This window comes from Capricornis sumatraensis, chromosome 4, assembly GCF_032405125.1.
Source record: "Capricornis sumatraensis isolate serow.1 chromosome 4, serow.2, whole genome shotgun sequence".
In the NCBI taxonomy this organism is placed as follows: Eukaryota; Metazoa; Chordata; class Mammalia; order Artiodactyla; family Bovidae; genus Capricornis; species Capricornis sumatraensis.
Genome location: NC_091072.1, coordinates 120,065,744 through 120,137,832, shown reverse-complemented (window position 1 = coordinate 120,137,832; position 72,089 = coordinate 120,065,744). Strand labels below are relative to the sequence as shown.

Sequence of the window (72,089 nt, the reverse complement as noted above, 5' to 3'; positions counted from 1 at the left end):
GCAGGATGCTGGGTGTCAGGGGCTGAGGGAGGGGAAAGGGGACTGAGTGTCTCACGGGGACTGTCTCAGTTTTGCAAGACAGAAGTAATGACTGAACAACAAGAATGCCCACAAGCATGCACTGCAGCAGCACTAACAGCAGCTGAGACATGGAAATAGCCAAAATGTGCATGGACAGATGAGTGAATAGAGAAGTCATATGTACATAGAGTGGATTATGATTCAGCCATGAAAAAATAGAGTGCCATTTTCAGGGATAATCTAGAACTATCATAGATTAATCTAGAACAATCACAGTAAGTGAAGGACTTCAGAAGCAGAAACTGATATCAATGAGCTACTTTATAAAAGCGAAATACACGCACAGTCTTAGGAAACAAGCATGGTTACCAAAGGGGAGCTATGGGTGGAAGGGATAAATTGGGAGCTTGGGATTAATGTATACTCACAAATACATATAGAATATAGGATCAACACGGACATACTTTAGAAAGGGTGGTGTGCTAACACCCTATAATAATGTGTATATGAAAAAAAAGGATGAATCAATATGTGTATGGAGATAACTGATGAAGAATCTCTCCACCTACACCCACAATATTGTAAGTCAACTATCCTCCAAAAGAAGTAAACGTTAAGTTTAAAAAAAATTAAAAACAAGGATTAATGAGACACAGGTTTCTGGCGTGTCTCAGAAGACACCGCGGACTAGGAGTAACCCCAAAGTTCTGGTTACTATAGTAACACGAGTAGAGCATGAAGACATCCTGTCTCCTTGTGGCCATTTCGCACAACAGAAACTTTAAAGCTATTGCTTATGCTGCAGTAAAATGAGAAAACCTTTTTTCTCTTTGGTCTTTTGATTCCTTCTCGGCTTTAGCCGTTCCTGATCTACAGTCTGCATTGATAACTAAGTTTCCTTCTTTCCAGAAAGTTAACCAACTGATTGTTTTGAAACGATGCAGGAAGGAACTAGAATATACGAACCTTATACCTTTGTGGAAATAAATGTTTTGGGGACGAAATATAAAGATGGCTTTAATCCCCAAGCTGGCAGAGGGGAGAACACACTACGCTTGTGCCTCAAGAACTGTGTCTCCCCCGATGGGGAATCAAGGAGATCACACAGTTGGGCCTCATACTCAGAGGCTGGAGATAAAGAGAAAATATGTAAGGATCCTGTATTCTTTCTTTTTGCATTGTTTCAAAACAGTCAACAGGCTGGCGTCAGGGAGCCCAGTATCTTGGGTCCAGCAGGCGGTCCCAGGAGTTGGGTCCACTGCCTTTTGTGGACTGCACTGCAGCTTTCTTTCCTTATGGCAAAAAGAGGGACAAACAAATGACAAGGGAAGGTTTGCAGAGAGAGAGTAATGTAAAATTAACCATCACTTAAGGATGTGACTAGCATGAAATTAAAAAATAATAGATGCAAAGTATGGTTCATGCACAGTTAGAGGGCGATAGGCATGGGATGGATATCTCTGGAGAAGATCACAGCAAACCCACTCCAGTATTCTTGCCTGGAGAACGTCATGGACAGAGGAGCCTGGTGAGCTACAGTCCATGGGATCACAAAGAGTCAGACAGGACTGAGCAACTAACACACACACAGGTGCAGGATATAGCTTACATAATGGGTTAGTCTTCTGAAAAGAAGGAAACTTAACAGTGCAGACTGTAGATCAGGAACAGTTAAAGTAGACAAAGATTCAACAGAGAAGAAAACTACTTCTTATTTCACTGCAACACTTATAAACACTTCATATTCACAAGGACTGCTGGGCTCTAACGTGGATGGAGGAGCCTGGTGGGCTGCAGTCCATGGGGTCGCTAGGAGTTGGACACGACTAAGCGACTTCACTTTCACTTTTCAGTTTCATGCATTTGGAGAAGGAAATGGCAACCCACTCTCTTGCCTGGAGAATCCCAGGGACGGGGGAGCCTGGCAGGCTGCCAACTATGGGGTCGCACAGAGTTGGACACGACTGAAGCGACTTAGCGGTAGCAGCAGCAGCTGGGCTCTAAATGATATCAGCACTTTAAAATTTTCCATGGGTAACTAACTGAAAATAAATAAAAACTGGGCAGATTGTGAAGAAGACAATTTCCACAATCAATTCCACACACACTGGTTAAAGTCAAAGCCTATGAAAATGTGCTGCACATCAGGAAATGTTCAGTTCAGTCGCTCAGTCATGTCCAACTCTTTGTGACCCCATGAACCACAGCACACCAGGCCTCCCTGTCCATCACCAACTCCTGGAGTCCACCCAAACCCATGTCCATTGTGTCAGTGATGCCATCCAATCATCTCATCCTCCGTCATCCCCCTCTCCTCCTGTCCTCAATCTTTCCCAGCATCAGGGTCTTTTCAAATGAGTCAGCTCTTCTCATCAGGTGGCCAAAGTATTGGAGTTTCAGCTTCAACATCAGTCCCTCCAATGAACACCCAGGACTGATCTCCTTTAGGATGGACTGGTTGGATTTGCTTGCAGTCCAAGGGATTCTCAAGAGTCTTCTCCAATACCACAGTTCAAAAGCATCAATTCTTCGGTGCTCAGCTTTCTTTATAGTGCAACTCACATCCATACATGACTTCTGGAAAAACCATAGCCTTGACTAGACGGACCTCAGTCGGCAAAGTAAAGTCTCTGCTTTTGAATATGCTATCTAGGTTGGTCATAACTTTCCTTCCAAGGAGTAAACGTCTTTTAATTTCATGGCTGCAATCACCAACTGCAGTGATTTTGGAGCCCAGAAAAATAAAGTCAGCCACTGTTTCCACTGTTTCCCCATCTATTTGCCATGAAGCGATGGGACCAGATGCCATGATCTTAAGTTTTCTGAATGCTGAGCTTTAAGCCAACTTTTTCACTCTCTTCTTTCACTTTCATCAAGAGGCTCTTTAGTTCTTCTTCACTTTTTGCCATAAGGGTGGTGTCATCTGCATATCTGAGGTTATTGATATTTCTCTTGGAAGTCTTGTTGCTGTTGCTGCTGCTGCTGCTAAGTCTCTCCAGCTGTGTCCGACTCTGTGCGACCCATAGACGGCAGCCCACCGGGCTCCCCCATCCCTGGGATTCTCCAGGCAAGAATACTGGAGTGGTTGCCATTTCCTTCTCCAATGCATGAAAGTGAAAAGTCAAAGTGAAGTTACTCAGTCATGTCCAACTCTTCTCGACCCCATGGACTGCAGCCTACCAGGCTCCTCCATCCGTGGGATTTTCCAGGCAAGTGTACTGGAGTGGGGTGCCATTGCCTTTTCCAGTAATCTTGTTAGAAACGTGCAAATCAAAACCACAGCAAGGGAATGCTCTGCACCTGTGTGAAAGGCCATCCTCAGTCTACAAAGGAAAACGGTGGAGAAGACATGGAGGAAAGAGAACGCTTAGGGTGCTGATGAGATGTAAATGCTAAGAATCACTGTTGAGAGGAGTATGGAACTGCCTTTGTTAATTTTTAGTAAGACAAACATAATTGATTCCAGATCAGGTCACAGGAGGACTTAAAACGTGTCCTGCTCAGCATCCCCTCATTGTCAGCACCAGCAAGGGAAGAAGGTGCCTGAACAGCAGCTCTGCCCAAAGCCGGCAGACAGCCTCAGTGAGGGACACAAAAGTCAAGTCTCTTCTTCGTCAGGTGGTTAACGAAGCTCCCTGCTCATAGCAAAGCACTCCTTAACTCCAAATTTATTTTGCACAGAGACAAGGAAAGAATCAGACATAAACTGTAAACTAAATCAAGTATCTCTGTTTTTAAATTTAAATATAAAAAGTGAAGGATAAAATCAGTAAAAATTACACTTTAAGTGAATAAATTACACACTAAATCAACTATATATTCTGACATATAAAAAAGAGGAGGAGGATGGAAGCCACACAAATTACTGTAAGTGAGCAGCCCTTGACTATGTGGGCACCACCCAAGTTCTCCAGTCGACTCCACCACTAGACGTGGCTGCAGACACCATCCAGGAGCCAGAGCTGCTCTTTCCATCACATCAGAAGGAGCCTTCCTTATCACCAGGGTATGAAGAGAACCCAAGTCTGTGCCTTCATGCACCTCTTCTGCCAGGCTCCAAGCAGAAGGCTCAGCCTGAGTTTCGTTCTTCGTCTTCTCCTGCAGGTTAATGGCAGTAAAATGAGGCAAAGGAAGTGCCTAGACCTTGGACACCTCCCCTTTCTGCAGCTGTTTTATTTTCTTTTCTTTCTGTAAGTGACTTTTTTGAATCAAAAGAGAAAGGGCGTATTTCCACTGTTCTCCTCACTGGGATTTTGGTCTTAAAATGTACTCCATAATGGGGCAATTGTTAAGCTCTTATCACTCCTGGCTGTTCCTCATCCTCACCCTCTGAGGGGGTTTGGGGGTTCTTGTCTTCCAAAGGGGATAGTGAGTGGAATTTCTTTCTTATTGGGAACACCCACAACACCTAACAAGATACAATAAGGGCAAGGCTTTGCATAAATTTAAACTGTTTATCCTCCAATATCTTCTTTGCTTCTCGCTGTTTGATTCTTTTCTCCGTTTCAAAATCAAAGCCAATAGGCACGGTGGGTGGCTTCTCTGGCAGTTTCTTAGGGAAAACGCGCCCACTGTAAAAAATTTCGGAACCCAGTTTCCATGCTTTAAATTTGTAGAGCCCTGCTTCTACAGGATTACATTTTTTCAGATTTTGCATTTGTTCCCAACACCTCCGCCACCGCTTGCTGCATTTTTACTCCCTTCTCTGACTCTTGTTTCTCAGTACATTTTAGGATCTTCTGTATATGGGAAGAAGAACCTGAAAAAGAATAGATATGCATTTATGCATGACCGAATTAAGTTCCTCTACGCCTTATACAAACACAACATTGGAAATCAACTCTATTTCAATATAAGATCAAAATGAAATTGCACAGAACGAAAAAGAAAAAAGGGGCATGAAAAATGCTGCCACCTTGTGGCCGTTTTCCATAACAACAACGTTGAAAGCTGTGCTGATGGGCACTTAATATTCAGAAGGGCCATGGGGTTGTGAGTAAACAACACCTGCCTTCAAGAAATGTTCTCGGAGTGTTCATCAAAACACCCAGCAAATGTTCAAGACTCAACTGCAAGATGTTTCACTCATATCCTTTAAAAAAAAATCACAGGAAATGATGTCAACCTTGCTAAATATTAGAGAAATCCAAATCAAACCTACAATGAGTTATCACCTCACACCAGGCAGAATAGCCATTGTCAAATACTCTACAAAGAACCAAGACTGGAGAGGGTGTGGAGAAATGAGAACCCTCCTCCATCGATCACTAATGGTCAGTTTTCATTCCAATCCCCAAACTGGAATAGGTCAGCTTTCATTCCAATCCCAAAGAAAGGCAATGCCAAAGAATGCTTAAACTACTGCACAATTGCACTCATCTCACATGCTAGCAAGTAATGCTCAAAATTCTCCAAGCCAAGCTTGAACAGTACATGAACCATAAACTTCCAGATGTTAGAAAAGGCAGAGGAACCAGAGATCAAATTGCCAACAACTGTTGGGTCACCGAAAAAGCAAGAGAGTTCCAGAAAAACATCTACTTCTGCTTTACTGACTATGCCAAAGCCTTTGACTGTGTGGATCACAACAAACTGAGGAAAATTCTTCAAGAGATGGAAATACCAGACCAGCTGACCCACCTCCTGAGAAATCTGTACGCAGGTCAAGAAGCAACAGTTAGAACTGGACATGGAACTGAAGGAGGAAACAGACAGAACAGGCTCCATCTTGAAAGCAGGACTCCATCGTGGGCCGGACTGTGGACTTTGAGCTATATGTCCAGTATCTATGGAAATGACATACCAACTGGAAAACCAGAGCCCCTGGATGGAAGAGCCCCAGGGCTTGTACCTAGACTCTCTGTTGCCTAAAAGAATACCCTAATTATCTGTGTAACCGAATAGAATCATAAATTCTATTATGCTTATTGGGGTGTGACCATATGCCTACTGATAATTGTCCACTGTTAATTATCTAGGCTTAAGGCATACGAATCACAGGTCTAAGGCATATGAATCACGGGTTAACTTTGATTGTATCCTTCTTGTCCTTTGTTCAGACTAGTTTCAGAGAATCTGGAGAGATGGGTTTGAGCACATACGCTTAGGGTATATACAGTTTTCACAAAAACTGGTCAGGGTCCTTAGCTAAGAGGAGACTCTGCCTTGGGCCCGTCAGTATAATAAACTACACTCCAGTCTCTGCATTGTCCTTCTGAGTGAGTTTGTTTCCCGTAATGCGTGGCTACAATAGAAAAACAGACTGGTTCCAAATTAGGAAAGGAGTACATCAAGGCTGTAAATTGTCACCCTGCTTATTTAACTTATACGCAGAATAGATCATGAGAAATGCCGGGCTGGATGAAACACAAGCTGAATCAAGATCGCTGAAAGAAATATCAATAACCTCAGATATGCAGATGGCACCACCTTTATGGCAGAAAGCACAGAAGAAATAAAGAGCCTCTTGATGAAAGTGAAAGAGGAGAGTGAAAAAGTTGGCTTCATGCTCAACATTCAGAAAACTAAGATCATAGCATCTGGTCCCATTACTTCATGGCAAACAGATGGGAAAACAGTGACAGACTTTATTTCTTTGAGCTCCAAAATCACTGAAGAAGGTGACTGCAGCCATTAAATTAAAAGATGCTTGCTCCTTGGAAGAAAAGTTATGACCAACCTAGACAGCATATTAAAAAGCAGAGACATTACTTTGTTAACAAAGGTCTGTCTAGTCAAAGCTATGGTTTTTCCAGTGGTCATGTATGGATGTGAGAGTTGGACTATAAAGAAAGGTGAATGCAAAAGAACTGATGCTTTTGAACTGTGGTGTTGGAGAAGACTCTTGAGAGTCCCTTGGACTGCAAGGAGATCCAACCAGTCCATCCTAAAGGAGATCAGTCCTGAGTGTTCATTGGAAGGACTGATGTTGAACCTGAAACTCCAATACTAAGGCGACCCGATGTGAAGAACTGACTTATTTGAAAAGACCCTGATGCTGGGTAAGATTGAAGGTGCAAGGAGAAAGGGATGACAGAGGATGAGATGGTTGGATGGCATCACTGATTCAATGGACATGAGCTTGAGTAAGGTCCAGGAGTGGTTGATGGACAGGGAGGCCTGGTGTGCTACATTCCATGGGATTGCAAAGAGTCAGACACAACTGAGCGACTGAACTGAACTGAACTGCTCACTAATGGTTCAGTTCAGTTCAGTTCAGTTCAGTTCACTTGCTTAGTCGTGTCCAACTCTCTGCGACCCCATGAATCGCAGCACACCAGGCCTCCCTATCCATCACCAACTGCCGGAGTTCACTCAGACTCACGTCCATCGAGTCAGTGATGCCATCCAGCCATCTCATCCTCGGTCGTCCCCTTCTCCTCCTGCCCCCAATCCTTCCCAGCATCAGAGTCCTTTCCAATGAGTCAACCCTTCGCATGAGGTGGCCAAAATACTGGAGTTTCAGCTTTAGCATCATTCCTTCCAAAGAAATCCCAGGATTGATCTCCTTCAGAATGGACTGGTTGGATCTCCTTGCAGTCCAAGGGACTCTCAAGAGTATTCTCCAACACCACAGTTCAAAACCATCAATTCTTTGGCACTCAGCCTTCTTCACAGTCCAACTCTCACATCCATACATGACTACTGGAAAAACCATAGCCTTGACTAGACGGACCTTTGTTGGCAAAGTAATGTCTCTGCTTTTGAACATGCTGTCTAGGTTGGTCATAACTTTCCTTCCAAGGAGTAAGTGTCTTTTAATTTCATGGCTGTGGTAACCATCTGCAGTGATTTTGGAACCCCAAAAAAATTAAAGTCTGACACTGTTTCCACTGTTTCCCCATCCATTTGCCATGAAGTGATCGGACCAGATGCCATGATCTTCGTTTTCTGAATGTTGAGCTTTAAGCCAACTTTTTCACTCTCCTCTTTCATTTTCATCAAGAGGCTTTTCAGTTCCTCTTCACTTTCTGCCATAAGGGTGGTGTCATCTGCATATCTGAGATTATTGATATTTCTCCCAGCAATCTTGACTCCAGCTTGTGCTTCTTCCAGCCCAGCGTTTCTCATGATGTACTCTGCATATAAGTTAAATAAGCAGGGTGACAATATACAGCCTTGACGTACTCCTTTTCCTATTTGGAACCAGTCTGTTGTTCCATGTCCAGTTCTAACTGTTGCTGCCTGACCTGCATATAGGTTTCTCAAGAGGCAGGTCAAGTGGTCTGGTATTCCCATTTCTTTCAGAATTTTCCACATTTTATTGTGATCCACACAGTAAAAAGCTTTGGCATAGTCAATCAAGCAGAAATAGATGTTTTTCTGGAACTCTCTTGCTTTTTTGATGATCCAGAGGATGTTGGCAATTTGATCTCTGGTTCCTCTGCCTTTTCTAAAACCAGCTTGAACATCTGGAAGTTCACGGTTCTCGTATTGCTGAAGCCTGGCTTGGAGAATTTTGAGCATTACTTTACTAGCATGTGAGATGAGTGCAATTGTGCGGTAGTTTGAGCATTCTTTGGCATTGCCTTTATTTGGGACTGGAATGAAAACTGACCTTTTCCAGTCCTATGGCCACTGCTGAGTTTTCCAAATGTGCTGGCATATTGAGTGTGGCACATTCACAGCATCATCTTTTAGGATTTGAAATAGCTCAACTGGAATTCTATCAGCTCCACTAGCTTTGTTCATAGTGCTGCTTTCTAAGGCCCACTTGACTTCACATTCCAGGATGTCTGGCTCTAGGTGAGTGATCACACCAAGTGATTATCTGGGTCATGAAGATCTTTTTTGTACAGTTCTGTGTATTCTTGCCACCTCTTCTTAATATCTTCTGCTTCTGTTAGGCCCATACCATTTCTGTCCTTTATAGAGCCCATCTTTGCATGAAATGTTCCCTTGGTATCTCTAATTTTCTTGAAGAGATCTCTAGTCTTTCCCATTCTGTTGTTTTCCTCTATTTTTTTTTTTCATTGATCACTGAGGAAGGCTTTCTTATCTCTCCTTGCTATTCTTTGAAACTTTGCATTCACATGTTTATATCTTTCCTTTTCTCCTTTGCCTTTCGCTTCTCTTTTTTCACAGTTTTCGTAACGCCTCCCCAGACAGCCATTTTGCTTTTGTGTGTCTCTGTTCCATGGGGATGGTCTTGATCACGCTCTCCTGTACAATGTCAGGAACCTCCGTCCATAGTTCATCAGGTACTCTGTCTATTAGATCTAGTCCCTTAAATCTATTTCTCACGTCCACTGTATAATCAATCATAAGGTATTTGATTTAGGTCATACCTGAATGGTCTATTCAGCCATTAAAAAGGATGAAATAATCACACTTCCAGCCACAGGGAGGAAAATAGAGGTGATCATTCTAAGTGAAGTAGGGGAGACCTGAGTTCAATCCCTGGGTTGGGAAGATCCCCTGGAGAAGTGAAAGGCTACCGACTCTAGTATTCCAGCCTGGAGAATTCCATGGATTGTATAGTCATGGGGTCACAAAGAGTCAGACATGACTGAGCAACTTTCACTTTCCTTCACCACACCTGGCATCAGTAGACTGGCTTTATTGCACTCAGGAGTATGGGCCGGTTTGGTCCATAACACTGGGGCCCCCCAGGCTCCCAATTCCTTGTGCCCCAGTGACTGTTAGCACCTCCTCCAGAGCCCATGGGCAGTCCCCACACTAATTCCTCTCTACCTTGAAGCCCGCAGTTACTGGTTATAGGATGGTATTGATGATGACATTCAGAAAAGCCAGCTTTGCAAGGTAGACACTTCTGGGCTTGACACTGGGCCCCTTTCCATGGGTAGGATGGAGTGACTGCTCTCACAGGCCCTACGGAGGAAGAGCTCACCTTCTGATGAATCCAGGACTTGATCCTGTCCAGGGAAACGCCATGGTCCTCATTCTCCCCAGACCCCCACCCACATGGCTGCTGTCTGTGCCAGTCTATATGGGACCTTGGTAATCTCCTAAAATGAAGGTGTTTGTACACAGCTAATGGGTTGAACGGTGGCATCAAAAGATGTACAAGACCGCATCTGGGAAAAGGGCTTTTGTAGATGCATTTAAAGATGTCAAGGTGAGGTCATCTTGGGTGTGGGTGGCCCTCAATCCAATTGGCAAGTTCCTTGTAAGAGACAAAAGAAGGGAGATACAGACACTGTGGACAAGCTGCATGAAGACAGAGGCAGAGACGGGAGGGAGGAGGCCACAAGCCCAGGGACCCCTGGAGCCCCCGAAGCTGGGTAAGGCAGGAAGAGCCCTATCCTGGAGCTTCTGGAGGGACCTCAGCCCTGCACCACCTTGATCTCAGTGTCTGGTCTCCATGACTGGGGGAGGATGAACGCCTATTGTTTTAAATCACCCAGCTTGTGTTCATTTGTTAGAGAAGCCACAGAGCAGCCACACAGACCCTGCTCTGTAGGATCCTAGAAGTGTGGGTCTCACCAAAGGCAGATGGAGGCTGGATTACAGAACCCTTAGAGTCAGCATTGGTCCCCCCCCTCCAAAATCCTAAAGCAGTGGCTGGACACCAGAATGTTGAGGGGTCAAGTCTGAAGCCTGTCCCTGGGGGTACCAGCTGCATATGCTTCCCCAGGTTCTTACACTGTACACGTGGTATAGTAAGTATTTAGTACTGACTGAGGACATTTAATGTCACTGTTCGCGTTGCTCATTAAGAAGTCACGAGTTACACATGTAAAAACCCAATTAGGATGCTTACTACACCAAGGAGCAACTCTGAAGATGGTCAGGGGTGGGGACTTAGGTGCAGCCAGAAGCCCTTCCTCCCTCACCACCCCCTCCTCCACCCTGTATCCCCTTCACCCCCGCCCCTACTCCCCTAAGAAGAGTCCTCAGTGGGAAGCTGGGATAACAAGCAGAGGCATCTCTAAGAAAACCTTGGCTGGCCCCCAGGCTAGCTGTTCCTGAGCCTCATCCACCCTTCCCAGGTAAAACACCCAAATACGAGTAAAGACCTCACAGGCAGGAGCCACCCCAGCGACAGCACGCTTGCTGAGTGGGCCCGTGCAGGCCAGGCAGGATGGCCCTGGCCCCAGGGGCTCTTCTGGAAGCTTTCTACCTCCCTGCCTGAGTTATCCTTCCCATCCTGGCTCCCACTGCCTTTTCTCTTGTTTCCTCACCCCCGCCTGGGGAGGTCCAACAGCAAGTACAGGTGACACATCCCTTTCTTAGCTGGTCTACAAAAGACCTGATCACAGACAGCAATCCACAAAGCCCTCTTGCCCGCCCAGCTCCACACATTCAACAGACTATGGCGTAGAGTATAGCTGCAGGCACTCTTACACCCGCTTACATAGACCTCAACCCAGGCACATCTGGGAAGGGCTGGCCAGCCAGGTCAGATTAGCCAAATCCTCACCCATCGGGGGCTCACAGTTGCAGGAAATGGGCCACGTTGTGTCTGCCAGGTGCACAGTTGTGGGTCCTGAGGGTCAGGATAGACACAGAGCTGCAGCTCTGTCTTGTTTTCTAGTCATTTTATCTGGCCCACAACTGGGAGGTGATTTCAAGAAGACCCTCTCCTAAAGAGGGGAACCCAGGAGTCAGGAAGAGGAGGGGTGGTGGTGAAGCCAGGGGCCCAGTGCCCAGGTGCAGTGGAAGCCTCTGGAAGACCCACTGGAGGGAGGCTGCATAGTGAAGCCCAGGGTTACTGACCTGTCCATGAGCAGCTGTTTGTTAGTTCAGGTCCTGCTCTGAGGGGCTCAGGGTCAGGCCTGACCAACAGGTGGGCTGGACGTGCTCTGCAAAGAGGGCTCTGTGCTCGGTTCCCGGGTCCTGAGCCCTGCGGGTACTTGCTCAGGTGAGCCCCATATCCTGCGAGGAGCCTTCCCACCAGAACCCCGTGCTCCTGGAAAGGGCGTATGAATGAGCATCCTGTCTGTGAAGCCAGCACAGAGTAGCTTGGTGACTGACTTCCCCGTAGGCAGCGCTGGGATGAGATGAGAACCAGGACACACAGTGGGGCCCCTGAACCCACCCTGGGCCCATCTAGAGTGAAGCAGTCAGTAGGCAGGTGCTGGCCATTGTGCTGTGTGTGGGAGACCACACAGGTACCTCTTTTTTCTTCCACCTGACACCACAGAGGCCTCCCCAGGACACAGCAGACAGCCTTCCCTGGGTGGTGGGAGCTCCTGGTGACCCTGAAGGGGATGTGAGAGAGAAGGACCAGGCAAGAGGGGAGTCGGTGCCCAGGCAGAGCCATGGGGCTCGGGACCCGAGGGGGCCTTTCTGGTTTGAGCTGGGAGTGGACGAGCAGGTGGTGAGTGTGGGCCAAGAAAGCAGCCCTCGTGACATAAGACTGACCCTGCTTCAGAGTGACAAGGCTTCCGGATGACCCCAGAGACAGGAAGTGAGACAAGAGTCCTGGAAAATAAGACGAGTCAAGCCCCTAAGAGGAGGCTCTGTGAGCTGCCCCGGATGGGTGAAGGGGACAGGCGTGAACCCGCTGTGAATGGGCAGTCACCCTGTGCGGGCAGCGGGCACAGACCCCACTCTGTGGCCGCACGTCTGTCCTTCTGGGAGGGTTCTCAGAGCCTCAGCCTGCTTGCGGAATGGCGGTAGCATGGACTGACTAGTCATGTGCTCAGGACAGGGCAGAAAAGGGTCTCACGGAAATTCCACAGCACACCATCAATATGGGACTCACAGCCCGTTTCCTGCAGGTCTGTCTTCGGAATCCAGAGAGCAAATGCAAGCAGACTTGTAGCAGAGCCTGGGATGGGCTTGGTTTTGGTGGTTGGTGGACTGATGCTCTCATCCCCAGGCCCTGCCAGCATTGGCCCTTCAGGCTTTGGGTTGGGGAGCCTGTGGAGTGTGAGTCCAGCTGTGCCCACCAAGTCTAGAGGACTTGGCAAGGAAGCACTGGTGTGGTCATCACCTGTACAGAAGCTTCCATGCCAGGGACTGGTGGGAACTCTTGTCTTGCACAGGGGTTTAAAATCCAGAGCATACATCAGCTTCTGGCAGCTGTTTGTTTTCTAGAAACAATGTCCTAATATCCAGTATTGCCACTGCCCGTGAAAAGACATGCCTGATCTGACTCCAAGTGCTGCTTCTGGATCCCTCCTGACTGGAGGCCCAGCAGTCAGTGTCAGCGAGTCAGACTGTCACGTGGTGTCAGGGGTAGGGGGACAGGAGCACACAGTCCAGGCCCACGAGGGGCCATGCTGTCCACAGACCAGGTGCTGTGGTTGAAGGTGTGCCCTCCACCTACTCCACGGGGCACAGACCACCGTCCCTTACAGATTGTTACCATTAAGTCCTATGGACCCTGCTCGGGCCCTAGTCTGCCCGAAGCTCTCTGCCTCAACAAGGAAGGTTTCCTTTTTCCAAGCGGGTTCAAGTAGGCGATTATGAAACCAAAGCCAAGATCAACACAGCACAGGCTTTACTCAGAGGTCAAGGAACAGAGAAGAAAGCGAGTTCACAGCTCAGCTTCTCGCCCTCTGCAGAGAGGGATTTAACTCTCCAGAGTAAAGAAAAGGAGGAGGAGTGAGGCTAGCACTGGGGAGGCACGTGCATTGGGAAGGGGAGAGGAAGGCCACCTCCTTTTACCGCTTAGGTTCTTCCTGTCGGGTCACAGTCTCCGGTAGATGTATCACTGAATACGATAGATCCGTTCAGGTCAGTTCAGTCGCTCTGCTGCGTCTGACTCTTTGCGACCCCGTGGACTGCAGCACGCCAGGCCTCCCTGTCCATCACCAGCTCCCAGAATTTACTCAAACTTATGTCCATTGAGTTGGTGATGCCATCCAATCATCTCATCCTCTGTCATCCCCTTCTCCTCCCACCTTCAATCTTTCCCAGAATCAGGGTCCTTTCAAATGAGTCAGCTCTTCACATCAGGTGGCCAAACTATTGGAATTTCAGCTTCACCATCAGTCCTTCCAATGAATATTCAGGACTGATTTCCTTTAGGATGGACTGGTTGGATCTCCTTGCAGTCCAAGGGACTTTCAAGAGTCTTCTCCAACACCACAGTTCAAAAGCATCAGTTCTTCAGTGCTCAGCTTTCTTTAAAGTCCAACTCTCACATCTGTACATGACCACTGGAAAAACCATAGCCTTGACTAGACGGACCTTTGTTGGCAAAGTAATGTTTCTGCTTTTTAATATACGATAGATAATACTGTAAAATCAACATACAATGAAATTCAGGGTCTGCTGGAGGTCAGAATCGGTTGCCATCTTGGTCCCAGTTGGCTCCATCTGGTTTTCTTTCTTTGAAGCTTCCTTTCTTCTCTCTGGACCCTTTGACTTAAAGACTTCTGTTAACTCTTGCTAAAAGAGGTGCTTGGAGGGTTGTGAGCAAGGACACCCCTATTAAAGTGGGTTCACGGGTTTTGACCAAGGGCTGCAGCAGCTCTGGCAATACAAGGAGGAGGCTGAGAAGGCAATCAGTCTTACACCTGCACTGGGCCTGTGGCCAGATGCGGAGGCGGTCAGCATGGGGCGTGAGGTCAGGGGAGGTTCTCACTGTGTTTACAGGGAAGAGGTGCAATGAACAATTCTCACAAACACACAGCATTGTAAGAGTACAGGGAAAGCTCTCAGAGAAGCAACTTCCCGAGAAAATGCTGAGCACATATTTATTGGTAACTTATCTTGTAATCTTTAACTAAAAGCAGTAAAGCAAGACAGATACCAGAATGCAGGGATTAAGGAGGCTTCCTCCTGGAGTTCCAGAGGTAATCACACAAGAGTCATCAAAAAAGGTCTTTGAAGATAAGGGGGCTTGTTCCGCATGCAGAACGGCATCTAACTAGTGCTGACAGGTCAGCAAGAACATCTAACTTAAGGGTATGGGAGAGAGATCAGGAAGAGGGAATAAGATTAAATTCCAGGAGACATTTCTGAGAAAACAGTAAAACATGGAGTTCCCACATGGGTCCAGACGCAGACTGCCTGCACACCCTGCTACAGAATCCCTGACTTCCTGCGGACACTGGGTTGGGGGAGGAGGGATTCAGGCAGTAAGGCAGACATCCAGAGCTCTGGATGCTCGTATGGGAAAACAGGGGCACAGCAACAGGGGCTTAGCCTGCAAAACCCCAGAACCACTCCCATCAGCTCCAGAGCCGCTCCTGGAGTAGCAAGGAGAAGCAGGTCTCCCACCTACTAGACGTGGAAGAGGTGGAATCTGTAGGGCCACCTCACCTAATGGGAGGGAGGCTTTAGATCAGAGCAGGAGCTTCCCACCGCTGCATGAGCTTCCTGGGGCAGATGGTCGGAACAGAAGCCTGTCCTCTCTCAGTCTCGGACACCAGGCATCTGAGATTAATGTGTCCCAGTGCAGTGCTCTCTCCAGAGGCTCCAGTGGAGAGTCCCTCCTGCCTCTTCCAACTTCTGGGGTCTCCAAGCACCCCTGGGCTTGCAGGCCCCTCCCTCCCATCTTTGCCTTCACCTGGTGTCTCCTCTGTGTCTCTGTCTTGTGGAGGGAAGGAGCCTTGCTCTCATGGTCCTGCCTCAGTGACCTGGGGATGGTGGTGGAGGTTGGGGTGCAGCAGCCCAGATCTGTTCTGACATATCTCTCTGAGGACAAGTCTCCCCTCACTCCTCTATCGTCCTTAGAGACTCAGGAGCCTACATCATGGGGTACCTCCAGCACCAGGACCCACCCTAGGAAATTTCTCAGAAGCAGGGACCAGGCCCAGGGACTGAGGGGAGGAGGGAGCTGGTCTCTTTGTGATTCACCGAAGTGGCTAGGATGCCTCCTACCCAGGAGGGCCTTGGACTCAGCTAACTACCACCTGGGATCTCCTGCCCCCGCCCTGAGACCCCCTCCTCGGCTTCTTTTTTATGTGGAGGCTCCCAGAAGTCCCTGAAGCTGTTATACTCAAGGTGAGTTACGGTGAAGGGTGAAGATTAAACTCAGTGAAGCCATAGGTGAGCACGGGCTCAGCAGTTGTGGCTTGTGGGCTCTGGAACACGGGCTTCTCTAGCTGTGGGACATGCGCTCAGTTGCCCCGAGGCATGTGGGACCCTAGTTCCCCGACCAAGGTGGGAAACCTCATCCTCAGCCTTGGAAGGCAGATTCTCAACCATTGGGCTACCAAGAAAGTCCCTAAACTGCCATTTAAAAAATTTCTTTCTGTTCAGCTTGAGTGACTCCCACTGTGGTCTTCCAGTTCACCGTCCATTCCGCTGTGTCACCTAATCTGCCACTGTTTTCTTTGAGTGCATTGGTGATTTCATTCTTCAGCTCCATTGGCTGCTTCTTAATATCGTCTCTGTTAAAACTTCTGTGTTCACCCAGGCTTCTCCAAAGATCACTGAGCATCTTTATGTGAGATCCACGGGGTGGACTGTCATCTCCATTTCACTTAGATCTTATTTTATCTTGTTCCACTGTTTGGAAGACATTCCTTTGCTGCCTCGTCTTGCCTAAATCTCTGTGCTTATTTGTATGTTACGCAGGTTGCTCAGGCTTCCGTTATGGAGAAGTGGCCTCATACAGGAGACACTCTGTGGGGCCCAACAACACACTCCCATCTGGTCACCAGTAATGGAGCTTTATGGTCCATGGGAACCCTATGTGGGCAGACTACTGTGGGCACCCCAGTAGGCAGGACTTGGCCTTGGCCTGGGTGGCTCCTGGAGATTGAACCCATGCCCTTCACCCCGTGGAGTTCCAACCACTGGATCACCAGGGAATTCCTTAAAGTACTACTTTTAAGGAAAAAACGAGGGGACAAAGATATTGGGTGTACGTGCTGAAGAAGTCTGGGGCGGCAGCCAGCAGGGGTACATAGGGATGAAATAACAACAGACCTCAAACCCTCAAAACAAGATCACAGGAAAGTTCACACAAGGTCAGGCACCAGGCATCACTGTGATCCTTGATTTTTGGACAAATGGACATATGGATGAGTAAGGGAGCACTTTGGAGAAGAAACAAAATAGCATAGAAATCAGCTACTTCCAGAGACTCAAGTCAATTGATTCCTTTTTCTTCTCCTTCAATCCAGGACATTAAAAATGATCGATTAGTACCCTTTCTCTTTAACTTGGAGCCTACATGTAGCTTCTGCCTTCAGTCTCTTTGATTCATAATTTCACTCCTCAGTACCTACAGAAATATTTACTCATGTACAAAAACACATCTAAAGGTACTCATTCACTCCGCACTTTAAATAGTGAAAAAATGGAATGCCCTAAATATTTACCAATATGGGAATGGAAAAAATATAGTATATCTATTTATGGAGTAAATGTAACAGTTCAAAAGAATGTTTTCCATCTACATAGACTTGGGAACTTTCCTAAGACACTATTATGAGAAAAAACAATGACCAGAATAATGTGTCCAGTAGAATTCATGATGTAAAAATTATTCATATCTGTGAATATGCATGCCAACACCTAGAATAAGGCCTATAGGGATCAATACATTTTACTGCTCTGAATAGGGTCCTCTTAAAATTCCCACCCACCTGGAACCTCAGAATGATGAAATTAGCCAAGTGAAGGTGAGGTTATGCTACACTGGGATGGCCCCTAACCACACGTAGGGAAGACAGCGCGTGAAGATGGAGGTGGAGGCCAAAGGGACTCAGGTCCACGCAGTGGACGAAAGCAGGGCTGGCACGACCAGGTGCCAGAAGAAAGGCAGGACAGACTCTCCTTCACAGCCTCCTGGAGAAACCAACCCTGTGACACCTTGATTTCAGACTCCAGCCTGCAGACTGCAAGGAAAAAACACAGCTTCTGTGGCTTTCAGCCACGTGCCTGATAGTGTGTGATGGTAGAGATAAGAATATACACACACCTGTTTAGTGACGGTTAGCACTGAGGATGAGGATCTGTCCATGACCACACTGTGTGGCTATTATACGGTGAGAATTTACTCTCGTGTGGCTAAATTCTTGCCAATGAAGAATAAATCACCCTCATTTCACGTTGGACGTTTCAGCTCTGCCACTTACAAAATATGAAATCTCAAACAAGTTGTTAAACACACGAATGATTGAGCCACTTCCTTTGTGGGTGAGGGGTGTCCACACACTTCTTCCCAGGTTAGTGCAGAGTTTCCCTTCCCTGGACACCCCACGATTCACGTTCTTCCTCTGACATGGCTCCAGGGACTGTGCACACCTGTCCACCCATGCTGCCAACCTGTCTCTAACCCACGTCACCAGCAAATCCATTTTACTCAAACAGCACTAAGAGTTCCTTTCCTTTTTGAACACTTTCCAAAAAAAAAAAAGAAATCCTCATTACGTATTAAGTTAGACCCAAACTTCTGAGCCTGGATCAAGATCAACGTGCTGAGCCCCACCTCCCTTCCATCCGGGTGTGTGGAGGGTCCCTGAACCCTGAGCCATGCCACTGGGTTACAAACTGTTCTCACTCTCAGCCCCCTTCCGGCCTTCAGGCTTCTCCTGCGGGCGCACAGCAGAAGCATTTTCATTTACTTTCCTTTGAATTCCTGCAGCATAAACCCTCAGTATCGTGTATTTTAATCAACTCCCATTAAATTAAAAAGTTCTTTTTGAGAGAAAGAATTGTATTCATTACTGTGTCTGGCATACCATTTCACAGAGTAGGTGATCAATACATATTCATCAAATAAATGAATAACAATTACAAAGCACTTGAGTTTCATGTAATTGATACACATTAAAACTTTTTTCTTTTTCATTTTTGGCTGTGCTGGGTCTGTGTTGCTGCGAGAGCTTTTTTCTGGCTGTGTTGAGCGGGGGTTGCTATCCAGTTATGGTGCACAGGCTTCTCACTGCAGCGGCTTCTCCCGTTTCGGAGCACAGGCTCTAGGGCACGTGAGTTCCATCCTTGTGGCTCCCGGGCTCTAAGCACAGGCTCAGTAGTTGTGCTGCACAGGCTTAGTTGCTCCACAGCATGTGGGCTCTTCCCAGATTAGGGATCAAACCCATGTCTCCTGCATTGGCAGGTGGATTCTTTACCACTGAGCTACTAGAGAAGCCCTCAAAGTATTTAAAATTATAAATAGAAATGATATACAATCAGTACCTACCAGTACAGTCACATTAGCTATAGAATATTGAAATAATTCCTGACCACAGCCCTTTGTTACCCAACTGCCTCCTGCTACCAGCACTGGCCTGGTCTCTCCTCCCCTGGGAGCACGTGGACTCTGCAGCTCCCAGCTAAAGGATCTATGCCTTGTACAGCAGGAACAATCCAGACCTGATCTGATCCAGCCTTGAGACCACCAGTGGAACCCATTCTGACTGATCCAGACCTCTGTAGTGTCACTGCTAAATATTTCAATAATTACCACTGATTATAAATAAAATGTAAACAGTTTGAAAATGGTGCCTCTCCTCACTGCAGAATTTCTCACAAGACTCTGAAGAGACAGGAACAGAAAAGGAAGATGATACTCTGCAGGCCTCTGACGGTTTAGGGAACATCCGTTAGGACTCGGTCTTCACATAGAACAGGAGATAGGCAGTCTCCCGCCTAGAAAGGAAAAAAGTGCAAGGGCATCACTGAGACGAAACATTCCGAGTTCATTGCTACATTATTACTTCACGCTAGAACACCCATCAGAAAACTTCCTGGGTTACTGGATCAGGTCTTCCTCTATCTATCAGCTCAGAGCAGACAAAACTGGGGACCTGGGTAAATAACTATTAGCTAACATCTCAAGCAGGGGTTGACAAACTATGAGCCCATGAACTTAAGTAAATGTAACAGGAACAAAGCTACACATGCTCCCTCATGTACCACCGGTGGCTGCTTTTGTGTTGCAGAAGCAGAGCCAAGGAGCAGAGACACAGGTTGTGTATCCCAGAAACTGAAACATTTGCTCTCTGGCCTTTGACAGAAAAAGTCTGCCAAACCCTCGTTATTTATTGATCTAAATAACGGGGGATCACTGACAACCAAAAGGTGACCAAGTGTGTATCTACGAGCGTATCTAAGGGAGATGCTTAGAAGAAAAGGAGAAGAGGAAAAGTAGCAGGTTGCAGGGGTGGGGGGAGCAGGATTTCAAGCACAAATTTCACCCAATTTCTCAGTTTCCAAGTGAAGACCTACTCATGTGGCTGGGGCCACGTCCCGCACCACGCTTAGTGTGCAATGTCACCTCTAACCCAGAAGCTCTGCAGAAAAAACTTGCAAAGTCTCTGCCAAGCTTTTTCCTCTCCAGCCTCCCCTCTGTGTAGTTACTGATTTTCAACAATATATTTACTGTTATTGACTAAATTCAAGCCTCCATACCAGACAACAGAGAAGGACAAGAGTGATCCTTGCCTCTGAAGAGTTCATGGTTAACGTGAGAAAATGTTATGCAGGTGAACAATGACCGAGCAGCGTGGTCCTGGCTGTGAGGAGGTGAGCACATGATGCAAAGCACCTGAGAGGCTCCTGCAAACCTGCCTGGATGGTGCTGGGAAGGCATTACAGGGCAGGTGGGCATGAGCAGAAGCACGGAAGCATGAAGGTGGTTTGCCTCAGGGACAAACCAGGGGAAGGGACAGCACATGCAAAGCCAGGGATGGTGTGATGTTTGGGAGCCTCAGACACTTTAGCACTGCTGGGTCTAAACTGCAAGAGGAGGACCTCCCTGGCAGAGCAGTGCTTAAGACTCCACCTGCCAGTGCAGGGGACACGATTCCATCTCTGGTCTGGGAAGGCTCCGCGTGCCGTGGAGCAGCTAAGCCTGCACACTACAACTGCTGAGCCTGCAAGCTCTGGGGCCTGTCCTCCGCAGCGAAAGCAGCCCCCACAGTCAGAAGCTTGCACACCTGCAACAAAGGGCCCCCGCCCGCCACAGCCAGAGAAAGCAACGAAGACACAGCACTCACAGACATTTTTTAATTAATTTAAAAATACATATGGAATTTCAAACCTTTATCTATGAAAAAAATTTAAAAAATAAACTAGGAGAGGAGCAGCACAGTGGATGGGGCTGAAAAACAAGGCTGAGCATATTCTCTGGGCCTCCAAAGGTGAGTGGCAGCCCTCTCCTACAGCAACAGATGCCCTGAGTGAGCTGGGCATCCCAAGTGCCCTGGGACCCACCACCCAGCCCTCCTCACCAGCGGTAGTTATGATTTCCATAGGTACACTGGACGTCTTTCCAGGACACCTGCAAGGACAAAGACAAACCAGGTTAAGTGGCCAGAGAGTGATGGTGCTGCCAGCTGCCCTCGCTCCCCTAGAAAGACCAGTCTGACTATTCCCAGGCCCGACCACCCAGTGATAGGCTCTCGGCACACCAAGTCCCGAGTGCATTGTCTACACTTGGTTATGCCGGGCCCAAATTTTGTAACTCTTTCTAGAGCTTCTTGCCTTCATAGGTTAGCCCAGAGCACAAGCTTGCAGGGCCCTGAGCCGAGAATTCCAGAAACCAGGACGCTAGGCTAAGCAGACTGTAGCAGAGCTGTGAACCAGACTGGGCTCCATGCAGTAAAGGGCTTCAAATTTCACAAAGGTTCCCCCGCCACAGAAAACAGGACTTCAGTGTGTCTGGGTCCCAATGGCCTTCCAGTCCTGGCTCAGAACCCATTAGAGATGGAGAACCCAGGGCAAGAGGCAGTTTGGGAGGACATGTCTCACCCAACAAACATTGGAGTCATTGAAGCAGAACCATTCTCCATCTTCAGAACTGCGGATGTAGGCACAGTAGTGACCGTAGTCAGCATTCCCCACGTGGGCGATCACAGCAAAGAGCTCATAGTGCCCTCCACGCTGAAGGACACAAGGATAAGGGACCCCCATCACACCTCCTCTTCCGACCCTCTGCTTCTCAGTGCCTCTCTGCCAGGCACTGGTGCACCCACGGCCCCAGAAGACCATCTCTGACCACAAGATGCTCATACCTGATTACAGCACAGCTGTGAAGCGAAGTTTCACACCAGGTTTACAGATAAATCTGGGAACCAGTCTCTACCCCAAAATAAGAAGGAATGAGCAGTTGAGGAAAGCTCCCCAGAGACAATGTGCTTAAACTGACCCTGAAGGATCTGTGGAGGTCCGGCAGCACGCCCCGGGGGATGGTGGTGGGGGAAGGGGTCGAGGGATGGGGCAGGGGTGCAGGGAGCCACTGAGGCCGAGTCAGGAGTCAAAACATCCCAGCAGTGGCAGCCTTGGAAGGCTCTGCGCAGAGGAGCAGCAGCATCAGATTTGCATTTGAGAACACCAGAGTGAAGGGATATGAAAATGGCTTGAGAGTCCAAGTGAGGCAGAGTCACAGCTGAGAGCAGAAGAAATGGTGAGAGACTGACCACCCGCAAGAAGCACCACGAAATGACAACAAGCATTATAAACATAATTACCAGCTAACTTCCAGCATTTGGCTAAGTCTTCACATACATTACTTTTTTGTAATCCCAAAAGTGAACTAATATTTTATTTTTCCATGATTTAAATACAATATTTCCTGGGAGCTCAGCTGGTAAAGAATCTACCTGCAACGCAGGAGACCCCAATTTCTGGGTCAGGAAGATCTCCTGCAGAAGGGAACAGCTACCCACTCCAGTATTCTTGCCAGGGTCACAAAGAATCAGACACAACCGAGTGACTTTCACTTTCAAATACAATATTCTTCTACATATTACATCATAAAGCACCCTCAAAGAAAAAAATTACTTTGTGTTGTGAATTAAATGTTTCTTACTCCTCCTGACCAATTAAAGAGTCATATCTAGATGCTGAGTCTATAATTTTTTTCTTTAGAAACCTAAGGTTCATATGCTGTAAGAAAATTATGAGCATAAATATATAATTTATGTGCTATAATATTAATAGCATACTGGAACTGTTATACGATAGGTGACAGACAAATGTATATCTAATATAAAATTTGAAAAGTGAATATTTCCATTAGCAACACACGCAAATATTTTATGACATACTTGCTCAAGTGAACTACTTCAAAACAAGCTTAAACGTTATTATTCTGGTTCTTTGTTAGATTTGTATTATTTATTGCTTTGCGAAAAGTTACAGCTCTTTATGATTTTACAGTGCCTTTAGCAGTCTCGTGATGACAATTTTACTAACTGCAGACATACTCACACATCCACGCTGTATATAAAAAATATGCCTAAATATGTCTAGCCACTGAGAGAAAACTGCCTTCACACCTTTCATGAGAAGCGTAAGAATCAGAAGCAGCAAATACTTTGCACTTCACTTAATAATACATCTTCAGGGACTTCCCTGGTGGCACAGTGGATAAGAATCCAACTGCCGATGCAAGGGACACAGGTTCGATCCCTGGTCTGGGAAGATTCCACATGCTGCAGATCTAACCCACAAGCCACAACCGCTGAGCCCGGGTGCTGTGATTACTGAAGCCCACGCATCTAGAGCCTGCGCGCCGCCACAAGAGAAGCCACCACAATGAGCAGCCCCCTCACCACGATAAAGAGTAGCCCCTGATCTCCACAACTAGAGAAAGCCAGTACAAAGCAACAAAGACCCAGTACAGTCAAAATAAATAAAATTTTTTAAAAAGATGCTATGGGGACTTCCCTGGAGGTCCACTGTTTAAAATAATAATACATCTTCAGAACAAGACATTCAAGGCTCATAAGACAATATGGTATGCCTTCATCTAACATGATGCATTCTGAAATGGATTTTGCATCTGATGAGAGATAATGACTAAGTAGGATTCTATGTTTAGAGATAAATGTGATTCATACGCACTGCTTCATTTAATATCCACAGCGAACCTGTACACGGGGTGTCGGCATTAATCTCATTTTGCAGACGTGGAATCTGAGCTCAGGGAGTAGAGTAACTCACGTCAGATTTAGAGCTCATCAAGAGGCGGGACCTCCACCCAAGCCTGCCTGGCTCTGAAGTGCCAGCTTTTGACTCCAGTACTGAGGAAGTGGGGGACAGATTTGTGCAAAGTCAAGAAAAAACAGTAAGTCACTCTGCAACTGATGGATACGGTGGGAAAGAGTAAGTAGGGGGCACTGCAAGGATGAACCCCAGATTCTTGGCTTGGAAATTAGGAAGACGTTGGTGCTATAAAGTTACACATGGAACAGAGGTGTCTGGGGATGAAGACAGCGCGTTTCTCAGGACTCAGCCGGAGGTGGACACCCTGCTTTGGGGATCAAGAGTGAGACCTGGGTAGGGGACAGGGACTCGGAAGTCCTCAGTTTCAGATGATCAAAACCATAAGAACTAATGAGAAGACATTTGAACAATGGGAAGAAAAAGGAATGCGATGAAAACTAAATACCAATAAAAATGGGCAGGAAAGGATCCAGAAGCAGAGAAAGAAGCCCCAGGAGAGAGGTCTGGAGGAGACAGATGTGAAGCAGAGCAGAATCAGTAAGACAGCATCACGGTAAGGGAAAGACCAGCATAGCCACCAGGTTTGGGGTAATTAACCCTGCTCCCTTTGGTCTCAGAAAGGCTAGGTAGGAGACAATTCTCTGTGAAAAGGGAACAGTGGTGAGAGTTTTCATTTTGAACAAGATCTCCACAAGAGTCAGGAAAATTGTACTTTTCTTCTCAATACAGTCAAATAATGTCCCTTACCTGAGACTCTGAAATGGGATTATGAAGGGGACAGGATGAAGGTGGTACAAACTGTGAAATGAAAATATCTTCTGCCTATTAATAAACAAGAAATGTCACAGCCACCAGCGATCTATGACCTCCAAATGTGAATGAGGGCTCCCCAAAACTGAGGTCCAGCAGATGCTGCCACCCCACAGTGACTGCTGTTGGGGGTGGGGGGTGCCAGAAGCCAGGCAAACAAAGAAACAGGATTGGCTGAGGTGCTCAGGTAGCTGAGCTGCACACGAAAGGAGTGAATTCAAGCCCAAAGGCTTGCACCCATACATAGAGTGCCCAACTCCTTAGCTTCATACCTGACCTTTGATGTTCAGACTGCCTGCTCCCTCCACTGCAAACTTGTATATAGTCTGACTCCCTGGTGGCTCAGATGGTAAAGCATCTGCCTGCAATGTAGATCTGGGTTCGATCCCTGGGTTATGAAGATCCCCTGGAGAAGGAAATGGCAACCCACTCCAGTACTCTTGCCTGGAAAATTCCAGGGGTGGAGGAACCTGGTAAGCTACAGTCCATGGGGTTGCAAAGAGTCGGACACGACTGAGCAACCTCACTGGTTCACTGCCCTCTTGCCTCCTTGGAGCAGTTTTCTCAGAGCTACTGAGATACTGTCTCTGGGACTCTGAGTCCTAAACATTTCCACGAAATAAAACAACTCTCTTCTTTCAGGTTGTAACTATATTTTTCAGTCGACAAAATGAAGCTTGGTCCCTAAAAGGGAGGGCTCAAATCATTCTCTGTTTTCCCGTGAGGACATTACGCTGGGTTTTTAACATTACGCTGGGGCAAACTCTGGATGGAACTATCAGTTTACAGGAAATACAAGAAGAGAGGAAAGCACCAAACAAGACCACCAGCCAATTCTGGGTGTACACAAAACCCTTCAAACAAATGCATCTCAAGGAAAAGAAAAGGAGAGAGAACAACAAAGAAACAGAACCTACGGAAAAAAGAAAGGCCAAGGGAGGGAGGGAGCAAACCGAGGCAAATGCAAGTGTAGGCCTTATGTGGACCTAGATTCAAACGCAGCAAACATCTTACAGGACAGTCAAGGAGATCCACATACTGATTGGATATTAGAGGATATTACATAATCATGAGATGGAACTGGTCATGTTTGGAAAAAGCGTGCTTCTTCTTTAGAGAGACACGTGCTGTGCGCTCAGGCGCTCAGTCATGTCCAACTCTTAGAGACCTCATGGTCCGTAGCCTGCCAGGCTCCTCGGTCCATGGGGATTCTCTAGGCAAGAATACTGCAGTGGGTGGCCATGCCCTCCTCCAGGGGATCTTCCTGACCCAGGGATTGAACCCAGGTCTCCAGCATTGAAGGTGGACTCTTTACCGTCTGAGCCACCGAGGAAGCCCTAGACAGACATAATGAAATCCTTGCAAAGGACACACATGGCATCTGAGATTTGCTTCAAAATAACCCAGTAGAGGTTTGGAGAAGGAAGAGGATGGGGTGCAAGTAAAGAAAGACTGGTTGTGAGTCTGCACAACTGTTTAGGCTGTTGGTAGATAGGGAGACATTATATAATTCCTCACACGTCTTTTCAAGGTAAAATAATTTTAAGATACTTCATTAGGTAGGCTGTGCAAGTGGAAATAAGGAAACTAGAAGGAAAGAACAGAATCCTATGCCCCAAACAGGGAAGGAAACACTGTTATAATAGGAGCCACTCAAACACAGTCACCATGGTCAGACCTCAATTTTCAAAAAAAACAGAAACCCATAGTTCTAGAGCATGGATAGTAAGCAGCCCAGTGGAACAAAACAGACAGTCCAAAAATTGACCCATGTATATAAGGCAATAAATGTAGGATTTTAAACCTATGGAGAAAAGACATTTATGTCACTTTTTCTCAGAATCTCCTGACAACTTACTAACTCAAGACAACTGGATCCAACTTGACTCTAAATCAATTTGGCCCCAAGTGCTGGCTGCTTTCTTATCCCCAAGGTGAGTGTAATCTGTCGGGAGAAGGAAGCAAGGCTGGTGCTGCTTAGCACCCAGGACGCGGGTCACCTGTGGCACACCCTATGTAAAAGGAAGGTTCTGAAGTATGGTTCCTTCCGTCAGTGCTGGGAGATAGCTGAGCACAAATCCAGCCATTAGAAATAAAGTCTTCTGAGTCTTAACAGAAATGCAGCGGCCAACAGCAACGCTGGTGGGAATGTGAAGCTAACAGCCCCATGGCTGTTATTCAAGAAGACTCCAAACTCCTTATTTGAAAGATCAGTGTTTCTTGAATGTGTGAGTATGTTTCCACAAATCACACTGAGCGTTGGTGAGTGTTCCTCCCTGTGCGTCCTGAGCTCAGCCACAGAGGAAAGGATAACACCCCAAACCCAAAACGCACCTCTGGTGTGTGTGATGCTGGGCAGCTCAGGGGAAGAAGACAGACAAAGGACGTGGTGTCTGATGGGCGAGGGGAGGGAGACAGAGCTCTGATGAGGCCAGGGTGTGTGTGTGGCAGGGGGGTGGGGTGGTGTGTGTGTGTGCGTTTGTGTGTGTGGGTGTGTGGGTGTGTGGGTGTGTGTGTGTGTGTAAGGAGCACGAGGGCCCTCACCTGCTCCTCAGCACTGCAGGGCTCTCCCTCTGTCTCAAGGAGCTTGGTTAGATCCAGACTCTGGGGGAAATACAAGGAGTGGCAGACTTTTTCTGCCCGCAGGTTTCTGATGGAGAATCTCATGAGGTGGATGGTCAGTGTTTGGGGCAATTCGGTCAGTGTCAAGACCTGGAAAAAACACAGTCACCATGGAGATGAGTCCCAGGCACTTGAAACAGGTCAATTCCAAGAAGCACCAGGGCTAACAGGATGTTCTTCCTCCCCCAGAAAGAAGGGAGTGGAACAGCACCCCTCCTCGGAATCTGCTGGGTCTCCCACAGAAGGCTTGAGCAGCCCAGGGCTCCACAGGGGTCTGTAGGGGACTGCAGAGTCTGCTCCCTGAGCCCAGGCGAGCGTGGGCCTGAGTGTGGCTCTTGTGCCCTCCACACCCCCACAGTGATGGGGCCCCAGAAGCGCATTCACAGCTCTGGGCATTAGAAGCCCCAGGATCCTGGACCCAGCCAGGCAGATTTCCTCCCTCAGCGTGGCCCCTCCCCAAGGGCCCCCACCCCCCCACCCCCCCACCCCATGGTCCAGGGAAGCCTCTGATCAGCAGCGAGTACCTGCTTCCAGCGAGTCTTCCTGCCACAGCTCCCACAGAAGCACTTGTCTGTGCTGGACAGCTCCTGGGGCTGGAAGAAACAGTGGAGGGCGTCCTCCTGCCCCAGAGAGCAGGGAAAGCCAGGGTTACTCCACCTGGGGTCACCCCTCTCCCCACAGATGAGGGTTCTCCCCAAGTCCCCCTATCATCGGCCCACATGGTGCACATGCCAGGATCTCAGAGAGGATCTACTTGTTGAGGAGCAGGAAGGACAAGGGGAGCAAGAGGAGAGACTTATTTTTCCTGCAAATCAAAGGAGAACTTAGCCAGATCCATGGTTAGGAAATGGAAATTAGTTTTTAAAAGCCAAGGGTGCATTAAAGAAGCAAGGGAGCGCTGGCAACATTGGGCTGCCGGGAATAGCAAACTCCCCAGGAGGAATCTCACCAGCGTTTTCAGGGGCTTCCAGTGCATATCAAAGACAGACAGGGGGAGGGCCAGCATGCTGCTGTTTCTGCCCATCTCCGAGGTACATTCAAGACAGGCCAAGGACTCCTTCAAGCGGATGGTGTAGAGGGCTTGCAGCTTTGCCACCTGCAAGGTGGGGCAGGGGGGTGGGGGGCAGGAAGAAGAGGGGCAGAGAGAGCCCGAGTGAGCAGGTCAGCCACGTCCAGAGCTGCAGGTGCCACACAGAGCTCCAGAAACAGCGGCTGCCCCCGCCCCTGCTCACTAAGGTGCAGAGAAGTCACAGTGGTCACCCTGCACAACTGCAGTTCTACACGTTTCCTCTTGGTTTCCATGTGCACAAGGACAGCACCCTCCCTTTCTGAGCTCTCAGTTCTAGGACTTACCAAGTCCACATCTGTGATCTGGTCCTTGATCAGGTTCCAGACTGTGAGGTAGAGCTGGGCAGCGTCGTGCTGGACAAACACTGGCCAAAGAGAAAAGCAACTCCCAGGGTAAGGGCCCAGGATGCCAATCATGCCCTCCTGCCCCAGCTGCCAGACTAAGTATTCATACCTGTGAACACCATTTCCTTTGTGATACTTATCACAATTTGTACACAATGTTTGGGGGTTTTATTTTGTTTTGGCTTGTCTCTCCTCTCAACTGTCAGCTCCATGGAGGCAAAGACTCTGTCAGTCTAATTCGCTTGCCAAGTCAATAACCGGCACATAATCGGTGAGCATTACTTGTTAGATCATCCACCTAGGGATCGAACCAGGGTTCTCCTGCTTTGCAGGCAGATTCTTTACCATCTGAGTCACCCGGAAAGCCCAGCTGAATGGTTAATCAATCCAAATTCCAAGCTAATAATCCCAAAACAAGGATTAAGAGGCAAGTAGCAGGTTGAACTGATGCTGTCTCCAGAGAATTACTTTCAGCAGGCTGCCTTCCCCAGAGCCAACACAGGACATGAAGAGGGTCAAGTCACTTTGACAGGCAGAAACGTCCTGCCTCGTCTCATTCCAGAACCAGGAGTCCCAATTCATCTGAGAAACACCAGGGCCCTGCCCAACCTATAATTTCCTTTACTCCTGCGACATGCAGTTACTGCACAAGCCAGAGAAAGTTCCTGTCCCCAGGAAACCTACATTCTAGCAGAAGGTGAGTATCCACATACGCACATCTATGGACTCACAATTTAGAGAAGACTTCCCCAGGAGTACAAACTGTTAGGAAAACTAGAGAAACATGAGTTATACCTGGGGCAGCAGAGAGACGGTCTCTCTAAATCCACTCCTCCACAAAAGCAACAAAACCAAGAATTTACAAAAATCTTAGGAATTCAAGAAAAACTGTAGAGCAGGAACTGCGGCTTCCTCAGCTTGGCTGGTTCCCACACCCTCTTCAATGCTCTGCAGAAGCCTTGAAAACGAGAAGCCTTGCAGTTGCCAGAGGCGACAGGCTGGGGCCAGACTGGGCACCTAGGAAAGCCCTGGCCAGGAGCATTCCCAAGATCTGACCTGTTTGCAGCAGCTCCAGGGAAAAGCCCATTTAAAGGAGGTTGCTGTTATTTAACCTGACTCAGAGCTGAAAGCCTGTAGTATTCCCAGGGCGTCTGTGGAAAATGCTTAGCGACAAAAAACAGTGCAGTTGGACATGACTGAGCGACTTCCCTTTCACTTTTCACTTTCATGCATTGGAGAAGGAAATGGCAAGCCACTCCAGTACTCTTGCCTGGAGAATCCCAGGGACAGAGGAGCCTAGTGGGCTGCCATCTATGGGGTCACACAGAGTTGGACACGACTGAAGCGACTTAGCAGCAGCAGCAGCAGCAGCAAGGCAACCATGCCAGCTGAGGAAAGAAAAGCCTGGCCAGAAACTCAAAGGAAAGATCTTAAAGGGAATAAGATGTTCACTGCACACTTTCAAAGTGAAAGTGAAGTCACTCAGTCGTGTCTGACTCTGCAACCCCATGGTCTGTAGCCTACCAGGCTCCTCCGTCCATGGGATTTTCCAGGCAAGAGTATTGGAGTGGACTGCTGTTTCCTTCTCCAGGGGATCTTTCCAACCCAGGGATCGAACCCACGTCTCCTGCATTGCAGACAGACGCTTTACGGTCTGAGCCACCAGGGAAGCCCTCACACTTTCAAAGGCTCTGACATATTCCTGGTCAGTCTCAAAGCCCAGTCTCTTCCATCTGACTGATTTTAAGGTTCTGTGCAAGTATGAAATGAAGGCTCAAAGCATTATAAACTGCCTGGGCTTTGAATATGCACCCAATCAACACACAGGGCCCCTTGGCAAAGACTAGAAGACTCACTGGTGCAAAGCATTTAAAGACATTTCTAGCCAATCACTACCTGACACTTAACTAACCATAGAAAAACTCCAATGGCTGCATACTACCAGGAATATAAACATTACAGAATCGGTTTTGGAAAGACTAAACGAACAGCCACAGTAAAAACAACAGCAAGAAAAGACCCCACTGTGGGGGTTTCTGATGTTCAGTGTTGTCACATTATCTAAAGTGTCAAGTTTCTAACAAAAAGTTATAAGACACACAAGGAAAGAGAAAAATACGGTGCACACACAGGAAAAAAAGCAATCACTAGAAACTCACTGAAACACCCCAGATGTTATCGTACTAGACAAAGACTTCAGATTAGTTATTACTGTATGTTCAAAGAACTAAAGCATCCAAAAACCCAAAATAACTAAAGAATGAAAACAATGTCTCACTAAATAAAAAGTATCAATAGAGAAAAAAAAATATGTAAAAGACCAAATCGAAATTCCTGACTGGAAGAGTACAAGGACAGAAGTGCTCACCAGAAGTAAAGAGCATATCTGAGTTGGCAAAGGAATCATCAAACCTGCAAATAGGTCAACGGAGGTTATAAAGTCTGAGGAATGAAAGGAAAAATGAACAGAGGATCCACTGGGTTCACTGATGAATTCAACCGAACACTTATGAGAGGAATTCTTCCAATTCCCCAAAATCTCCTCCTAAGATAGAAGCAGAGAGAATACTTCCCAACTCATTCTGTAAGATCACCTTCACCCTAATACCAAGCCAGACAAAAACATTCCAATAAAAGAAAACTACAGATCAGTATCTCACATAAACACAGATTCAAAATCCATAAGATAATATTAGCAAATAGAATCCAAAAAATGTAAAAAGAATTATACACCACAACCAAGTCTTATCCCAGGCATGCAAGACTAGTTCAACTGGAAATCAATTCATGAACCTATGACATCAACAGGCTCTAAAGAATATTCACATGAGTACATTAATAGATACAGTAAATCATCTGCCAAAATCCAAAACCCATTCATGATAAAAAGTCTCAGCCAACTAAGAACTGACAGAACCTTCCTAAGATTGATAAGGAACATCTTCAAAAAACCTACAGCTAACATCACATTTAATCGTGAGAAACTAGCAGTGTTTCTTCCAAGATCAGGAAAATAAACAAGAAAGTTCCCTCTCACCACTCCTTTTCAACATCTTATTGGAAGCCCTAGCCAATTAGATAAGAAAAGGAAATAAAGGGTACACTGACTGGAAAGGAAGATTTAAGAATGTCCTTCTTTGCAGATGACATGATCATTCATATAGAAAATGCAAAATAACCAAAAACTCCTGGAACTAATAAGTGATTATGGTTAGATTGCAGGCTACAAGGCAAATTTACCGAAGTCAATCACTTTCTTATATACCAGCAATGAACAAGTGAGATTTTAAATTTCAAACACAATATAATTTATATTAGAGTACATGAAATGAAATACTTAGATACAAATCTCACCAAATATGTATAAGATCGATATGAGAAAAGCTATAAAGACTGATGAATAAAATCAAAAGACCTACCTAATGGAGAGATATTCCATGTTCATGGATACAAAGACTAAAAATTGTCAACATGCCAGTTCTTCCTCCTCACCTGATCTCTAGATGCAATGCAACTCCCATCAAGATGCCAGAAAGTTATTTCATGAATATTGATAAACTTATTCCAAACTTTACCTGGAGAGGCAGAAGACTCAGAATAGCCAACATAGTACTGAAGGAAAAAATCAAATAAAATCAGATAATATCAAACTACAGAGCCTCAGTTATCAAGACAAAGTGGTATTACAAAAGAACAGAAAACTAGACCAATGGGACAGAATAGAGAGCCCAAAAATACATCAAAATAAACAATTTCAAAAGACTGAAAGATTTTGGGAAAGACTGAAGACAGGAGGAAAAGGGGAAGACAGAGGATGAGACGGTTGGATGGCGTCACCGACTCAATGGACATGAGTTTAAGCAAGTTCCGAGGGTTGGTGATGGACAGGGAAGCCTGGCATGCTGCAGTCCATGGGGTCACAAAGAGTCAGATGCGACTGAACCACTGAACTGACTGAAACAATGGTCAATTGCTCCTTCACAATAGAAACCAGCGTTTTCACCAAATGTTGCTAAAATACCTGAACATTCACATGAAAAAAACCAATCTGGACACAAACTTTATATCCTAAAAAAGAAAAAAAATGAATAAGATAGATAACAGACCTAAATGTAAAACGCAAAACTGTAAATAAAATTCCTAAAGATAATATAAGACTAAATCTACACGACCTTGGGTTTGGTGATTATTTTTTAGATATGACAGCAAGGTATAATCAATAAAAGAAAGAACTGATAAGTTGGACTTCATTAAAATTAACAATTTCTGCTCTGTCAGGAGCATGAGAAAGCAAACGACAGATTGACAGAAAATATTTACAAACGAGATATTTTAAAAGACACAAAATATAAAAAAACTCTTCAAACTCAACACTAAGAAAACAAACAACCTAACTGGAAGGGCTGATACTGAAGCTGAGGCTCCAGTAATTTAGCCACCTGATACAAAGAGCTGACTCATTGGAAAAGACCCTGATGCTGGGAAAGACTGAGAGCAGGAGGAGAAAGGGGCCACAGAGGATGAGATGGTTGGATAGCATCATCAACTCAATGGACATGAGTTGAGCAAACCCTGGGAGATACTAAAGGACAGGGAAGCCTGGTATGCTATACTCCATGGGGGTCTCAAAAGAATCAGATATGACTGAGCGACTGAATTAACACCACAAAAGGAACCTGAGCAGTCTCCAGTGTGACGTGGAGAGAGGAGAGACATATGTGAGGGAGATTAAGAGGCACGAACTTCCAGCTGCAAAATAAGTGAGGCACAGGTATTAAACGTACAGTGTGGGGAACAGAGTTAATAGTTATGTAATATCTTTGCATGGTAACCCATGGTAATTAGACCTATGGTGTTCATTTTGAAATGTATAGAAATATTGAATCACTTTGTTGCGTAACAGAAAAAAATGAGAATATTGAGAGACAAATGAAAATAAAAACACAACATACCAAAATTTATGGGATGCAGTGAAAGCAAAGCTGGAGGAAAAACTCAGACTACAAATGCTTATGTTAAAAAATAAGAAAGATCTCAAATCAACAACCTAACTTACAATGCACGGAAACAACCTATACTTTGATGGAGTCCCAGAAGATGAGAAGGGAAAGGGTAGAAAACATCTCAAGAAACAGTGGCTTGGACGTCCCAAATCCGGGGAGACATTCAGACATTGAAGTTCATGAAGCTTGTTGGTTCCCAAACATATTCCTCTCAACTAGCTGTTCTCTGGAGAAGGCAACGGCAACCCACTCCAGTACTCTTGCCTGGAAAATCCCATGGACAGAGGAGCCTGGTGGGCTGCAGTCCATGGGGTCACTAAGAGTCGGGCATGACTGGGCGATTTCACTTTCACTTTTCACTTTCATGCATTGGAGAAGGAAATGGCAACCCACTCCAGTGTTCTTGCCTGGAGAATCCCAGGGACGGGGGAGCCTAGTGGGCTGCCGTCTACGGGGTCGCACAGAGTCGGACACGACTGAAGCAACTTAGCAGCAGCGGCAGCAGCAGCTGTTCTCTAAGACACATCATAATACTGTCAAAAGTCAAAGACAGGAATTCCTGGTGGAGCAGTGGATAGGACTCAGGTTCAAGCGCTGGTCTGGGAAGATCCCACAAGTCACAGAGCAACTAAGCCCATGGGCTACAACACTGAGCCTGTGCAACAGAGCCCGGGAGCTGCAACTGCTGAGCCCACATGCCCTCGAGCCAGTGCTCCGCAACAAGGGAAGCCACCACAATGAGAAGCCCACACGCCACAAGGAAAAGTAGCCCCCACTCCCCCAAACTAGAGAAACGGCCCATGCAAAGCAACAAAGACCCAGGGCAACCAAAAATAATTTTATTTTAATCAAAGAGACCTTAAAAGCCGTATGAGAAAAGAAGCCTGTCATCCACAAGGGAACCCGCTTCGTAAGGGTCTCAGTACATTCTCAGCACAAACTTTGCAGACCACGAGAAAGTAGGAGGTATATACAGAGGGATGAAAGGAGAAACTGCTGATAAACAGAACTTTATCCAGGAACGCTGTCCCTCAGAAATGAAGGAGAGACACAGGCTCTCCCAGACAGAGAAATGCTAAGGCCTGCCTCACAAGGACGGCTGAGAGGAGTTTGCTGGGCTGAAGTGAGAGGATGCTCACTGGAATAAGAGGCTAGACCAGCTGAGCAAGAGAGGAGTACCTGCAGCAAGTGGCCCTGAAACAACTGGATGCCACGCACAAAAGAAGGAAGCCGGACCCTTGCCTCACCCCATTCACAAAGTTTAACTCTAAATGAAACACGGGTCTAGATCTAAGAGCCAGACATATGAAACCTAGAAGAAGACAAAGGAGAATGGTGAGCAATTATTAATGGGTAGAGGACTTCTTTGGGGGGATGATAAAAATTTGCTAAATTTAGACTGTGATGATAATTCCACAACTCTGTGAAATCCTAAAAACCTCTGAATTGTATACTTTTAAATGACTAAATTTATAGTATGTGAGGTATATTCCATTCGAATCTGTTTTTTTAAAAAAAAAAAACTAAGCTATTTAAGAGTTTCCTTCCGTAGAACATGGTTTCTCCTTACGAATCCTTTACCCTGTTTCTTTAGGATGCTTTACCTGCAGCTGAACCAGCTTTGAGGAGACTCCTAGGCCGACTTACTCCACTGAGAGGCAGGAAAAGAGTGAGTACGAAAGAAACACATGAATAACGAAACAAATGCTGTCCCTGCAAGATGAGGGTTGTTTAAGCTATTTCAGATCCACACACAGGCATCCAACACAAGGAGGGTCTCCTTCCTGTGCACTCAAGGGCCATCAGGTCCCTCCTTTCCTCTGCTCTCCTCTCTTCTGCTCCGTCCCCCTCACCCCTCCAAGAGCTCCCCTTCCCCTCAGAGCACCAGGCCAGGAGCCAGAGCAGGAGGACCATCTTACACGGAATGTTGTACTTCTGCAGACAGTAGGCCAGCTCCGTGGGCTGCACCGCCTTCTTCCGGCTGTCCTGCATCTTCTCCAGCAGCAAGAGCAGCTGGAAGGGGACACTCTTCCTCTGCTCCTCAACTCCGCCTGGTACCGTTATCCTGCCAGGTGAGAAGAGCCACGAACCTCCCTGTCCCCACTGTTCTCAATGCCAGGGCCACACTAGAGTTACCTGGGAGAACTTTCAAAGATCTCCATGTCCGGGCCACTCTGCAGATGGCCCATGTCAGGATTTCTGGGGGCGGGGCCCATTTATCAAAATTTTTATTTCCCAGATGACTAAAATGTACAGACAAGGCTGAGGACAGCCATGTCAGCAAATCAGCGATAGAGCATCCTCTCGAGATGGGGCACCCTCTCCCCACCCTGCACGAGAATCACACCAAGGTGAAGGGCAAGAGCAGTCGGTCCTGGGTCCACAGCACATGCCCAGCCTGAAGTCCTTCAAAGGGAAACAGCAAGTAAGGTCTAGTCCTGGGAAGGACACAGGAAGGAACGTCAGCGTATTCTGGCAATGATTTGTTTAATTACGGGCAAGCTCCCGTGTCCATGAAACGGGAAAAGGAGAAAGCTCAAGGCAGAAAAGGAGCGATGGCGTGTATTATATGAATATGCACACACTGGCAGGTTGTTCTACTCAGTCACTGCTGGCCGGGCCTCAACACTTCTTGGCAGAACCCACTGAGAAGAAGGGTTTTCACAGTGTGTGTACTGTGTGTGTATATACTCTGTGTGTGTGTGTGTGTATGTGTGTGTGCTGTTTGAGAAAAATCAACAGACTCATGGACCCGCCCACTGATACTACCCCAACTTCTTTTTAACCAAATCAGTGGTTCTCAGTCTGCCTGCATTTTAGAATCATCTGGGGAGTTTTCTGGAAAGTACCCATGCTTGGGCCCCACCCTAGAAACCCATCCAGACCCCAAGTGAAACCAAGTATCTGGGATGGGAGAGGCATTTCACATTTTTTTAAACTTCCTAGATGATTACAATGTATAGTCCAGATTGTACAAAACAAGATCTCTTCTCTGGCAGCTTTTGAAAGACTTCTCAAAGTCCAAATAACTGTGAATAACAGAATAAACGAAAACAAAAAAACAACACACATTTATCTGCCTTAACAATGGTCTTACCTCTTCAATATCTTGGCGAATCCGACATTTCTAACAAGCACCTGTATCAGGGAGTTAAGACAGCATGTCTGTCCAATGTTGTGTAAACCGACCGGGCCTGCAAGGAGCAGAGGGAAGACACTGAGAGAAAGGCCGTCCATGGAACTCAGCAAACACCCAACATTCTTCTCGGCCCTCGTGAGGACGTGATATCCTACAAAGGACTCCCAGGGGCACAAAGAATTCACTAAGGAGCTTGCAACCAAATTGGAAATGAGAGAGAAACACCAGCCTCTGAAAAGTGAAACAGCAGCCGAAGTCTCCACCGTCCAGGAAAGAGACACGCCACAAGGGGCATCACTCGCTGTCAAACTGGTAACAGTGCAGCAGTAAGAGCAGGGGAAGAGAAGACTACAGACAGCGCCTGGGGGAGCCCGGAGCCCTGCCCGGCAGCTGCCGCACAGCGCTGGGTCACAGTGGGCATCCACGGGGTCAGGGCCGAGAGCACCCTCCCAGACAATCTATTCCAGACCCTGGTGCAAACGGCCTACCCAGGCCCTACCACACAGTGGGAGGAAATCAAGAGAAAGCTTGGGGGACCCACCTCATCTAAACTCATGCAACCTCAAGAGGCTGCAAGCTACAGGGAACTCCGTGGATGTGGGAAAACCAAGAGAGCATTTCTCTGACCCACTAACCACCAACCTCCCCTCTCCCACCCACCCGGTGCTCAGGAGACCCTACAAGGTGTGTCATTTAAGAGGAAGGGAGTCCACTTTGAGTTCCTGGGGAAAGGGCTCTGGTATAAATGCTAGGGCAACAAGAACCAGGAATCTGGTCCAGCAGGGCCACGGATGTCTGCTCCCCACTCAGCAGAAGCCCCTGGTGCGGGGAAAAGCAGTCCCCATTTTTCCCAACAAGCCCATGTGCTCAGGAGCTCAACAGTCCCCACTTCACGGCTGCTGAAGTGGAGGCACAAGAGAGCAGGCCTCGTGGACTGCACGCTCCACGGCTTCAGGGTCCAGGGGACAAGCAAAGCGTTTCTACGCAGACAAAAGAGAAGAAGTGGGGTCTTGGCTGGTGGGCTTGGGCTTCCTCTGCCTCATCCTCAATGGGCTCTGCCAAGAAACGTGGAGATAGCCAGGACCGGCGGGGGTCCCGGCACGTACCCATCAGTGGTTGCTCCAAGGTCCCTGGACCAACAGCTGCTGCAGGCGTCTTCAGGACAGTTTGACCTCACTTCCCAGAAGAGCTCTCATGAGCTGGCCTTGGGAGGCCCTCTGTGAAGAGGAAGAAGATCTGTGTGACCAGTTTTGACTTCCAACAGCCAGTCTTAGAGGGTCAGTGTCTGGGGAGACCAGCCACAAAGCTCTAGGACGAGAAAGAACTCGGCGAGCACCGTCCCTGTGGTCCCTCGTCCCCACTGTCTCCTCATCAGGACCCACGGCCACAACCTCTCCCCCTACCTCCCAGCTCTCTATTCAGGCAAATGGCTCCACATTCACCAAGGGTCCAGGCCATACACCTGGGTCTCCCTGCTGCTCAATCCCAGGCCCAAACCATCCCTGGAGGCCATCAGTGCCACTGCCCGAAGGCTGTCTGCACGCTGGACCCAAGGAAGCCTGTCCTGGTTCCTCGGTGGGGAAGCCAGGGTGCTGTTGATGCCCCATGGGTGCAGTGCAAGGACCATCCCACTACCTGGCTCACTGTACCCTGATGTGGGAACAGCTATGTTGCCTGTGGTGGGAGGTGGCAACACCCAGACTCTGGCAGGACAGAAGCCCTTCCCCAGGCCGAAGGGTGTGGTGGTTGACAGCCCCCCACTGAGGCCCCTGAGGAATTCACCCCAGTGAAGACAGCTGCCCCAGTCCCTCTCCAGGGGTTGGACAATGAAGGGCATGAGGGCCTTACCACCTGTCTGAAGGTGTGATAGCTCTGAAAGGTCACCCAGCCCTGAGTTCCCCTCAGGATCAGCTGAGGCCTCTGTTGCAGAGTCTGGCAGTTCAAGTCCCCCCTTTGCCCACCGTGCTGTGCTCACTTCTCCCTGCCTCCCACCCTGGTGTCTTCCCAGGGGTGCTCCCCAGCACACCTCTCCTATGATCATCTCAGCTGGGATGACATCATCAATGGAGGAGCAAGTCAATAGCAGGTCCTCAGTCTATTGAGTTTTCTTAGACAACACACACACACACACACACACACAGAGTATATACTCTTCTTCTCAACAGGCTCCACCAAGAAATGCCGACACTCAGCCAGCTGCTGCTGCTGCTAAGTCGCTTCAGTCATGTCTGACTCTGTACGATCCCACAGACAGCAGCCCACCAGGCTCCGCCGTCCCTGGGATTCTCCAGGCAAGAACACTGGAGTGGGTTGCCATTTCCTTTTCCAATGTATGAAAGTGAAAAGGGAAAGTGAAATCACTCAGTTGTGTCTTGACTCCTAGCGACCCCATGGACTGCAGCCTACCAGGCTCTTCCACCCTTGGGATTAATGTGTGATAAAGTTTATTATGTGACTGCACACATGGGTGTGGTGTTTGGGTTCCCAAGGACATTTGCCAGTAGTGCTGGGAACCCAAACACCACGCCCATGTGTGCACAGTCACATAATAAACTTTATCACACATTCTTTTCTGCCCTGGGCTTTCTCCTTTTCCCCTTCCATGGTCACGGGTCACTGACAGAGGCCTGTAATTCTGTTGCTATATCAGCACACAAAAAAATGTGTAAAGCACTTAAAATGACTTTGGAAAATTATTGTTGCAACATGAGATAGAAAAAGTAGTACATCATCAACCATTTCAAAATGATTCCTAATATATCAACAAACACTGTGGAATAATCTGATTGTTTTCAGTTATTTACCATTACTTTAAAAAAAATACAGGGAATATCTTTAGGTATAAAATCTTTCTCTACCTATCTGATTTTTCCTCAGTCAAACCAAAGGTCACAGATGCAACAAAACCACAGTTGTAAACGAGGTCATGTGAACCAGAACCCACTTCCTCCAGACAGCACAGACTTCAGCTACCTGTGCATCCTCTCCAGGTATGCTTGGAATCTCAGGAGTCTCAGAACAGGTCCCAAGCACCATACCCTGTCCGTACCTGCCCAGAGTGCACACGGGTGTCTGCAGGGCACTGCCCAACACAGCGATCCATGCACAAAGATTCCCTCGTGTCTACAAGCAGACTTGACAAGGAAGTGGGATCCACGCCCAGGCCTCCCACTGCCCCCTGCCTTTTCATCTCACGGAGTTCTGCTGAAAGGGCTTCAGCTTTGCCTGCAGCTCAGGGCTCAGGCCTGCCCAGAGTCTAAGCTGAGGCCACAACCCATACTGTTTGCTCAATCGTTCCCTTGTTATTCAGTCGCTCAGTCGTGTCCAACTCTTTGCGACACTATGGACTGCTTGCAGCAGACCAGACTTCCCTGTTCTTTATCTTGCAGAGCTTGTGCAAACTCATGACCATCATTTCCCTGCTGCTGCTGCTGCTGCTGCTAAGTCGCTTCAGTTGTGTCCAACTCTGATCATTTCCCTATCCTGGTGCAAATAAGTCTGTGGCTTTCTAACTTACCTGACCATCAGACACAACCAGTCGCTAAATCAGTATTTGGGAGAGATTCTTAGAAATATAATTACAAGGTCACAGTGCACAAAGTTAAGGGTTTGGTTTTAAACATTTATTTGGCTGCGGTGGATCTTAGCTGTAGCACGAGGGATCTCTTAGTTGCAGTGGACAGGATCTAGTTCCCTGACCAGGATTGAACCCAGGCCCCTTCATGGGGAACAGAGTCTTAACCACTGGACCACCAGGGAACTCCCCCTTAAGGTTATTAATAAACGTAGCTAAATGCCTTGCACCCATCTGCACTTCAGCCACTGGCTGAAAGGCCCATTAGGACTCAGTGTTTAAATGAAGTGACCTAAATTCCCTGATGTTCACAAGGGCAAGTTTTGTGGGAAAAGTGGGTCTGGATCTGAGTTTATTATGAAGGAAAGGGTATGGTGTAAAATAAAGGACACTTTGGGGCAAGGCAGGTGATGTGCAAAGAAGCCCAATGGTTGGGGGAGGAGAATGTGGGAAGAGTGTGCAAAGGACTCTGAGCAAATCTGCACAGCTGAATCCAAGTCAGGACTGGAAAAAATGTAGAGTTCCAGAATTTGAAGTTTTATAAAAAGTTAAGTGGTCACTAGTGGTCAGAGAACTGCAAACCTTGACCATAATGAGATACCATTTTACACTGTTCAACCGGCATTGGTTAAGAATTCTGAGGACTCCCCTGGTGGTCTAGTGGTTAAGAATATACCTTCCAATGCAGGGGACACAGGTTCAATCTCTGGTCAGGGAAGATCCCCCACGCCACAGGGCAACTCAGCCCATATGACACAACTACTGAGCCCGTGCTCTAGAGCCAGCACTGCACAGCTGGAGAAAGCCTGTGCACCACAACACGGGCTCGCTTCAGTTCAGTTCAGTCGCCCAGTCATGTCCGACGCTTTGTGACCCCATGAATTACAGCACACGTCCACCCAAACCCACGTCCATCGAGTCGATGATGCCATCCAACCATCTCATCCTGTCGTCCCCTTCTCCTCCTGCCCCCAATCCATCTCAGCACCAGAGTCTTTTCCAATGAGTCAGCTCTTCGCATCAGGTGGCCAAAGTATTGGAGTTTCAGCTTCAACATCAGTCCTTCCAATGAACACCCAGGACTGATCTCCTTTAGGATGGACTGGTTGGATCTCCTTGCAGTCTAAGGGACTCTCAAGAGTCTTCTGAACCACAGTTCAAAAGCATCAATTCTTCCGCACTCAGCTTTCTTCACAGTCCAACTCTCACATCCATACATGACCACTGGAAAAACCATAGCCTTGACTAGACGGACCTTTGTTGGCAAAGTAATATCTTTGCTTTTTAATATGCTATCTAGGTTGGTCATAACTTTCCTTCCAAGGGGCAAGCGTCTTTTAATTTCATGGCTGCAGTCACCATCTGCAGTGATTTTGGAGCCCAGAAAAATAAAGTCAGCCACTGTTTCCACTGTTTCCCCATCTATTTGCCATGAAGTGATGAGACCAGATGCCGTGATCTTAGTTTTCTGAATGTTGAGCTTTAAGCCAACTTTTTCACTTTCCTCTTTCACTTTCATCAAGAGGCTCTTTAGTTCTTCTTCACTTTCTGCTATAAGGGTGGTGTCATCTGCATATCTGAGGTCATTGATATTTCTCTTGGCAATCTTGATTCCAGCTTGTGCTTCTTCCAGCCCAGCATTTCTCATGATGTACTCTGTATAGAAGTTAAATAAGCAGAGTGACAATATACAGCCTTGACGTACTCCTTTTCCTATTTGGAACCAGTCTGTTGTTCCATGTTCAGTTCTAACTGTTGATTCCTGACCTGCATATAGGTTTCTCAAGAGGCAGGTCAGGTGGTCTGGTATTCCCATCTCTTTCAGAATTTTCCACAGTTTATTGTGATCCACACAGTCAATAAAGCATAGTCAATCAAGCAGAAATAGATGTTTTTCTGGAACTCTCTTGCTTTTCTGACGATCCAGTGGATGTTGGCAATTTGATCTCTGGTTCCTCTGCCTTTTCTAAAACCAGCTTGAACATCTGGAAGTTCACAGTTCACATAACAAGGCTCAGTGCAGCCAAAAAAAAAAAAAAATTCTGATTGAACCAAGTCTTGAAAAGAATGTAGATAAATAAAAATTCTAAAGAGAAATTCTTACATGTGTCCCTGGAGATATATACAAGAAAGTTCACATCAGTCTTGTTTGTACAACAAAAAAGTGGAAACAATCCCAGCACTTGGCCCAAAGGCAGAAGAATGAGTACGTGGGCTGTAATAAATGTACACAGTGAAATTATACTCCTTAGTTGCACCTGAGTGAACATGTCCCGAAAGGGTAATCTTAGAAACAGTGCTGAGTCAAAAGACAATTCTTAGAAGATAATATATAATATTTCTTTTGTAATTCAAACTCAAGGAAAATGAGATATTACATTGTTCAGGCATCAATGGGCACGGGAGATAAAGCTTCTTAAATGGATAACTGTGATCAAAAAGGCCATTAGCTCCAACAGGGAAGCAGAGGGAAGAGACAAGCCGAAAGCATGTACTTGCCAGTAACGTTCCAGCTAGGGGAAAGGGGTTCATAAACATTTATTTATTATTCACTAGCTAATGAATCCCAGCAAATCTGGAAAACTCAACAGTGGCCACAGGACTGGAAAAGGTCAGTTTTCATTCCAATCCCAAAGAAAGGCAATGCCAAAGAATGCTCAAACTACCACACAACTGCACTCATCTCATACGCTAGTAAAGTAATGCTCAAAATTCTCCAAGCTAGGCTTCAGCAATACCTGAATCGTGAACTTCCGGATGTTCAAGCTGGTTTTAGAAAAGGCAGAGGAACCAGAGATCAAATTGCCAACATCTGGGGGTGCCGGGGGCCAGCGTGAGGAATCCTGCCCATGACAAGGTCATGAGGAAGGAAGCCTGACAAAACGCAAGGATGTGATCAGGCTTCAGGGTTTCCCCCTGGAATTTCCTGAGCATGCACCCCAAAACACCAAAAATCTGCCGGCTTTTGTACTCTGCTCTTCTGATATTCTCTGGAAAAAGTCAAATCAGGGCTTTAGTCTTCTGCATTTGAAAGGGATGTTTCAGTTAAACCCCCTCTGATAACTCTCTAGCTTGCCTAACAGGTTCCCCCGGCACTTTTTCAGCTTGTGAATTGCTTACAGCCCCCCAGCCGCGAGAGGCATGAAGCTTAAAAGCATCTTAAAGATACAGAGCCTTTTCTAAAGAGCTAAAAATCATATTGGTGATGGATTTCACTGTTGACTCAATGACTGCTGCCAGACCTCCATATTCTTTATCTTTTAGGCACCTGGGAGGATGTTAATCAATGTAAACGGGATATGGAAAAAGATATATAGTAGTTTTGATGTTAGCAACAATAGACTTTTGAGTTAATTACTTTTCTTTTGTTATAAATCACTGTACTCCTTTTACTTGTTATAAGTTGCTGTATCTTTGCTATGTAAGAATGTAACTTTATTTAGTGGCTTTCTGAGAGACTTTGAGAAGATCAACACAAATAAGTCTTCTGGTTGACAAACCCTTATCAGAAAATAGGCTGTAAAATGTTAATTGGCCCTTTTGGCCGGAAGATGATGTAAATTACCTAAGACTTGTGTATACAACTAGGTATGCAGAGAGAAAAGCCTGGTTTTGATAAGAGTCTGGGCTGCTAACACTGCATAATTTTGTATTACCCATTGATCTCTATGTACAATCAAAAAGATATAAAAGGCCTTTCTAGACAATAGAGGCCAGGGCCAGTCTCTGGACTGGTTTCCCCCGTGTCTCCTCTTTACTCTAATTTCAGGCTGAATTCCCATCTGGAGCGGGGCAGCTCACCAAGTCTACTTACTTGTTCTGGCTTTTAAGACCCACGCAAAAAGGAGCCTAAGGCGGGGCACCCTTCGATATTCAAGTGGGCGCCGGTGGCCCAACGTAGATGATGCAAGCTCCTTGTCTGGAATTTTATTGGCCTTCCCCGTTAATCCGTTATTCAGCCTTCTTTCTCCACTTAATTTTCCTACTACACTATTTCTTCATAATCTAATCTCATATTAATAAACAAATAAGTTTTCCTCGCCTACGCCGTCCACACTTCAAATTTCCCCGGATCCACCGGGGCTGGACCCCGGCATGCTGGATCATGGAAAAAGCAAGAGAGTTCCAGAAAAACATATATTTCTGCTTGATTGACTATGCCAAAGCCTTTGGCTGTGTGGATCACAAGAAACCATGGAAAATTCTGAAAGAGATGGGAATACCAGACCACCTGACCTGCCTCTTGAGAAACCTATATGCAGGTCAGGAAGCAACAGTTAGAACTGGACATGGAACAACAGACTGGTTCCAAATAGAAAACAGAGTACATCAAGGCTGTATATTGTCACCCTGCTTATTTAACTTATATGCAGAGTGCATCATGAGAAATGCTGGGCTGGAGGAAGCACAAGCTGGAATCAAGATTGCCAGGAGAAATATCAATAACCTCAGATATGCAGATGACACCACCCTTATGGCAGAAAGTGAAGAAGAACTAAAGAGCCTCTTGATGAAAGTGAAAGAGGAGAGTGAAAAAGGTGGCCTAAAGCTCAACATTCAGAAAACTATGATCACGGCATCTGGTCCCATCACTTCATGGGAAATAGATGGGGAAACAGTGGAAACTGTCTGACTTTATTTTGGGGGGCTCCAAAATCATTGCAGATGGTGACTGCAGCCATGAAATTAAAAGACGCTTGCTCCTTGGAAGGAAAGTTATGACCAACCTAGATAGCATATTCAAAAGCAGAGACATTACTTTGCCAACAAAGGTCCATCTAGTCGAGGCTATGGTTTTTTCAGTGGTCATGTATGGATGTGAAAGTTGGACTGTGAAGAAAGCTGAGCACTGAAAAATTGATGCTTTTGAACTGTGGTATTGGAGAAGACTCCTGAGAGTCCCTTGGACTGCAAGGAGATCCAACCAGTCCATTCTAAAGGAGATCAGTCCTGAGTGTTCTTTGGAAAGACTGATGCTAAAGCTGAAACTACAGTAGTTTGGCCATCTCATGGGAAGAGTTGACTCATTGGAAAAGACTCTGACGCTGGGAGGGATTAGGGGCAGAAGGAGAAAGGGACGACCGAGGATGAGATGGCTGGATGGCATCACAGACTCAATGGACGGGAGTTTAGGTGAATTCCAGGAGTTGGTGATGGACAAGGCAGCCTGGCATGCTGCCAATTCATGGAGTTGCAAAGAGTCAGATACAACTGAGTAACTGAACTGAACTGAACTGAGCTACTGAATCGGAGAAGGTAATGGCAACCCACTCCAGTACTCTTGCCTGGAAAATCCCATGGACGGAGGAGCCTGGTAGGCTGCAGTCCATGGGGTGGCAAAGAGTCGGACATGACTGAGCGACTTCACTTTCACTTCTCACTTTCATGCACTGAAGGAAATGGCAACCAACTCCAGTGTTCTTGCCTGGAGAATCCCAGGGACGCTGGAGCCTAGTGGGTTGCCGTCTAGGGGGTCGCACAGAGTCGGACACGACTGAAGCGACTTAGCAGCAGCAGCAGAAAGTACCAGAGCATGGCTTCACTTTATTATTATTCAGCTAAGATCCATCCACTCCTTGGCCTCAGCCTTTGAGAGGCCGACCACCAAGCGCCTAGCTCAGTGTCCCTTCTGGTGTCCCTGCACTGGCACATGGTTGAATGGCCATTGTGGTGACCACCCAGGTGACCAGTGTGACAAAAAAGGGGGGTCACCTGGACTGACTGTTAATATCTGAAGATCCAGTTGCAAACGATCCACACAACTTAGGGTAGAGAATCTCATACACTTTCTATGTTGAGACACTAAAGCATAATTTTCACTGCAAAAGAAAGACGCTGCAACAGAATGCAACCATGAATGGTTTGGACCACTAATTATAAGCATAAAATTACTTTAAAATATTAAAAAAGCAAAAGAAATGGAAAATACATGTAGTAAAGAGAGTGAATAAGTTTGCTAAATAGCTTACAAAGAATATTGTATCTTTTTTGGCTTACAACTTTATGAAAATTTTTTATTAGAATATAGCTGATTTACAAAGCTATTTAGGCAATTTTATTAAATTTTAAAGTAATTTAGAAAAACAGAGTTAGATTGTAACAATTCTACACTTTGCAAAATTGTTTGGTATGTCAAACTTCTCATGTTAAACAAAATAATCTCGAAGAATTGTATTTAAATCTTAATTATGTAATTCGAATTAAGTCACGAGTCTTTCAAGAAAAAAAACCGCATCTGCAAATTATTTTTCTTTTTGCAAATACTTCAGATCTTGTGTAGATGAATTTAAACCAGAACATCAGTTTTACCAGTTATCATCAGGAGGAAAAACTCCAAAAATATCTACAAAAAATTAAGAATAAATCATTATTCACTCCAAATGTAAGAAACAATATTAAAAAAATCTGAAAAGAAACCAAATGCCAAAAACACAATCTGTTCACACTTGTCAAACTTCAAAAATCACAGACTATACACATGAATCAAGCACTCTTTTTAAGATCTGGTCTACTTGTGGACCATTGAAACTCTTGTCTGAATGATGACTTTAGATGGTCACTCAATTCAAAGGTTGGAAATCAAACGCTTGACTTTTGACAGTTACCTAAACTATGAATCCTAAGGACAACCTGCTCTGGAAAATATGTTTCTAGAAATAAATTTTCTGAATCACATTCTGCTGTACACATCAAATAAACAGTGATTATTTTAAATGTGCTACTTCTGTATCGTATACACCAAGCATCTGAACAGGCAGAAACAACCAGAGCCTATTTTAAACAGCATGATGGGTTAATGGTGAGTCCAGTCAGATTCTCTCCTAAAAAGTTTGATTGAAGAATATATATAGACTGGAAAAGCAGTTTTTTAAATGTCAGTGTCATACAGTTGTCATCAACAGTGGAACAAACAAGATGAAGGCTATGAATGGTTTGGCAGTCACAGACATAGTCAAGGGCTGGCTTGATGAGTACACAACCCGTGTAGCTGCAAAGACACACTCAGAAGCGGCTGGTTTGGTTTAATGCTCCCCTGTTGCAGTCTTGAAATTCTTCACAATTGTTTAATAAGGAGCCCAGGGACGGGGAAGCCTCATGGGCTGCCATCTATGGGGTCGCACAAAGTCAGACATGATTGAAGCAACTTAGCAGCAGCAGTGTATGCTTGGGAGAAGGCAATGGCACCCCACTCCAGTACTCTTGCCTGGAAAATCCCATGGACGGAAGAGCCTGGTGGGCTGCAGTCCATGGGGTCGCACAGATTAAGACGTAACTGAGCGACTTCACTTTCACTTTTCACTTTCATGCACTGGAGAAGGAAATGGCAACCCACTCCAGTGTTCTTGCCTGGAGGATCCCAGGGACGGCGGAGCCTGGTGGGCTGCCGTCTATGGGGTCGCACAGAGTTGGACATGACTGAAGCGACTTAACAGCCATGTTCTTACTTTACTAGGGGACCCACAAATTATATGGCAAGTCTGGCATACAGTGTTTTGTTCACACCCTTCAGTATGTGTCCAGGAGGTAACTATAGCACAGAAGAATGTAAGGTCAGAGAAAGACAGCAAGAGTTTCACCATCCTTCATCAGAGATTTTGGAATGGTTTTGTCACAAACTTACTGTAAGATGTTCAGACACTATGGAATAGCAGACACTATGTGATTAAAAGGCTCCTCAAACAATAACACCCCCCACACACACACAAACATGCCCTAATGCTGTAGTTTGCAGAACTTAGCACCTGCAGTTTGTTCACTGGAAACTACTGAAGAAGTAACCACACTAAAAGCCTTGTTGAGAATCCAAACGCTTCTCAGGGGACACCAGCTGTAAGACCCTCCCGTTCTTCAACCCCAGCGATGTGCTGAAATTGGAGTGCATTTCAGCACAGGCGAGAGGCAGATGGCCTCACCTGTAACCAAACATTGAGTTTAACACTCAGTCCTTTAGTGTTCTGCCCAAAGGTGTAAAAGCTTTTCTGAACATGTAGTAATTTCCAACGTGTTTTCTTAATTAATGGATATTGAGAGTATAATTCTTACCTGAAGGGGAGGTTTTCTTTCGTTTTGCTAAAATATTGGCAACCACTTGTCTAACATCTTGTCACTAGAAAGGCAGGTTTCTGGACCAGTGGCATCAGCACCACCTGAAGTCTGTTAAAGAGGCAGGACTGGAATCTGCATTTTGACAAGATTCCCAGGTGAATGCGCCTATGGGCGCATTAAGGCTGAGAGGCTTTTCTGGACAAGCACTGACCAAGTTCGGGCTTCAGGGGGCTGACCACCGGCACAGAGGTGTGCGTGCAGACCAGCTACCTTCAAGTCATTTCATGAAGACTGTTTTCAGTTCAGTTCCAGTATTGCTCTCCCTAAAGGGGCATGATTTCCCGGCTGCTTTATTTCCATTTAAGGCACCAGCAGTGAACATCTCATGGTGTCACCTGTGTAGACAGAGACTAGGTGCAGAGCAGCAGCTCCCCATCCACACATGGCCACGGGGAGTAGACAGCCACAGTCAGCTTGGACGCACACTCAGCAAAGCGCACCACAACCTCAAAAGTGACTCCAGTGGACAGCTGTCATTTCTGCAGCCCAGTACCCACACCTTTTGGTAGCAGACTCACTTTTTCTTTACAAAAACTCTCTCAACTTTTGGACTATGAAGACTGGGTGGAGCCCACACGCACTGCCTGGCTCAGAGGCCTGGCCTCACAGGGCTCATGGTGGCTGTTTCAGCAATGGAAACGCGACCCAATCAGGACTGATAATAATCAGCCTTGAGACTTCTTAGATGAGATTTTAGACCAGGAGATTGTAAATCAGACCATCTTTCCCACTACAGGAAGAACAAATCCCAGCCAAGGAAAAGAGCCAATGACAGGTAACAGAACCAAGAGACAGAGAAGGAAACAGAGTCCCGAGACGGTCAGCTGAGGCCCTGGACCAACCCAGCCCCAGATGCCTGCCCCCAGAGGTCTCCACTCAGAATCCCCTCTCCGGTTTTTAAAATTAGCCTGAAATGCATTCCTGACACTTTTAGCTGAAAGACTACTGGTTAACATGACTCTGCTCCGGGACTATAGCTTCAAGAAAGAGACACATACAAAGATCTATGTGAAGACCATTCACCAAAATTCATTCTTACAGCCTATTTTCTTTCTGTATTTTACAAATTACATAGTATGAACTCAATTTTATCAAACATAACTACACACACAGAGAAAAAAAGACTGGGACAAAATATATCAAAAATGTCATTAAAGGGTAATTCCAATTGGTTACAAATCACTTTTGTCTTTCCCTGGATTATTTCTCTTAATTTCTTATAATTAATATGATTTTAAATAAGCAATAAATCATTTAAGGCATAGATTTAAAATCTTTTAAGGGAGTCTTTGTTAGCAATAGTGTTTCTACTCTAAGATCCAAAAAATTAGTGAATTAGGAATGAGAAGTTTTACAATTTTTTCTCAATCCTTTTATAAAAGGTGAAGGGAGGAGAACATAAGAAGCTCGGAAACTGCTAAATATAAGTGGCATAATTAACAGGCTCATGTTAAATGGCTCAGATAACACTCTTTTCTTAGCAAATATTTTCAATAGTCATAAACAGTTATTCCTCTAATGAGGATCAACCTAGAAAAGTTAAACTGACAAAGAAAAGATGGCAGTTGACAATTCCATGAGCAAAACCTAGGACTTTGAGACCACATCAAAGGAAATCTGATGAAACAGTAGGAAGGGATCAGCCTGTTTCCCAGAGATACTACTCTGCAGTCTGCCAGACCTTGAAAATAAGACGGTAAAACCCAGTAGAGGGATCATCTGGAGAGGTGCGAGGCCAGATCCCAAAGAGTCAACAGAGAAAGGCAGGAAACTTCAAAGGTAGTCATAGAGGAGACAGGTAGGTGGGGCAAAAAAGAGAGGAAAGCGAAACTTAAAGATCTGAGGAGGATGGAGAAAGTGAGCTAAGCAAGTGGTGACGGGGGAAAGGAGAATGGATATATTTTGAGGAATATTTTAAGGATGCTGAATTTTCAAACTCAATGCCTGACTGAAAAATGGGCTCCAACACCGGATTCTTAGGGCAGTGAGACTATTCCTATTCTGTCTGATACATGGTCGATACATGCCATCATACATTTGTCAAAATTCATAGAATGCACAAAACAATGAACCCTAATGTAAAGCACAGACTTTACGTGATAATGACCTACGTTCATAAATTGTAACAAACTGTTCACAGTGGAGGAGGCTAGAGGGGCAGGAGGTATATAGGAACTCTGTGTACTCAATTTTGCTGTGAATCTAAAATTGCTCTGAAAAATAGTCTCCTATTTAATAAAATCTTGGGTTCCAAAGAACAAAACTAACTTAACCCACTCTTCCTAAAATTTTTACGCTTATAAATGGGAGATGTGAAGGACAGAAACAGCTGGCTTAGACTAGCCACCACTGCAGCCACAGAAACAACCAGAGACTTCAGAGAAACAGCCTAAGACTCGACATAGGAAACCTGGGCTGGCCCCGGGCGCTAACTGGGCTCTTCACTCACTAATAGACTCTCTGCAAGGAAAACCAACTCCGTCCTTAAATGCCCAAAGAGGATCAAAACCTACATGCCTGGACTGTGTGTGATGCAAGCCTCACAGTCCAAATGCAACCCATCATGGCAACAGATCCAGATCTCATATTTCATGTTGGTGTGTGCTGCTCCAGTAACGGTAATGCGCTGGGCACACAGACTGGAACACTCCAGATGAAACCTCTTTGCAAGCTCATCACTATATTTAATATAAAAGCATCCATACTGTGCACCTAATTTTTATTGGTTAAAAAATATTAAAGGTTTTCTTTTTTTCCCCAGTTCCTTGATAGAGATCCAAAAACCAGGATGAAGCTGTGTACTTGTTAGCTGATGGCCTGTCTGGTTCCTATGAGCACAGGAGACCTCCTAAATGTCCAGGCTGAAGCCCCCACCTCACCCTCACAGCGTAATACCAAATGGAAAGTATGTATCAGTCACTCAGTCATGCCTGACTCTTTCGTGACCCAGTCATGTCTGACTCTTTTGTGACACTGTGGACTGCAGCCCACCAGGTTCCTAGGTCCATGGAATTCTCCAGGTGAGAATACTGGAGTGGGTTGCCATTTCCTTCTCCAGGGGATCTTCCCAATCCAGGGATCAAACAAACCCAGGTCTCCCGCATGGCAGGAAGATTCTTCACTGTCTGAGCCACCAAAAAGAAATATTTTAAATATGTGCCCCTATTTCAATGATTTCAAAGTATAGCTACCTCAGTGCTGTAAAGCATGAAAGTAAAGGCTCTACTTTAATTTTCAAAACACGTTTAGGTCCAGATTTTCAGAGGTCATAGAGTTTTAGGTTTAAAGGTCTAAATTCAGACTAAAATATTCTGATTTGCACAATTTAACAAAATCTTTCAAATTTTTCAGTTTGTATGCCCACTGACCCAGCAATTCTGCTTATAGGAACTCTCCACAAATATGCTTATATATTCACACAACTGTGACTATAAATGATACTGTTGTATCATCCATACCGCTAAAAACAGGAAAGAACCTAAATGTCCATGAAGTGTTTAAATAGAAAGACGTATCTCTCATATTTTTCACCAGTTTTTAAAATGAGGTGGACCTACTGTATCTCTTGCCATGGAAAGATGTCCATAATATACTGTTAGGTGGGGGGAAAGCAAATTTACAGAGCAATTTTGGAGTTGTACATATAAAAATTTCTGGCAAGGTACCCAATAAAATGATAGCGAGTTGAGGATTAAAAGAAACCTTATTTCTATCTCAGGTTTGTCTGCATCTTTTGGAATTTTTTTTACAAACTTCGACAGTTTTGCAATTCATTAATTAAAGTCATGCAAGGAGATGGTATGGGGAGGGAGGTGGGAGGGGGGTTCAGGATTGGGAACTTATGTACACCCGTGGCGGATTCATGTTGATGTATGGCAAAACCAATACAGTAATGTAAAGTAAAATGAAGTAAAATTAAAAAAAAAAAGTCTAAATCAGTACATCAGCGTGGGAAAACTGCATCGATCCAATACACCTATTAACGAATACAGACCATTATTATAATCCGCGGAGCCCAAATAAATCCCATCAGTATCCACGAGGCAATGAGCAGAGCCCCGCCTTATCTTCACCACCAAACTTGCCTTAAGAGCCGCGAAGCGTCAGACCCGCGCTGCCAAGTCGAATGTGGGTGAAGTACAGCCACAGAGTGGGGCCCTCCAGGAGGCTGCGGGGCTGGCGCAGCGGGCGACGCCCGGTCCGTCCACTTCGGTCCCCCCGGCTGTCCCCGCGCCTCCCTACTCACCTCGGTTCCCTACTTCTGGCCCTCTGGGTCGCCGCGGACAGGCGCCCTTGCACCAGGACCTCTGTCCCCGCCCACACCCCCGTCCCCGCCCAGTCCCCGCCCCGTCCCCGCCCCCGCCCTGGCGCTAGGCTTTCGTTTCCTGCGAACTGAAAGCGAAACTCAGCGGAGGAAGCGCTAGTGAGCGCGAAGTCCGTGCCTCCGCGGTTGGTTTCGCGTTTAAACGTGCGCGCTGTCTGCAGAACACGGCCTAAACTGGTTCCTAGAACACGCTCTTGTTTGGACATTTTAAGATCTCCGTAGTCATTCGGAGGTGTTTTACAATCGTTTGGCATTTCGTAATACACGTGGCAGCATTTTTTTTCTTTTTTTTTTCTTTCTTGAAGCAATGATCTAATTTCTTAAATTGGGTATCTTAAAATTGTCTGGCTTTTATATTCGATGACAGACGGTAGATAGATGCAGGACGAAGCCCGCTGTCCTCTGGTGCCCCTGGGGTGGCGCGGGGGCGGGGACGGGGAACCCGCTGTGACGCAGAGCTGGTGGGGAACAGAAAGTGAACTGTTCCACCTTAGACCCTCACGTACACTGGGTCCCTGAGAAATGCCAGGCTCCCTGCTGCTGATGCTGCCGCTGCTAAGTCGCTTCAGTCGTGTCCGACTCTGTGCGACCCCCATAGACGGCAGCCCACCAGGCTCCGCCGTCCCTGGGATTCTCCAGGCAAGAACACTGGAGTGGGTTGCTATTTCCTTCTCCAATGCATGAAAGTGAAAAGTGAAAGTGAAGTCGCTCAGTTATGTCTGACTCTGTGCGACCCCATGGACTATAGCCTACCAGGCTCCTCCATCCATGGGATTTTCCAGGCAAGAGTACTGGAGTGGGGTGCCATCCCTGCTAAGCTCTAAACCTAATTCAGTCTATATGACAGGTTCCTAATAGAGGCCCCATTTTTATTTCAGTTTTATAGGCGCGAATACTAATTTTCAGAGAGGCTAAGTGGGACTTCCCAGATGGTCCAGTGGTTAAGATTTCCCCTTCCAAAGCAGGGGGTCTGGTTTGGTCCCTGGTCTCCCTGGTTGGGGAACTAAGATCCCACATGCCTCACGGCCAGAACACAAAAACATAAAACAGAAATGATAAAACACATTAAAAATGGCACACATTTAAAAAAAAAAAAAAAAAAAGAGGTTAAGTGACTTCACTAAGGTCACAAGATTACAAGGGATGAAGCCAGGATTCCAGAGGGTCTTAACCCTAATTCCCACTGCCACCCTTTGATATGAAAGGCCAGGTCGCTGAAACTAGGGGCTCACCAGATGGGCATGCAGAGAAGTTAAGGTTCAAAGACAAATGGACAACTTGCAGTTCAGTTCAGTTCAGTTGCTCAGTCGTGTCCGACTCTTTGCCAACCTATGGACTGCCTGTCCATCACCAACTCCCGGAGTTTACTAAAACTCATGTCCATTGATTCAGTGATGCCGTCCAACCAGCTCATCCTCTGTTGTCACATTCTCGTCACGCCTTCAATCTTTCCCAGCATCAGGATCTTTTCACATGAGTCAGTTCTTTGCATCAGGTGGCCAAAGTATTGGAGTTTCAGCTTCAGCATCATTCCTTCCAATGAACATTCAGGACTGATTTCCTTTAGGATGGACTAGTTGGATCTCCTTGCTGTCCAAGTGACTCACGGTCTTCTCCAACACCACAGTTCAAAAGCATCAGTTCTTCGGCACTCATCTTTCTTTATAGTCCAACTCTCACATCCATACATGACTACTGGAAAAACCATAGCCTTGACTAGATGGACCTTTGTTGGCAAAGTAATGTCTCTGCTTTTTAATAAGCTGTCTAGATTGGTCATAACTTTTCTTCCAAGGAGCAAGCGTCTTTTAATTTCATGGCTGCAGTCACCTTCTGCAGTGATTTGGGAGCGCAAAGAAATAAAGTCAGTCACTGTTTCTACTTTTTCCCCATCTATCTGCTATGAAGTGATGGGACCAGATGCCGTGATCTTAGTTTTCTGAATGTTGAGCTTTAAGCCAACTTTTTCACTCTCCTCTTTCACTTTCATCAAGAGGCTCTTTAGTTCTTCTTTACTTTCTGCCATAAGGGTGGTGTCATCTGCATATCTGAGGTGATTGATATTTCTCCTGGCAATCTTGATTCCAGCTTGTGCTTCATCCAGTCCAGCGGTTCTCATGATGTATTCTGCATATAAGTTAAATAAGCAGGGTAACAACATACAGCCCTGCTGTACTACTTTCCCAATTTGGAACCAGTCTGTTGTTCCATGTCCAGTTCTAACTGTTGCTTCTTGACCTGCATACAGATTTTTCAGTAGGCAGGTCAGGTGGTCCCATCTGTTAAAGAATTTTCCACAGTGTGTGGTGATCCACACAGTCCAAGGCTTTGGCATAGTCAATAAAACAGAACTAGATGTTTTTTTGGAACTCTTGCTTTTTTGATGATCCAACAGATGTTGGCAATTTGATCTCTGGTTCCTCTGCCTTTTTTAAATCCAGTTTGAACATCTGGAAGTTCATGGTTCTCATATTGCTGAAGCCTGGCTTGGAGAATTTTGAGCATTACTTTGCTACCATGTGAGATGAGTGCAATTGTTAAGTAGTTGGAGCATTCTTTGGCATTTCCTTTCTTTAGGATTGGAATAAAAACTGACCTTTTCCAGTCCTGGGGCCACTGCTGAGTTTTCCAGATTTGCAGGCATATTGAGTACAGCACTTTCACAGCATCAGCTTTTAGGATTTAAAATAGCCCAACTGGAATTCCATCACCTCCACTAACTTTGCCCATAGTGATGTTTCCTAAGGCCCACTTGACTTCACATTCCAGGATGTCTGGCTCTAGGTGAGTGATCACACCATCATGATTATTTGGGTTGTGAAGATCTTTTTTGTACAGTTATTCTGTGTATTCTTGTCACCTCTTCTTCATATCTTCTGCTTCTGTTAGGTCCATACCATTTCTGTCCTTTATGGAGCCCATCTTTGCATAAAATGTTCCCTTGGTAACTCTAATTTTCTTGAAGAGATCTCTAGTCTTTCCCATTCTATTGCTTTCCTCTATTTCTTTGCATTGATCACAGAGGAAGGCTTTCTTATCTCTCCTTGCTATTCTTTGAACTCTGCATTCAAATGGGTATATCTTTTCTTTTCTCCTTTGCTTTTCGCTTCTCTTCTTTTCACAGCTATTTGTAAGGCCTCCTCAGACAGCCATTTTGCTTTTATGCATTTCTTTTCCTTGGGGATGGTCGTGATCCTTATCTCTTGTACAATGTCATGAACCTCCATCCATAGTTCCTCAAGCACACTATCGGATCTAGTCCCTTAAATCTATTTCTCACTTCTACTGTATAATCATAAGGGATTTGGTTTATGTCATACCTGAATGGCCTAGTGGTTTTCCCTACTATCTTCAATTTAAGTCTGAATTTGGCAATAAGGAGTTCATGATCTGAGCCACAGTCAGCTCCCAGTCTTGTTTTTACTGACTGTATAGAGCTTCTCCATCTTCAGCTGCAAACAATATAATCAGTCTGATTTCGATGTTGGCCATCTGGTGATGTCCATGTGTAGAGTGTTATCTTATGTTGTTGGAAGAGGGTGTTTTCTATGAACAGTGTGTTATTTTCAACATATTCAATGTTCAAACTTCACCAGTTATCCCAGTATTGTCCTTTCTATCAACTCTTTTCCAGTACAGAATCTAAGCCATAATCTCCTTCATTTATGTTTTTTATTATTAAACTTTTTATTTTGAGATAATTGTAAGAAATCATGCAGAGAAATTCGAGTTTTCCCATCTAGTAGCACTGTGGCACATACTGAAGAGGAAAATTTTTAATTTTATATAACGTTCTCCTTCTGCCTCTGTAGCTCAGTTTGCCCCTTGCAAAGGCTAGATCACGTAGGTCACGTAGTCTCAGAAAGTGGGGACGTGCAATAGTAGGAACTGGAGTTTATCTCACTCACCCTTGTCCTGCTCTTTGCAGTCACCCGACCCTGCAAATCTGCTTAATCATGCCTGTCCAGGCCAGGCATTCCCCTCCCCACCCTTGACTGCTGTTCCCCTGCGTGTGAACCCCCTAGTTTAAACCAATTAATAGTGTTGCCCACTACAGTCTGTCTGTAAAAACTCTCTAATCCCTTTGTTCAGGGCTCAGAGCTTGTAGTGTTAACTCCTCTGGGCCTGCTGGCATAATAAACCTGAGTTCTCCAACTCTCCGAGTGTGGTGCTTGGTTTCTCAAATACTGGTTTCTGCGACAATATCACAATCAGGATATTGACACCGATGCAGCCAATGTTCATGCAGAACATGTCCATGGACTCAAGCATCTCATAGGTCACCCTTCACAGACACACCTACTTCCACCCCCCACCCCCGACCTCAACCTCTGCCAAACACTAATGTGTTCGTCATTTGTATAACTTAGTCATTCCAGAAACTTTAGGTAGGGGAATTCGCTACCAGTCCAGGGCTTAGGACTCTGTGCTTCTAATGCAGGGGGCACAGGTTCAATCCCTGGTGGGTGAAAACTGAGATCCTGTGATCCTTGGGTGTGGCCAAACAACACATTTGGATTTCATTTGGATAGAATGCTAACCAAATGAAATCACACAGCACGTAATCTTTGGAGATTGGCCTTTTCACTCAGCTTAACACTCTAGAACATCATCCAGGTTGTTGAAAGTATCAGTACTTTGCATCTTTTTATTTTAGTGGACGACAGTTGGTTTGGCTGCAAAGAATATAATCAATCTGATTTCAGTGTTAACCATCTGGTGATGTCCATGTGTAGAGTCTTCTCTTGTGTTGTTGGAAGAGGGTGTTTACTATGACCAATGCATTTTCTTGGCAAAACTCTATTAGTCTTTGCCCTGCTTCATTCCGCATTCCAAGGCCAAATTTGCCTGTTACTCCAGGTGTTTCCTGACTTCCGACTTTTGCATTCCAGTCCCCTATAATGAAAAGGACACTTTTTTTGGGTGTTAGCTCTAAAAGGTCTTGTAGGTCTTCATAAAACCGTTCAATTTCAGTTTCTTCAGCATTACTGGTTGGGGCATAGACTTGGATAACTGTGATATTGAATGGTTTGCTTTGGAAATGAACAGAGATCATTCTGTCGTTTTTGAGATTGCATCCAAGTGCTGAATTTCAGACTCTTGTTGACCATGATGGCTACTCCATTTCTTCTGAGGAATTCCTGCCCGCAGTAGTAGATATAATGGTCATCTGAGTTAAATGCACCCATTCCAGTCCATTTTAGTTCGCTGATTCCTAGAATGTCAACATTCACCCTTGCCATCTCCTGTTTGACCACTTGTAATTTGTCTTGATTCATGGACCTGACATTCCAGGTTCCTATGCAATATTGCTCTTTACAGCATCGGACCTTGCTTCTATCACCAGTCACATCCACAGCTGGGTATTGTTTTTGCTTTGGCTCCATCCCTTCATTCTTTCTGGAGTTATTTCTCCACTGATCTCCAGTAGCATATTGGGCACCTACTGACCTGGGGAGTTCCTCTTTTGGTATCCTATCATTTTGCCTTTTCATACTGTTCATGGTGTTCTCAAGGCAAGAATACTGAAGTGGCTTGCCATTCCCTTCTCCAGTGGACCATATTCTGTCAGACCTCTCCACCATGACCCGCCCGTCTTGGTTGCCCCACAGGCATGGCTTGGTTTCATTGAGTTAGACAAGGCTGTGGCCCTAGTGTGATTAGATTGACTAGTTTTCTATGAGTATGGTTTCAGTGTGTCTGTCCTCTGATGCCCTCTGCCAACACCTACCATCTTACTTGGGTTTCTCTTACCTTGGGCATAGGGTATCTCTTCACAGCTGCTCCAGCAAAGCACAGCCGCTGCTCCTTACCTTGGATGATGGGTATCTCCTTACCGCCGCCATTCCTGACCTTCAACGTGGGATAGCTCCTCTAGGCCCTCCTGTGCCTGCAGCCACTGCTCCTCGGGTTGCTCCTCCTGGGCTGCGGGCCCTGGCCTCGGGCATGGGTAGCTCCTTCCAGCTGCGGGCTCGGGGTGGCTCCTCAGGGTCACCACCCCTGGCCTCGGGCACGAGGTGGCTTCTCCCAACCACCCCTGACCTCGGACAGATGCAGGGTGTCTCCTCCGGTCGCCACTGGCCTCGGACGCGGGGTAGCTCCTCCCAGCCGCCACTGACCTTGGACGCAGGGTCGCTCCTCTCGGCCATTTTAAACCGTCGCAGCCTGGCACTCTAGGCCGCTGCCCCTGACCTCAGACGTGGGGTACCTCGTTTCCGCCGCGCTTAGAGCACTGGCTCGCCGCCAGGACTCTGCACATGGACATCACAAGATGGTCAACACCGAAATCAGATTGATTATATTCTTTGCAGCCAAAGATAGAGAAGTTCTATACAGTCAACAAAAACAAGACCAGGAGCTGACTGTGGCTCAGATCATGAACTCCAAATTGCCAAATTCAGACTGAAATTGAAGAAAGTAGGGAAAACCGCTAGACCATTCAGGTATGACCTAAATCAAATCCCTTATGATTATACAGTGGACATGAGAAATAGATTTAAGGGCCTAGATCTGATAGATAGAGTGCCTGATGAACTATGGAATGAGGTTCGTGACATTGTACAGGAGACAGGGATCAAGACCATCCCCATGGAAAAGAAATGCAAAAAAGCAAAATGCCTGTCTGAGGAGGCCTTACAAATAGCTGTGAAAAGAAGAGAGGTGAAAAGCAAAGGAGAAAAGGAAAGATATAAGCATCTGAATGCAGAGTTCGAAAGAATAGCAAGAAGAGATAAGAAAGCTTTCTTCAGTGATCAATGCAAAGAAATAGTGGAAAAGAACAGAATGGGAAAGACTAGAGATCTCTTCAAGAAAATTAGAGATACCAAGGGAACATCTCATGCAAAGATAGGCTCCATAAAGGACAGAAATGGTATGGACCTAACAGAAGCAGAAGAAATTAAGAAGAGGTGGCAAGAATACACAGAAGAACTGTACAAAAAAGATCTTCACGACCCAGATAATCATGATGATGTGATCAGTAATCTAGAGCCAGACATCTTGGAATGTAAAGTCAAGTGGGCCTTAGAAAGCATCACTACGAACAAAGCTAGTGGAGGTGATGGAATTCCAGCTGAGCTATTTCAAATCCTGAAAGATGATTCTGTGAAAGTGCGGCACTCAATATGCCAGCAAATTTGGAAAACTCAGCAGTGGCCACAGGACTGGAAAAGGTCAGTTTTCATTCCAATTCCAAAGAAAAGCAATGCCAAAGAATGCTCAAACTACTGCACAATTGCACTCATCTCACACTCTAGGAAAGTAATGCTCAAAATTCTCCAAGCCAGGCTTCAGCAATACCTGAACCATGAACTTCCAGATGTTCAAGCTGGTTTTAGAAAAGGCAGAGGAACCAGAGATCAAATTGCCAACATCCGCTGGATCATGGAAAAAGCAAGAGAGTTCCAGAAAAACATCTATTTCTGATTGATTGACTATGCCAAAGCCTTTGACTGTGTGGATCACAATAAACTGTGGAAAATTCTTCAAGAGATGGGAATACCAGACCACCTGACCTGCCTCTTGAGAAACCTATATGCAGGTCAGGAAGCAACAGTTAGAACTGGACATGGAACAACAGACTGGTTCCAAATGGGAAAAGGAGTACATCAAGGCTGTATATTGTCACTCTGCTTATTTAACTTATATGCAGAGTACATCATGAGAAACGCTGGGCTGGAAGAAACAAAAGCTGGAATCAAGATTGCTGGGAGAAATATCAATCACCTCAGATATGCAGATGACACCACCCTTATGGCAGAAAGTGAAGAGGAGCTAAACAGCCTCTTGGTGAAAGTGAAAGAGGAGAGTGAAAAAGTTGGCTTAAAGCTCAACATTCAGAAAACGAATATCATGGCATCCGGTCCCATCACTTCATGGGAAATAGATGCGGAAACAGTGGAAACAGTGTCAGACTTTATTTTGGGGGGCTCCAAAATCACTGCAGATGGTGACTGCGGCCATGAAATTAAAAGACGCTTACTCCTTGGAAGGAAAGTTATGACCAACCTAGATAGCATATTAAAAAGGAGAGACATTACTTTGCCGACTAAGGTCCGTCTAGTCAAGGCTATGGTTTTTCCAGTAGTCATGTATGGTTGTGAGAGTTGGACTGTGAAGAAGGCTGAGTGCCGAAGAATTGATGCTTTTAAACTGTGGTGTTGGAGAAGACTCTTGAGAGTCCCTTGGACTGCAAGGAGATCCAACCAGTCCATTCTGAAGGAGATCAACCCTGGGATTTCTTTGGAAGGAATGATGCTAAAGCTGAAGCTCCAGTACTTTGGCCACCTCATGCGAAGAGTTGACTCATTGGAAAAGACTCTGATGCTGAGAGGGATTGGGGACAGGAGGAGAAGGGGACGACCGAGGATGAGTTGGCTGGATGGCATCACGGACTCGATGGACGTGGGTCTGAGTGAACTCCGGGAGATGGTGATGGACAGGGAGGCCTGGGGTATTGTGATTCATGGGGTCGCAAAGAGTCGGACACGACTGAGCGACTGAACCGAACAGTTGGTTTATCCATTCATCTATTGTAGAATATCTCGGTTATTTTCAGTTTTTATCTATTTCAAATAAAGGTACTATTAACAACTTCATGGGAATTTTTTGTGTGGACCTAAGTTTTAATTTTCCTGGCATTATGTCCAGAAGAGCAATTTCTAGTATAATGATACATGCTTAATTTTTAAAGAAATTGTCAAAATCTTTTCCAGAGTGACTATACCATTTTACATCCCCACCAGCAGTATGTAAGTGATCCAGTTTTCATTCATCTCTGCCAACACTTAGTGTTATCACTATTTTTCATTTCAGCCATTCTGATAGGTTTATAGTAATATCAATCACTGGTTTTTCATCTAGTTTTAATGTCTCTTTAGATTCCTTTCCTCTGGAGTTGACTTTTTATTGTCCTATATTATATCAGCCTTTTTTAAAAAAGTATATCCTTCTCGTTTCCCAAAATGTTCTTTAATTTGGGTTTATCAGTTGCTCCTACTGATAGGATTTGGGCTCCGGGTGATTGACAGCCATGCTGTGTACATTATGTATCCTCTGTGCCTTTAGTCAGAGGCCATTCAGTGACCATTGGTCTTGCTCTTGGTGATGATAACATACATCCCAGGTTAAGAGGATGCCCACCAGATTTCTCCACTGTAAAGGTAGTGAAGTCGCTCAGTCGTGTCCAACTCTTTGCGACCCCATGGACTACATGTAGCCTACTAGGCTCCTCTGTCCATGGGATTTTCCAGGCAACAGTACTGGAGTGGATTGCCATTTCCTTTTCCAGGGGATCTTCCCAACCTCCGCCTCGAACCTGGGTCTCCCGCACTGTAGACAGACGCTTTACCATCTGAGCCACCAGGGAAGTCTTGAGAATATGTAAATACTCTTTAACCCATGAGAATTATAAAAACTGCGCACAAACACTCCATCTAAACCCTTGAACAAAGAAGCTTGATTTAAAAAAAGAGTAGGAAAAAAAAAGAGTAGAGGTAGGGGTGTGGGCTGGGGTGGGGGGTAGGAGGCAGAGCAGAGAGAAGAGATCAAACCTTAACACAGCTTCTGGCAGCAAAGCCACATCCTTGGACACCCAGCCCTCTTTTGAGTTCTTGCCTGAAAAAGCCTCAAGCCTCAAGGCTGTCAAAGTAATTTACTGTTTGTTCTAACTGATACCAGGTGGTATGCCCCAATTTCTCAGAGTATTTATTCAAAAAGGCTTACAATTGAGAATCCTTTCTGTCCCTTGGAGATGTATCCATACCTCCTTCAACTCAGGAGTGTCTTTCTCAAGGACATGAGAGGTCTCAAGGACCTCTGAGACGTGGACATCTATCCCCAGTCTCTGTGGGACAGAACCCTCCCTGGGAGCCCTGCCAGCAGCAGACGCAGCTGATTACATTTACAGACCACTTGCCTGTGACTTTTCACTTGAGCCTCCTCCCCACCCCACCCCCATTCCCTCCTTGAAACACCCAGTCCCCTCGGTGCCATTCAGAATGGAGTTCAGCTCTTTCCCTTACTGTTAGTGGTTACCAAATAAAATCCGTTTTCACTGTTTAAACTAATAGCTGCCTTTATCTTCGAATCCCTAATGATTCTGCTGTGGTTTTTCTACGTTTGTTAGTTGGCATTCTGCTAAAAACGGAGGGAGGGCTTTCCCTTCCCCTCCTTCTCTTTGCTTTTCGGTTTCTTCGGATGCAAAAACTCGTTTATATTCAATGTGAATTTCTTTGTTAATTTTGGTACTCAATCGGCCAGTAGGAGCTCTGTCAAACTGACTCCTCTGTCTTTATGACATGCTTCCCATCATTTTTTGAGCACTTCTTTACCTTCTGGCCCAAGATATTCCAGGATCATCTTGTAGTAATACTTTTCTGACTCAGCCCTGAAATCAGCCAGTTCTCCAGTGAATCATAATTCCTTTTATTTATTTACTTATTTTTATTTTTTATTTTTTTATTTTTACTTTATTTTACTTTACAATATTGTATTGGTTTTGCCATACATTGACATGAATCCACCACGGGTGTATACAAGCTCCCAATCCTGAATCCCTCTCCCACCTCCCACCCCATATCATCTCTCTGGATCATCCCCATGCACCAGCCCCAAGCATCCTGTATCCTGTATCGAACATAGACTGGCACTTCGTTTCTTACATGATAGTATACATGTTTCAGTGCCATTCTCCCAAATCATCCCACCCTCTCCCTCTCCCTCAGAGTCCAAAAGTCCGTTCTGTACATCTGTGTCTCTTTTGCTGTCTCGCATACAGCATTTTAGAGGGGAATGGTATATAGAAACCAAGATACAAGCACTAGATGTTCTCAATGCTGTGGTATGCTGTTGGTTCTAAGTTCTTCCAATGGCAGAGCTAAGAAAACAAAATCGAGGACTTTCCCTGTGGTTCAGGGGTTAAGCCTTTGCCTTCCAGGGCAGGTGGTACAGGCTCGATCCCTGGTTAGGGAGCTAAGATCCCACATGCCTCTCGGACAAAAAAACCAAACCATAAAAATAGAAAAGATATTGTAACGAATTCAATAAGCACTTTAAAAATGGTCCTATCAAGAAGAAAAAAAAATCCAAAGGCGCAAAGATGAGTTTACATTGAAGACTCCGAAGTTGAAATATGATCCACTGTTACAGAGTTGTTCTGTGCTCTATCCCATCTCATAATTGTGTATTCCATCTTCTACTGAGAACTTTGGCTCCCACTAGTGTCAATCTATTTATTTATTTGCTTAATCTGAGAACACCAAGTGGGAGTTTCAGAATAGCTACACTGTCTATCAATGACAAACTTAATAAGTTCAAGGTATTTTTTTCTATTTTTTATATCTTTACACAGAAGATATATAAATCAAAATACTGTGTTCAGTGTCATGGATTATATTTTTTTCTTCTATGTGGTTGTGGTATTCATTTGATACACAGTTTAATGTATTTACTTCCAGTGAAGTCGTTTCAGGATTCTATCGGTATCCAGGTGACTCTGCTATGCATGAGAGTACAGGAAAATAGAAGATTACCATCAAGGGAACATTTCATGCAAAGATGGGCTCAATAAAGGACAGAAATGGTAGGGACCTAAGAGAAGCAGAAGATATTACGAAGAGGTGGCAAGAATACACAGAAGAACTGTATCAAAAAGATCTTCACGACCCAGATAATCACAATGGTGTGATCACTCACCTAGAGCCAGACACCCGAGAATGTGAAGTCAAGTGGGCCTTAGAAAGCATCACTACGAACAAAGCTAGTGGAGGTGATGGAATTCCAGATGAGCTGTTTCAAACCCTGAAAGATGATGCTGTGAAAGTGCTGCACTCAATATGCCAGCACATTTGGAAAACTCAGCAGTGGCCACAGGACTGGAAAAGGTCAGTTTTCATTCCAATCTCAAAGAAAGGCAATGCCAAAGAATGCTCAAACTACTGCACAATTGTACTCATCTCACACACCAGTAAAGTGATGCTTAAAATTCTCCAAGCCAGGCTTCAGCAATACCTGAACCATGAACTTTCAGATGTTCAAGCTGGCTTTAGAAAAGGCAGAGGAACCAGAGATCAAATTGCCAACATCCGCTGGATCATGGAAAAAGCAAGAGAGTTCCAGAAAAACATCTCTTTCTGCTTTATTGACTATGCCAAAGCCTTTGACTGTGTAGATCACCACAAAGTGTGGAAAATTCTGAGAGAGATGGGAATACCAGACCACCTGACCTGCCTCTTGAGAAACCTATATGCAGGTCAGGAAGCAACAGTTAGAACTAGACATAGAACAACAGACTGGTTCCAAATAAGAAAAGGAGTACATCAAGGCTGTATATTGTCACCCTGCTTATTTAACTTATATGCAGAGTATATCGAGAGAAACGCTGGGCTGGAAGAAGCACAAGCTAGAATCAAGATTGCTGGGAGAAATATCAATAACCTCAGATATGCAGATGACACCACCCTTATGGCAGAAAGTGAAGAAGAACTAAAGAGCCTCTTGATGAAAGTGAAAGAGGAGAGTGAAAAAGTTGGCTTAAAGCTCAACATTCAGAAAACTAAAATCATGGCATCCAGTCTCATCACTTCATGGAAAATGGATGGGGAAACAGTGGAAACAGTGGCTGACTTTATTTTTCTGGGCTCCAAAATCACTGATGGTTGCAGATGGTGATTGCAACCATGAAATGAAAGACGCTTACTCCTTGGAAGGAAAGTTATGACCAACCTAGATAGCATATTAAAAAGCAGAGACATTACTTTGTCAACAAAGGTCCGTCTAGTCAAGGCTATGGTTTTTCCAGTGGTCATGTATGGATGTGAGAGTTGGACTAAGAAATCTGAGTGCAGAAGAATTGATGCTTTTGAAGTGTGGTATTGGAGAAGACTCTTGAGAATCCCTTGGACTGCAAGCAGATCCAACCAGTCCATCCTAAAGGAGATCAGTCCTGGGTGTTCATTGGAAGGATTGATGCTGAAGCTGAAACTCCAATACTTTGGCCATCTGATGCAAAGAACTGAGTCATTTGAAAAGACCCTGATGCTGGGAAAGATTGAAGGCAGAAGGAGAAGGGGACAACAGAAGATGAGATGGGTGGATGGCATCACCGACTCAATGGACATGGGTTTGGGTGGACTCCAGGAGTTGGTGATGGACAGCGAAGCCTGGTGTGCTGCAGTTCATGGGGTCACAAAGATTTGGACATGACTGAGCAACTGAACTGAACTGAACCATCAAAAATGACAAGGGCTCTTTGAGCAAAGGAGAGGCTGAACGTATGGTCCAAGGGGCTTAGAAGGACAAAGCTGCATATGAGAAGAAGAGGAAACAAGATGTATTATAGAAATTCACTTGAATTCTGAGCATTCTATGTGAAAGCAAAGACTGAAGATGACAGACTTGAAGGCAAGATCAAAGATGAGGACAAATAGAAGATTTTGGACAAGTATAATGAAATCATCAACTAGCTCAATAAGAATCCAGCTGCAGTAAAGGAGGAATTTAAACACTAGCAGAAAGAACCAGAGAAACTCTGCCACCTCATCATTATCAAGTGGTACCAGGTGTAAGAGGCATGCCAGGAGGATGCCTGAGGCTTCCATGGTGACGGATCGCCTCCACTGGGCCCACCTTTGAAGGTGAGAGGCCAACCTGAGCATAAACACGTTAGCATTGTTCCATAGTAAAAGAACACATTTAAGGAGCCACATTTACAGCAAATTCAGTGACAGTCATTAAGACTGAGTTGCTATACTGAATTACTGGCTTTCTTATTACTTAGGGAATATGTGTACAGGCAAAGGAAATAACATTGCAGACAATTAACACTGTTTTGTAAAATGCAGTGTATTAAAATCTGTATTTAAAGTCAATGCACAAAAAACGCTTATAAAAAAAGAAAAAATTGTTTGGTCTTGTCAAAGTTTCAAAAGGAAAAGAAAAAATCGCTGTGTGAGCTCAGCAGAAGATGACAGAAGAAAGAATTGGTGAATTTGAAGATTGAGCAATATAAATTATCTAATATTAGCATCAGAGAGAAAATAGACTGAAAAATACTAACAGAGTCTCAGTGGCTTGTAGTTGTTCAGTCACTAAGTCATGTCCAACTCTTTGGAACCCCGTGGACTGCAGCATGCCAGGCTTCCCTGTCCTTCACTATCTTTCAGACTTTGCTCAAACTCATGACTATTGAGTTGGTGATATCTAATCATCTCATCCTCTGCCATCCCCTTCTCTTCCTTCCCTCAATCTTTCCCAGTATCAGGGTCTTTTCCAATGAGTTGGCTCTTCAAATCAGTTGGCCAAAGTATTGGAGCTTCAGCTTCAGCATCAGTCCTTCTAATGAATATTCAGGACTGATTTCCTTTAGGATTGACTGGTTTGATCTCCTTGCAGTCCAAGGGACTCTCAAGAGTCCTCTTCAGCACCACAGTTCCTTGGTGCCTAGGCTTCCTTAGGGTCCAACTCTCACAATCTGTACATGACTAGTGGGAAAAACATAGGTTTGCCTCTAGGGACCTTTGATGGCAAAGATGGTACTATTAATATAATGAAAGATGTAACATTTCTGTCACTGAGTTACAAAAAAGAGAAGAAACTGTGAGAGTGAAAACTATTCAAAGATATGACAAGTTTAAAATTTCCCAAATTTGGCAAAAGACATAAACTTGCATATTCAAGTAACTGAGTGGACTCCCAAGATAAGGCCAAAGAAATTTACATCAATATACATTGTAATCAAACTTCTAAAAACAAAAGAAGAAAATACTCTTGAAAGCAGCAAGACAAAAATAACACCATATCTAAGGGACTTCCTTGGTGGCCCAGTGGCTAAGACTCCAGGTTCCCAACGCAGGGGGTCCGGGTTCCATCCCTTGTTAGAGAACTAGATCCCACATGCGGAAACTAAGAGTTCAAATGCAGCAACTGAAAGATTCCAAATGCTGCAACTAAGACCCAGAACACTCAAACAAAATAATAGATGAAAATAAACATTTTTAAAAGTAATATTAAAGATAATTACGTTATATATGAGGGAGAGTAAAAAAGACTTAAAAGAAAGTTTTCTACATTTCATTGAAACTGGTAAAGTGTCGACACCAGCAGACTGTGATACCAGTTTAGTGTAATATCTAGGGCAACTGCTACAGAATATACACAAGGAGATACACTCTAAACCATTACAGATAAATCAAAATGGAATTCTAAAAAGGGTACAAATGACCAATAGGAAGGCAAGAGAAAGAAAGCAGAAAAACAAAGAACATTAAAAAAGGGGGATAACAAAGATTAAATGGTAGATATAAGCCCTAACATACTAATGATTATATTAAATGTTTATGATCTAAACACATAAATAATTTATGTATTTGGTAATTAAAAACAGATTGAGTGGGTTAAAAAAAAAATGAACCAATAATATACTGCACTTAAGAAACTTGCTTTAGGAAATTCCATGGTGGTCCAGTGGTTAGGAATCACCACTTTCACTTCAGGGCCCCAGGTTCAATCCCTGGTCAGGGAACTAACCCATGGCCATGCACCCCTGGCCACGCTGTAAGCATGGCCAAAAAAACAAAGAAGAAACTGACTTCAAATATAATGATATAGTGTATAATACAGCTTACATGTGGAATCTAGAAAAATAGTAGAGATGAACTTATTTGGAAAGTGGAAATAGAGTCACAGATGTAGAAAACAAATTTATGGTTACCAAGGCGGGAAGTGGGGGCAGGGGTGGGATGAATTGGGAGATTGGAGTCGACACATATATACACTACTGTGTATAAAACTGACCTTTTCCAGTCCTGTGGCCACTGCTGAGTTTCCCAAATTTGTTGGCATATTGAGGGCAGCACTTTCACAGAATCATCTTTCAGGATTTGAAATAGCTCAGTTGGAATTCCATCACCTCCACTAGCTTTGTTCATAGTGATGCTTTCTAAGGCCCACTTGGCTTCAAATTCCTGGATGTCTGGCTCTAGATTAGTGATCACATCATCATGATTATCTGGGTCATGAAGATCTTTTTTGTACAGTTCTTCTGTGTATTCTTGCCACCTCTTCTTAATATCTTCTGCTTCTGTTAGGTCCCTACCATTTCTGTCCTTTATGGAGCCTATCTTTGCATGAAATGTTCCCTTGGTATCTCTAATTTTCTTGAAGAGATCTCTAGTCTTTCCCATTCTGTTCTTTTCCTCTATTTCTTTGCATTTATCGCTGAAGAAGGCTTTCTTATCTCTTCTTGCTATTCTTTCGAACTCTGCATTCAGATGCTTATATCTTTCCTTTTCTCCTTTGCTTTTTGCCTCTCTCCTTTTCACAGCTATTTGTAATGCCTCCCCAGGCAGCCATTTTGCTTTTTTTCATTTCTTTTCCATGGGGATGGTCTTGATCCCTATCTCCTGTACAATGTCACACACCTCCGTCCATAGTTCATCAGGCACTCTATCTATCAGATCTAGGCCCTTAAATCTATTTCTCACTTCCACTGTATAATCATAAGGGATTTGATTTAGGTCATACCTGAATGGTCTAGCGGTTTTCCCTACTTTCCTCAATTTAAGTCTGAATTTGGTAATAAAGAGTTCATGGTCTGAGCCACAGTTAGCTCCTGGTCTTGTTTTTGTTGACTGTATACAGCTTCTCCATCTTTGGCTGCAAAGAATATAATCAATCTGATTTCGGTGTTGACCATGTGGTGATGTCCATGTGTAGAGTCTTCTCTTGTATTGTTGGAAGAGGGTGTTTGCTATGACCAGTGCATTTTCTTGGCAAAACTCTATTAGTCTTTGCCCTGCTTCATTCCGCATTCCAAGGCCAAATTTGCCTGTTACTCCAGGTGTTTCTTGACTTCCTACTTTGCCTTCCAGTCCCCTATAATGAAAAGGACATCTCTTTTGGGTGTTAGCTCTAAAAGGTCTTGTAGGTCTTTATAAAACCGTTCAACTTCAGCTTCTTCAGCATTACTGGTTGGGGCATAGACTTGGATAACTGTGATATTGAATGGTTTGCCTTGGAGACGAACAGAGATCATTTTGTCATTTTTTAGATTGCATCCAAGTACTGCATTTCGGACTCTTGTTGACCATGATGGCTACTCCATTTCTTCTGAGAGATTCCTGCCTGCAGTAGTAGATATAATGGTCATCTGAGTTAAATGCACCCATTCCAGTCCATTTTAGTTCGCTGATTCCTAGAATGTTGACGTTCACCCTTGCCATCTCTTGTTTGACCACTTCCATTTTGCCTTGATTCATGGACCTGACATTCCAGGTTCCTATGCAATATTGCTCTTTACAGCATCGGATCTTGCTTCTATCACTAGTCACATGCACAACTGGGTATTGTTTTTGTTTTGGCTCCATGCCTTCATTCTTTCTGGAGTTATTTCTCCACTGATCTCCAGTAGCATATTGGGCACCTACTGACCTGGGGAGTTCCTCTTTTGGTATCCTATCACTTTGCCTTTTCATGCTGTTCATGGGGTTTGCACTCATCTCACATGCTAGTAAAGTAATGCTCAAAATTCTCCAAGCCAGACTTCAGCAATATGAGAACCGTGAACTTCCTGATGTTCAAGCTGGTTTTAGAAAAGGCAGAGGAACCAGAGATCAAATTGCCAACATCCGCTGGATCATGGAAAAAGCAAGAGAGTTCCAGAAAAACATCTCTTTCTGCTTGATTGACTATGCCAAAGCCTTTGGCTGTGTGGATCACAATAAACTGTGGAAAATTCTGAAAGAGATGGGAATACCAGACCACCTGACCTGCCTCTTGAGAAATCTGTATGCAGGTCAGGAAGCAACAGTTAGAACTAGACATAGAACAACAGACTGATTCCAAATAGGAAAAGGAGTGCGTCAAGGCTGTATATTGTCGCCCTGCTTATTTAACTTATATGCAGAGTACATCATGAGAAATGCTGGGCTGGAAGAAACAAAAGCTGGAATCAAGATTGCCGGGAGAAATATCAATAACCTCAGATATGCAGATGACACCACCCTTATGGCAGAAAGTGAAGAGGAACTGAAAAGCCTCTTGATGAAAGTGAAAGAGGAGAGTGAAAAAGTTGGCTTAAAGCTCAACATTCAGAAAATGAAGACCATGGCATCCAGTCCCATCACTTCATGGGAAATAGATGGGTAAACAGTAGAAACAGTGTCAGACTTTATTTTTGGGGCTCCAAAATCACCGCCGATGGTGACTGCAGCCATGAAATTAAAAGATGCTTACTCCTTGGAAGAAAAGTTATGACCAACCTAGATGGCATATTCAAAAGCAGGGACATTACTTTGCCGACTAAGGTCCGTCTAGTCAAGGCTATGGTTTTTCCAGTAGTCATGTATGGATGTGAGAGTTGGACTGTGAAGAAGGCTGAGTGCCGAAGAATTGATGCTTTTGAAGTGTGGTGTTGGAGAAGACTCTTGAGAGTCCCTTGGACTGCAAGGAGATCCAAGCAGTCCATTCTGAAGGAGATCAGCCCTGGGATTTCTTTGGAAGGAATGACGCTAAAGCTGAAGCTCCAGTACTTTGGCCACCTCATGTGAAGAGCTGACTCACTGGAAAAGACTCTGATGCTGGGAGGGATTGGGGGCAGGAGGAGAAGGGGACGACCGAGGATGGGATGGCTGGATGGCATCACGGACTCGATGGACATGAGTCACAGTGAACTCCGGGAGATGGTGATGGACCGGGAGGCCTGGCATGCTGCGATTCATGGGGTCGCAAAGAGCCGGACACGACTGAGCGACTGAACTGAACTGAACTGTGCATAAAACAAATAACTACTGAGAGCCTACTGTGTAGCACAGAGAACTCTACTCAATGCTCTGTGGTGTCCTAAATTGAAGGAAATCCAAAACAGAGGGGATATATGCATACATATAGCTGATTCACTTTGCTATACAGTAGAAACTGACACAGCCGTGTAAAGCGAATATACTCCAATAAAAATTAATTTTAAAAATATAATGGAAGATGGAGGAGGAATAGGATGGGGAGACCACTCTCTCCCCCACAAATTCATCAAAAAAAATTTGATCGCTGAGTAAATTCCCCAAAACAAATTCTGAATGCCAGCAGAGGACATCAGGTACCCAGAAAAGCAGCCTATTGTCTTCGAAAGGAGGTAGGAAAACCTATAAAAGATGAAAAGAAAGACAAAAGAGGTAGGGATGGAGATCCATCCTGGGAAAGGAGGCTTAAGAAAGAGAGTTTTCAAACACCAGAAAACACTCTCACTGGCGAGTCTGTGGCGAGCCTTGGAACCTCAGAGGGCAATATAACCAGGAGGAAAAATAAATAAATAATTAA

At 45.3% G+C, this 72,089-nt stretch overlaps 1 protein-coding gene across 1 annotated transcript; it reads right to left on the bottom strand.

The window, feature by feature from the left end:
- Window positions 1-18,569: 18,569 nt before the first annotated feature.
- USP18 (ubiquitin specific peptidase 18) lies at window positions 18,570-52,702 on the bottom strand. The gene is made up of 11 exons (XM_068971019.1): window positions 52,540-52,702; window positions 37,881-37,991; window positions 36,733-36,829; window positions 35,555-35,700; window positions 28,573-28,652; window positions 28,169-28,315; window positions 27,744-27,839; window positions 27,142-27,309; window positions 21,589-21,720; window positions 21,069-21,118; window positions 18,570-19,485 (listed from the first exon to the last, which is right to left on the bottom strand). Exons 2-11 carry the CDS (start codon window positions 37,882-37,884, stop codon window positions 19,440-19,442), a joined length of 966 nt encoding a protein of 321 aa, XP_068827120.1. The 5' UTR covers window positions 37,885-37,991; window positions 52,540-52,702; the 3' UTR covers window positions 18,570-19,439.
- Window positions 52,703-72,089: the final 19,387 nt, after the last annotated feature.

Excerpts from the sequence above, each read along its gene's own strand:
- USP18 (XM_068971019.1), bottom strand. Across the intron at positions 27,310-27,743 it reads GGAAGACTCGCTGGAAGCAG|GTCTTGACACTGACCGAATT; the intron begins GTACTCGCTGCT and ends TGTTTTTTCCAG. Across the intron at positions 21,721-27,141 it reads CCTGCAGTGCTGAGGAGCAG|CGTGGAGGGCACTATGAGCT; the intron begins GTGAGGGCCCTC and ends TGTGTCCTTCAG.